The 72,089-nt window shown below is 38.3% G+C and overlaps 2 protein-coding genes and 1 pseudogene across 2 annotated transcripts; all 3 read left to right on the top strand.

The window, feature by feature from the left end:
• The first annotated feature begins 1,146 nt into the window (after positions 1-1,146).
• LOC136700219 (asialoglycoprotein receptor 2-like) lies at positions 1,147-17,078 on the top strand. The gene is made up of 8 exons (XM_066675501.1): positions 1,147-1,291; positions 1,650-1,739; positions 2,342-2,413; positions 2,652-2,806; positions 3,624-3,736; positions 6,230-6,331; positions 14,536-14,555; positions 16,768-17,078. The coding sequence occupies exons 1-8, from the start codon at positions 1,147-1,149 to the stop codon at positions 17,076-17,078; spliced, it is 1,008 nt and encodes a 335-aa protein (XP_066531598.1).
• Positions 17,079-42,079: 25,001 nt separating this feature from the next.
• LOC136700044 (uncharacterized) lies at positions 42,080-55,650 on the top strand (annotated as a pseudogene).
• A 5,079-nt stretch (positions 55,651-60,729) lies between these two features.
• Positions 60,730-70,629, top strand: LOC136699085 (CD209 antigen-like protein E). The gene is made up of 7 exons (XM_066673530.1): positions 60,730-60,805; positions 62,732-62,869; positions 63,271-63,360; positions 63,623-63,694; positions 66,686-66,840; positions 70,215-70,327; positions 70,467-70,629. The coding sequence occupies exons 1-7, from the start codon at positions 60,730-60,732 to the stop codon at positions 70,627-70,629; spliced, it is 807 nt and encodes a 268-aa protein (XP_066529627.1).
• Positions 70,630-72,089: the final 1,460 nt, after the last annotated feature.

Genomic DNA, 72,089 nt, shown 5'->3' on the forward strand with positions numbered 1-72,089 from the left:
ATGGAAAGACTTTTTATTTATTCATTTGTTTTTTTTTTAAATGAGTTGAGTTGGAAGTCAAAAGTCGAGTCTGGTGTCTATTTGTATGTGACTTAAATGTGTGTTGCTAAATTAAGTCCCCGACTCTCACCTTTTTGAGAGTGTGTAGGAATTGTCAAATTCTAAAATTGTTAATATTTCAAAGCAGTCAAATCAAATCAAAGTTTATTTGTCACACACATTTATACACAGTACAACTTGCAGTGAAATGAAAGGAAAAAGGAACCAAATAGGAAATGGAATAAAATATATTATATAGACATTCTCAAAATAAATAATATTAAATTAAAAAGAATGAAAGCTAAAACTGTACAACAAAGACAAAAAGAATAAAATAATGTATAAAAGTATAAAAAATATATAAAAAGCATAAAGCATAAGTGTGATGTGTGTATGGTGTACAGATGTGGATTAATTTGCATAATGTGCATCTGAACATATATAATGTTTAGATTCAAAAGGTAAGGGGTGGGTGCCACCTGTGTATTTATGTTAGGTTTAGTTTTGGGCCAGGTAGATTACTTTTGTTATTTTCTTTTCTTTGGCACCATAAAATGTCCACCATTACTATTACTGTTTTCCATAATTGTGTTTAACAATAAAAGCTGTTTACATACACCAAATACTATTATCTTGTGTTTCTTTTAGGACTGGCGCCCCCTCCAGGGTGTATTCCCGCCTTCCGCCCAATGATTCCAGGTAGGCTCTGGACCCACCGCGACCCTGAACTGGATAAGAGTTACAGATAATGAATGAATGAATGAATGAATGTGTTTATTTTACTTCTATTTAAATGTATTTGTCTTTGTCTTCTGTATTTCACTCTGTCTCCCGTAACTAAGTAAACTGGTGTTTTCTTTATACTCATTTATTGCTGTGGTGTTTTCCCTTGCGCTTGCCATACACGGGTTACAATATAAGTGTTGCCTCCTCATTATCCCTAGCTATTTCACCCTGAGGAGCGTAACAATAACACACTGCAGACTCCTGTTTTCACTTCATTTTACAATATTCTGAAAATTGGTTTGTAAATGAAAAACGGTCTGGAAATTCCCTCCAGTCTGTAGAGCAGTGTCCACGTGAGTCTGGTGTGAGTTTGAAGTGACCATGTCATTGTTCTCAGATGCTGAGGACCACACGGACCAATCAATGAGAGGGAGGACTCCGTTCTCTACAGAAAAGTGTGCTCTGGCTGCTGTGTCTCTCCTACTGGTTTGTGCTGTGGGGGGTCTCTGTGCTGTGGGGGTCTTGTGTGAGTATCACTCAGCTTCAGTTTCTAACACAGTTCATTGATTCTCATCAGGCTTTTAAATAGAAACCAAGACTCAGCGGACCACTTTGGACAAGTGACCGAACCACACCCTACAATCCTCACAGAACAGGGCAAATTACTGTGTGAAAGATGTATTTGCACTTTCTGATTTCCTCTATCACAAGAAATCAGCAGCTCTTTTCCCGCAGAATGTTTCAGCTATTCAGTTAATAGTCTATCAAGATTACACAGTTAAAACCACTCTGGACATGTCGTAATGGAAGATCTTACACTAATACACTAATGTTTATTCCTCTTTGTGTGAATATCCCTCTGGTGTTTTCTCTTTTTTGAACAGATTTGAATAAAGGCGTCTCTTATGAAGCACTGAATGAGGATTATTCCAGAGCTCTAGAGAGACTCTCAGTGCAGGAACACAACATCAGTGGTACGGCTGATGCATTTTCACACTCTTGTGGTTCAAAAATATATAAATTAATTAATAAAGTATGTATTGCTTTGCTGTGGGCAACTACATCACTGGTTAATTTCAGCTTGTACAGCCCTGAAATATCACACCACCTCCCAAATGTTTCCCATGTTGAGAAATTGATTTTCTGCAATTCATAAAATTCTTTCCTTCTTCATCTTTGGTGTAATGTTTGCTGAACCCCACCTGACTCATCTTAGCTTTATGTGAGCAGAAAATAATAATATTCATTAGGTCTCCTTCCATTAATTTAAGTTTGTACTGATTTTTGTAGTAAAACATTTTTTTCCTCTTGGACACAATCAATAGAGGTTTATCTAAATCTCTTTCTTCTTGAAGTGTTACAATCCCATTTGGACCTGGTTCAAGTGAAAATTAAAGAACATACCCCCCCCCCCCCACACACACACACGCACAAAATCAAAGAGTTCAAATCCCATTCCTATATAGTCTTGTAAGTAACAATTTTAGACATTCCCTGCTACTCCAATGAAGAATGAATCTAGTGAAAGAAAGAAAATTAAAGATCAAATAAAGAACTCCATTTCTATTTGCTTTAGAAACACAAAGGAAGAATGAGAAGCTGAGGCTCAAGAATCTCAAGTCTCAAGAAATGGTCTCTCAGTGCAGTGGTAAGAAGAGTTTCCTTTTTAAACCTGGTGTAGCAATGTTACACTTCTGACCACAAACAAAACTGCTTATATTTTAGAAATGTGTAGTTCCACAGAGCTCAAAAAAGCTTCCTATCTGTTAGCTGGCATGGCAGATATGAACAATTGCCAAATGCTTTGGGGTGCAATGCAAAATAGGGAGCAAAAACTCCAGAATAAAATGACACAGGTCTTTTGTTTTTCCTCTTCCTGTTGTAAGTGTGTAAGAAATGTGTGCTGTGTGGAGACAGCTGGACAATGTTTGGAGTAAAGTGTTACTACTTCTCCACTGATAAACTGAACTGGACGATGAGTCGGGATTACTGCACTGGAAAAGGAGGACATCTGGTTATAATCACCAGCAAAGAGGAACAGGTGAGTCTGAAAAAGTCTTCTGTTAAATAATTATTTAGAAATGAAGTAACCTACCAAGCAGCATTAGGCCTGCATCCTCCATAGCAGCTTTTAAATCTCAAATATTCTCAAAAATCTTAAACCTACTTTTACTTTAGCTTGTAAAAGGCCCTTAAACAGTTTCCTCTTTTTTGCTGATGTTCTGCTTTAGTGTGTCACCTATTTTTTTTAGCTGGATTTGTTTTCAATTAATACTTATATAGTACCTTTCTAGACCACCAAGAACTGTCAAAACTTCACAGAACGTCATTCCATTTAACATTCATTCTACACACACACACACACACACTTGGAAGACTGCATCGGACACTAAGGGGTTAACCAAGGAAAGAGAGACCATCCATATCTGGGCATAAACACATACAGACATTCAGTAACGCACTCATTCACACACACCAGGACAGTTTTTAGTAGTAGCCCCCGGAGAAAACCCACGCAGATACAGGGAAAAAATGGATAACTCCACCCAGATCAAACTTGAACCCAAGATCCCAGCTTTGAGATGGAAACTTCCAATTGCTTGTTGTTGACTGTTTCTTCCTCTGTCCTATCTTGGCTATATTATTTGTGTCGCACCTTAGATATTAAATGAGCTCTATAAATAAATCTTACTTACATGCTAAATATTTAGGAACTTTTGTTAAATTTATGGCATGAACGTATTGTAAGGTTAGCAGCTCCTGCTCACTCCTCCTCGGACTGGGATGTGGTTATTGTTACAGATGCAGATTAAGCTACTTATTAATGTCCTTAAATCTTCTCCATCATTCTGAATCAGGATTTTGTATCTACACAAACTAAAGAGAAACACTGGATTGGGCTGAATGATTTGGAGAAGGAGGGAGAGTGGACGTGGGTGAACAACCAGTCCCTCAAGGAGACGGGAGTAACGTAAGAAATGTGCTTTGAATTTTCACTGTCAGAACAACACCTAGTACATACATTCTGTGTCTGTGTGTATACAGTACTGTACAGAGGTCTTAGGCACGTAATTCTATTTATATATAAAATGATATTGTCTTGCTGAAATAACCATGGACTAATAAACATGGGAAAATACACTGCCTTTATTTCAGCATACACATCTCTAAAATATATACTATATGCCTTCACACCAATAGCAACCAACATTTAAACATACGCAAATATCCCATAACATCCTCTGATGCATCCCAATACCATGATAGGTGTTGGGTTTCCCACCTGTAGTGGAAATAGTATGCACACGTTGCGGTGGCATTTGCACTACATAGCGGAGTCAATGATAATTAATTATTATTTTATTAATAATTCGTTATTTAATTCATTTTGCTAAGCTCCATGTTTGGGAGCCATTAAATAGTATGTAGTGTCCTTACTTGTCTTAATTTTAGCTTAGACAAGTAGGTCATCTTCACATATTATACAGCAGAATTAGCTAGAATTAACTGTTATTAATGAATTATGCTCATTGACCCGCCGTGGGTTCTTGACTCTGAAATGGAATCTGAACTAGAAATTATAATTCCATACAAGAAAGGTGCACACACAAATAACCAAGGATTGGTTTTAATCACACAACTGGTTTATTAATTGTAATATCAAATAATGAATATTAATTAGACATTCATATAATGAAATGGATTACAGCGATAGATGAGTGAACAGGGAGATTAATATATGAGGGAATTTCTCTATGATAATTATTACCATAAGGTCTAAGAAACGCTATTGTTTATCCCAGCAAACTTTCAGTACCAACCCATGAGCCATGAGAGACCATGTAACCTTACGTATCCAGAGATCGACAGGGAGCATGTTGCTGATGGTGCCTTCCGGCACGACTTCCTGGAGAATTGCCGACGTGGGCCTTGTGGATTGCAACCACGGCCGTTCATTTTCTCCCGAGGCTTTCAGACGCAGCCGTCGGAGCTGGTGGTGTTCTGAAGGTCTCTGTGGGGATTCTTCGTCGTCGCTAATCTGCCGCCTTGTGAGAGTCCATGCAGGTCTCTCCTGGGCAGGTTTCTCCTCATCTCAAGGTCATTCTGAGGGTACGTGCGGCCAAAAAAAGCTTGTGTCATTTGGCGCCACAGGTTTTTAACCAGAGTTAAGAAAACCCGCCCCGAATACCTGATTTGTCCTAAATGAGGGAGAATTGGAGCTTTTCTTGCTCCTGATTGGTTTCCTGTACCTTGGGAGTGGCCTCACATAGAATTTATGACACTTGACAAGACAAAGACTTGACCATCCCTGAGTGAATACTTTGCAATATAAAAGATTAGATGATAACACAAAGTAATATCATTAACAAAAAGACAACCGTGTTCTATATAATTATTATTAACCAACTAAACACATAGTATGTGGCTACCTTGGTTCTACATAAATTCATATAAAACAAAAATGACTTTAAATACATGTAAATTAGTTCCACCTATTTTGATTGTCAAAACAGGTTTAATTTCAAACAGTTGTGCACATATGTAACTTTAAATTGTTTTAAACCAATGGGAATTAAGGTTTGTGATTGTTTTGTTTAACAATCTTTCAAAAGGTGTGAGAGAACAGTTTTAATCAAGTTTGAGTATGTTTGTCTCTCCTCTTGACCCTGGGACGTAAACGTCCTGGAGTGAGGTTTTACGAGCCTGCTCTGGATGCTAATCTCACATTCCGATCATTGTTGGAGATGTCTCTGAAAACTAGCGAAAGCTTGGGTATTTAAAATCACATCTTCAGAAAGTCAAAATTTCTTATTAGAAATTAATAAACATGCATCATATCCACTACACACCTAATGCATGTATCAGTTGGGTTTGTCCATTTAGTCTGTGACAAAAAAAAAAAAAGACTGCTATGAACACAGCACACATTTCCACCATTGTTTTGACCATCTGAGATAAGTATAGGTCTTGAGAACATGGATTTGTCCTTGTGTAACACTTTCAAGCTTCAAGCGAGATTTCTGAAGTACTTCTGAGAACATGAAGCTATATTTATCCCATTAGCATAACAGTTTCTCATGCAGCGGCTTCTGAGGGCTTGAAGGCTAAGCATATTTATTTATTTATTTTTGGTGAAGGTGCAGGCATCAAATTCTAATTTGTTTATATTTACAAAATACAGATGAGTTGGTCAGTGACAGCACCAGGATTTTTTTCTTTGTGTTCAATGAACAAATATTGTTTGGAGTCTTACATAAGGACTCTTATTGATTTGGCTCTGTGTTCCTGCCTCAGTTAGAACTTGACTCTGTTGAATGAAAGTATACAGCAACAACTTAAAGCAAAATATTTTTGTTTTGAACAGCTACGATATAATGCAGTGCAGTGTAATGCAATGCTTACTTCAGACCGAGGTGTTTTGAAATGAAACAAAAACACAGTAAAACACCCTTTACCTCCACAGGTTCTGGTTCCAGAGGACTGGGCAGCAGAGTGAGCCTGATAACTGGAAAAAACATGACCCTTCAGGAGAGAACTGTGCTGAACTCGATGTCTCAAACTTATGGTTAGACAGTTCCTGTCGTATTCTGAAAAAATACATCTGTGAAAAAAAACATAGGTCTATTTAGACAGCACCTGGAGTTCATTGGCAGTGTATCAAAGTAAAAGAAGACAGATATAAATACACATTTTTGCCCAGTGGGTTTCTCAGTCCTTAGTCATTGCCAGTTCCACTTTCAGCTAGTAATCTCCCAGTGACATGATGATACCAAGCTGGGAAGGTGAAGAGTAGCATAAGCTTCCTCTGAGACATAAGTCAAGCTCTGTCTGTCTATATGTATATATCTAATAATGCTGAGCTCCTAGGCGTCACATTTACAAAAAAGGTGTGTGTTTTCTTATCAATAAAATGTACCTGGAGCTTAATTTCTTTAGTGTAATAAGCATATTTCAATCATCAGTCCCAGCATCATGCTTTTCAGCTACTATTTACAATAGCCCAAATGTAACTATTTCTGAATGTGTATATTAATAAATGCATATTTTATGTCAGACACAGGTGTCTGTCCATGTTCCATGTTATATGCAGTGTATTAATAATTAAGTAAATGTTCCATGGGTTGACAATGTGTTCAGTGTTGTATTCAGTATTTGCTCTCTGCCTGTGTTTTAGCTGTAGTTAGGAAACAGGAAGTTTGTGTATAGTGTGAAAAATGTTTCAGTTACACTCTTTCTGTGTCAGATATTAGACATCGCTGTCTGTTCAGAGTCAGATTCACACTCACACAGGACACACATTTTATTTATTCATTATAATTAGTCTATGTTTGACTTAACACTGTCCTAAAAAGAAAAAAAGGATTCAGTGTTATTTTAGTTCTGGTTCGCTTAGGGTTCACACTGACAGATTACACACAAAACCGGGAGATGCAACAAAAGCCAGGAACTGAATAAATGCTTTCTGAAATACTGCTTTATGCATGATTTATGTATTTTTTTTCGTATACCACATTGGCAATGTTGTGTAATACTAATAGAAACACACACTGGATACTTCCTGCTGGTTCAATGAAATGAATCAATTGCAGTTTTATTGGTTATACACATTTAGTACTTCGGCATTCTCTCCTCAGTAATAAACAAAACAGACTCACTACAGTACTACTATTGGACTGAAAGAGCTTATTGACAGCATAATCAAAACATGCACACACACACACACACGTTACATCATTATTCATAGTCTGCAACTGTTTATCTTCATGAAGGGCACAGTGAATCTGGGGCCCACAGAGAATCATTGGGCACAAGACAGAAACACAACCTGGACAAAGCACCAGTCCATCACAGGGCATCACACACTCACCCAGCGACAGTTTAGACACTTACCCAAGTCGTCCATACAGACAAGGGCAGAATAAAACTGTCCCTTTACAGAGAGTGGTTGAAGGAATGATCCTTCATAGGACCTCAACTCACAGTGCACAAAATCAGACAACAGACAATTCAAAATATCTTGATTATGTGGTTAACCTGTTTATTCAGCTTCTCTGTGTGTGGCATGTGTATGTGTTAAGTTTTGAAGAACTGTTTTCACTCACTGAAGTTGTTTCACTTCACCAACTGAAAAAGAATATAAAAGAAAATAAAAGAAATACTCCTTTTAAAAGGGTTCAAATATAAAAAGTACATTGACGAGAACTCATACATAAAACAAACATAAAAAAGCTCCCTGACTTGGTGTGTAATCTTGCTAAATAATTAGATACATAGATATAATAATAATAATAATAATAATAATAATAATAATAATTTACACTACATATTGGAACAAGGGGTGGCATGGTGGTGCAGCAGGTAGTGTCGCAGTCACACAGCTCCAGGGACCTTGTGTTGTGGGTTCGAGTCCTGCTCCGGGAGACTGCCTGTGAGGAGTTTAGTGTGTTCTCCCTGCATCTGCGTGGGTTTCCTCCGGGTGACTGTCTGTGAGGTGTGTGGTGTGTTCTCCTGGTGTCTGTGCGGGTTTCCTCCGGATGCTCCGGTTTCCTCCCACAGTCCAAAAACACACGTTGGTAGGTGGATTGGCAACTCAAAAGTGTCTGTGGGTGTGAGTGTGTGAGTGAATGTGTGAGTGTGTTTGTTGCCCTGTGAAGGACTCCAGGGTGTATTCCTGCCTTGTGCCCAAGGATTCCAGGCAGGCTCTGGACCCACTGTGATCCTGAACTCGACATAATTACTTCTGGATAAAAACACCATTCACATGATCCCAGAGGTACTGAACCAAGCTTCAACGATACAAACAACATTTTCCCTGCTTCACAGCCCAGTGCTTGGGAAGTTTATATGACTCTTAGCAATGGAATATAGGAAATTAGCAAATTTTATATTTATAATACAACCACAAAATCATGGCATATGACAGACACTTTTTATCCAAGCTGATATGCAGTTTAATCACATTACAGTTGCAGCTAAATACAGTGTTAGGAGTCTTGCCCACTGACTCAGTGCCTGCATTGGAAATCAAACTTGCTCTTTTGTGCAGCAGGGAGAAACTGTATTTTCAGAGCAGATATGATAAACTTGATAGTTTAAATCAATTCTATAGTGATAATACTCCATACTTAATGTATTTTACTGCTATTATTAATGTTAATATAATACCATTAATAAGTTCTGCAAGAGCTGAATTGCATATGCAAAGTGCATATGCAAAGATTCTACAGTAGCATGTTTCCTGTCTGTATCTGTATAAGTGTAAGTGCCTCACAGTTTACTGATATGAATTACTTTGAGGTTGTGGTGTGAGCTGGAGCTGATTAAATGAAGCACATCTTTGGAAATGCTTATTTTCAGCTATCCTGCACTCCCAGAACTGATGGATGTCATAGTTCCTCAGGTAGTCTCCTTACTTGTTGGTTTTGGGATTATTTCTTGGAAAAACTCATGACATTATTCTATGTCATGCGGAAGCTAACTAAAATATCTTGGTGTACTGCCAGAACATGTGATAGTTTAGGTTGAGAACCTCTGTGTGGGTTTTGATATTGATTTTAAATTTAAAGGAAAATTAATTCTGGTCTCAAAAGTTGTTTCTCAAAGGTGAATTGCATCTGAAAGTTAAATAATTTCACACTCCTCAGGATTTGGAGATGATTATACGTGCCCTAATTCCATCCTGCATCTTCCAGGTCCCTGAGAATTTTAGATCAGATGCTCCTGGATGTTCCATGGTTTCGCCTGGAACTGGGCTGTGACTGAGCTTTAGCAGTTTAGCACTGAGACTATGTAACACTCTACCACTGCACATGAGGTCTACCCCCTCTGATTTAGTTCTTCAAACAAGATTAAAAACTTATTTGTGTGATTCAGCTTTTTGAATTATGTGGATGTTTGAGTTTCAGCTGTGCATTGGTGTATATGTTGTACAAACCCCATTTGTGGAAAAGTTGGGACAAATACTAAAAATGCTATGAATTAAAAAACTGTTATTTCTTAAATTAAGGGCTGAAATCTTAGATTTTTATTTAACTGAACAAGTTTAAAAAAGAAATGATTTCTGTGTTTTCACTTACAAAACTAGTTGTATTTGGTAAATATAAGCAACAATATGTGATGCCTGCAACACATGAAGAAAAAGTTAGGACAGATGAGATCATCAAGACTGCATATAAAAGGAGCATCCACAAAATGTCTTTGTGGACATTATGCAAGCAATGATGGATTGTAGTTTATCAATTTGTCCCAATCGTCATGAGAGAACTGTCACTCACTTCAAAGGCAGTGTTTTTCAGTGCAAGATTGCCAAGATTTTTCACAGTTTCATCATGGTATTATGATGGACAAATGCATCTGGGAGAACCTTGGGAAATTGTCACATACTACATTCTTATGTTGCATCAAGAAACGCAAACTGTATTTTGCAAAGAGGGATTATGTATTAATTTAGCACAGAAATGGTCCATGAAATTTACTGTAAAAAGGTGTTCTGTGGTCAGAGGAGTCCAAGTTTCAGCTTATTCTGAGAAAAATGGACACACGGTTTTATTGGCCAAAAGCCCACCCAGAATGCTAACAAAGAAAAAGTGTAAAAACAGCAGTTCTTTTTCCCAGGATGATTTCAACCGGACAGTGCCTCATTCTGCACGAGTTACAATAGTGTGGCTTTCTGCTTGACTGACCTGACTGCTTCCAGATCGGTCTCTTATTGAAAATATTGGTTGCAACATGAAGAGGAGAATCTGTCGAATGTGACCACAAAGAGCTGAGCAGCTCGAGTCTTGTATTCAGCAAGAACAGGCAATATATATATATACACACAAACCGGATTCCAAAAAAGTTGGGACACTAAACAAATTGTGAATAAAAACTGAATGCAATGATGTGGAGACGGCAAATATCAATATTTTATTCGTAATAGAACATAGATGACAGATCAAAAGTTTAATCTAAGTAAATGTAACATTTTAAAGGAAAAATATGTTGATTCAAAATTTCACAGTGTCAACAAATCCCCAAAAACTTGGGACAAGTAGCAATAAGTGGCTGGAAAAAGGAAATTGAGCATATAATGAACAGCTGGAAGATCAATTAACACTAATTAGGTCAATTGACAACATAATTGGGTATAAAAAGAGCTTCTCAGAGTGTCAGTGTCTCTCTGAAGCCAAGATGGTAATAGGATCACCAATTCCACCATTGTTGGGCAGAAAGATAGTGCAGCAATACCAGAATGGTGTTACCCAGCGTAAAAAAGCAAAGACTTTTAAGTTATCATCATCAACCGTGCATAACATCATCAAAAGATTCAGAGAATCTGGAACAATTGCTGTGCGTAAGGGTCAAGGCCGTAAAACTCGTGATCTCCAGGCCCTTAAACGTCACCGCACCTCAAACAGGAATGCCACTGTCAAGAAAATAACAGAATGGGCTCAGGAATACTTCCAGAAAGCATTGTCAGTGAACACAATCCACCGTGCCATCCGCCGTTGCCAACTGAATCTCTACAGTGCAAAGAGGAAGCCATTTCTAAGCAAGCTCCACAAACTCAGACATTTGCTGGGCCAGGGGTCTTTTAAAATGGAGTGTGGCAAAATGGAAGACTGTTCTGTGGTCAGATGGGTCACGATTTGAAGTTCTTTATGGAACACTGGGACGCCATGTCATCCGGACCAGAGAGGACAAGGATAACCCAAGTTGTTATCAATGCTCCATTCAGAAGCCTGCATCACATGCAAAAATGTGGTTGAATGAGTGGTTGTGGCATGGGCAGCTTGCATGTCTGGAAAGGCACCATTAATGCAGAGAACTATGTTCAGGTTCTAGAACATCATATGCTCCCATCTAGACGTCATCTCTTTCAGGGAAGACCTGCATTTTTCAACAAGATAATGACAGACCACATTCTGCAGCAATCACAACATCATGGCTACGTAGGAGAAGGATCCGGGGACTGAAAACCCTCCTGCAGTCCAGATCTTTCACCTATAGAGAACATTTGGCGCATCATAAAAAGGAAGGTGCGGCAAAGAAGGCCCAAGACGATTCAACAGTTAGAGGGCTGTATTAGACATGAATGGGAGAGCATTCCTATTTCTAAACTTGAGAAACTGGTCTCCTCTGTCTCCAGACGTCTGTTGAGTGTTGTAAGAAGAAGGGGGGATGCCACACAGTGGTAAAAAATGGCCTTGTCCCAACTTTTTTGGGATTTGTTGAACCCATGAAATTTTGAAACAACATTTTTTACCTTAAAATGATATATTCTCTCAGTTTAAACTTTTGATCTGTGATTTGTGTTCTATTCTGAATATAATATTAGATGTTGGCACCTCCACATCATTGCATTCAGTTTTTATTCACAATTTGTTTAGGTGTCCCAACAATTTTGGAATCCGGTTTGTGTATGTATATATATTTATTTATTTGTCATTTTGTCTGTACGTTTGGGTGAATCAGATGGTTTTTGTTGCATTTTATAAATTACCCCATCTTTTTGAAAATGATAAAAGTAAATGTGATCATTTATCTGATCATGGTTTATCATTATCTAAAGGAAGTACATTACTTTCTGTAGCATGTTGATAATGCAGACGAGTCATGACTTATTAGTTAGAGAAAGATTCAGGAGTTTATTGGTGATCTATTAAGGAAGCTATGATAAAACCTCATAGGCTTCAAGGCTTCAAGACTTACCATATACTGGGCTTGGACAAAAGCAAATAAGACTTAAGTTAGGAAACACAGAAAGCCTGGTGAATAGTGGAAAAGATTACAGGTACACCGGTTAAGTTTAACTTCTTTACAACATTGTGGCATAACTGCAGCTTTGTATCTGGTGGATGGCCCTTTACATATATACCCCTTGGAAGGAAAAGGGTATTGTTTGATGACTCTGGCTTATGTACATTCTTGAAAATAAAAGAAAAATTCTCTATCTCTGATACATCTTACTTTCTGTATCTCAGGCTCAGATCTGCCATGAATGCATATGGAGACATACAGATGGAAATATATTTTCTACTTTTTAATCCTGATATGTCATTAACTTTATCAGTTTTTACTAGAATTTAAAAGAAGCAGTTTACTTTTAAATTTCCTCTATTTCCTCTAGAACAAAGGGTCCATATAATTCTTTGGGAGCTTCTAGTGTGACAGTGTGAAATTTTTCAGATGATGGGGACCACACTGCCTGGTCAGTGAGAGAGAGGGGTTCTCTTTGCTCTAGAGGACATCTGAAGTGTGTCGTACCTGTGCTCTCTCTTCTTCTGCTCTGTGCTTTGGTGGGTCTCTGTGCTGTGGGTGTCCTGTGTGAGTATTCAGTGTTTTTACTCTCTAACACAGCACACTGAATGTTGAATATCTTCTGTGTTTTAGATCCTCACAGCATTGTCTGTTAAAAAAGAAAAAAAGTAATACAGAAACCCAACAAAAACTCTAAAGTAAATTTTCCTTACAGTGTGCTTTTCCTCTGGTGTTTTTTATTTACTGAACAGATTTGAATAAAAGTGTTTCATTTGAAGCACTGAGAAAGGATTATTCCAGAGTTGTAAAAAGACTCTCAGCGCAGGAACACAACACCAAAGGTACGGCTGAAGAGTTTTCACTCTCTTGTTGTTTTGACCTTTTCTCTTATAGCTCTGGTTGTGGGTTTTAAATGTTTAGAAAATAATAGAGCCGTAAAATGAAAGAAAATGTTATTTCTTTTATAAATAATGAAATTGTAAGAATAAAAACTGTGGGAATGGGCTTCCAGGGAAAGCACAAAGAGGAAAATTGTATGTAGCACCTTGCTTATTTCTCCTGAAGGACAAGCCTGATAGAGCAATTAAATTGTGAAAATTAAGGCTGACCCAACAAGAAGCAACACCATTTATTTTTGCATTAGAACCAGAAAGGGAGTTTGAAGAGCTGAAAGCGTCGCAGCGCTCAAGAATGGTTCTCTCAGTGCAGTGGTAAGAGAAGCTGACTCTTAACCTTCTCACGCTCTAACTTTACTCCTCAGCACCTCAACACAAAACATATCAAACCATTCACACATTCAGTTGTGATGGGTTCAATACTGGGTTGCACAGTTTGCAACAGGTAGGTGTGGGTTTTCTCAGAGTGGTCTGATTTCCTCCCACAGTTCTAACACATATGTTGGTTGATGAATTGGCTGCAGAAAAGTATCCCAGGTGTGAGTGACTGCGTGAGTGTGTGAAATTGTATGTGTGTGTGTGTGTGTGTAAGTAACTAAGTAAATAATATTTATTCACAGAGCACATTTAAAATCAACTACCATTGCCCAAAATTATTTAAAATATAGGAAGATGCATATTGATGTGGAAAGGGGAGGGGAAAACAAAGAAAAATGGCATAATGAAGAAGGCAGAAAACAGTTGCAAAGGAGAGGGCAAATTAGCAGCAGAATACGACACACAGATTGAAATTCAGCAAAGAAAGAACCAGAGAATATAAAATCCCAAATAGAAATTTAAGTACCATTGAAGGCTAGAGAATTAAAAATAGGTCAAAAGCTGATATGAATGGTGCAGGTCTAATGTAAAGGAGAATGTGTGTTTGATGCCCTGTATAATGGATTGGAATGGAATGGTTCAGGGTGTGGTTCTGCCTTTTGCCCAGTGATTCTGGAAAGCATTCTGGAAGGATTCTAGCATTACTTCTACAGGACTAACATTTACTATTTCTGGTCTCAGTCTCGCTCCCCAGTTCATTCTTCAAGCCACTCTTCAAACTTGTGTTATTTGTGACCCCCGTTACTTCTAATAGTGCCTTATTTGCCCTCTCAGGTAAGTGGCCCCTAAATGAACTTTGTCCTGAAATTACTTCTCCTTAATTTCATGCAGGATGTGGCGGGGTTCTAGCTATATATATATATATATATATATATATATATATATATATATATATATATATATATATATATATATATTTTTTTTTTTTTTTTTTGGGAGCATTTTCATGTTTTGAAATACTGTCTTTCAAGTCTTTTTTTTTCTAAGTCTTTTAAGTGCATTGCAAAAATCCTCCGTATTCAGCTGTGATTTATCAGTCCCTTAAGTCTCAAGGCTTTTTTTTATTATAATTTTCAGTCTTTCTTCCTTTTATAGTTCTGGACTATGATAAAGCATTGCTGCTTGGTGATTTTCATTTTCATACTAATGATGTTTCAGATAAAGCTGCCAGAGAATTCTTGAACACCACAGAGACTTTCAATTTTGTCCAGCATGTTGCTGCCACATTGGATCTGGTGTTTACTTAGTTTTTGTCCCCATTCATTTTCTAAAATGTATTTGTTTGTATCAGGTAATTAATTGTATTAATTTAATGTGCCTTTGTTTATGACAAATGATGTTTCCAAGTAGCTCCAGTTAAAATGAGGATAAACCTAGAGTACTCCTTAAAAAAATGGTGATATTCAGCAAATAAAAATAATATGCAGGAAGGTGCATGAATGGAAGAAGTCACAGCTTCAAGTTTTTATTGAATGATTAATGGTACATTTTCAATAATAGGGTTAAGAAAGAGAAAGTCAAATACTTTAAGATCTAATAACTGCATGTGTGTGTTACCCAAGATTTTTGTTTCTTACCATAGACTAATAAATGGTGCTTCCGAGTGCTTCCATTTCCAGGATTGAAATTGAACAATATTTAAAGAATTTATTGATAAAATCAAAATTCTTACATGTAACAACATTGTGCACAGTGAAACTTGGTACAGACCTGTTATTTTTAATTAAGAAATTTAGCTGTTTTTTTCTTCCTTCCAGGATACAGGGAGAATTATTCATGCTCTTGATTATCGTAATGCCTTATACACATGCCTTACTCATGGAGCTATGAAGCAGCTGCCATTGGTCCAGAATGCTGTGGTCTGGGTGTTTACTGGTGCTAAACAAAGGGAGCATATTACACCAGTATTGGCTTCAGTGAACTGGCTGTATGTCACCTTTAGGGTAAATAAAAAAATTCTGGTGTTAATGCACCAGGCGGAGCATGGTGATACACAAATATATTTTTCAGAACTATTAGCCCCATATTCAAATACTAGGACTCTCAGGTCCTCTAGTCAGGGGTTTTAGTTTAAAATGTGTAAACATGCAATTATTTGGTTTAATTCAGCTCCCTCTTGAGAAACATGATGCTTAATTTAACTCTAACTGTGCTTGCATTCTTAATGACATAAGATGCTCTTCTGAAAACAACATAAGTCTCATCTCTTCTACACCATGGTACACCCCTGAACTTTGCATCATGAAACAGTTGTTGACTCGAGAGGCTGTTCAGGAAATCGAAACTTTAGGTGCATTCTGACGCTTATAAATAACATGCGTGTTTGTATAAGAATGTGTTACATGTTAGTTAATAAGTGTTACAGCACTTATTGTCAACCATTTATCAGCTTTTTTTCAATTTCTTTAAAGTCTGCAGGACCTAATTCTGAACTATGTAATTATTTCTTACATTCCTATGAAAGACAAATCACTAAAGGAAACTACCCTCTGACAGTCTTCTCAACAAAAAATACCTCTTTTCCCTCCAAAACAACTCTTCTAGTTTCTCCAGTTTTAGCCGTTAGTACGTAATTTAGCATCTAAATCGCCACTAGTTCAAAAACCTGCTTTGTTTATTCCTTTCCCCACTAATACCCAAGGTGTCTATACCTTGGGTCATGCAGATCTTTTGCACTATATAGTTAAGCCTGTAACACATTGTACAAGGTGGGCCATTTAAATGGATACACCTTAATAAAATGGGAATGGTTGGGTAACTTCGTGTTTGTGGCACATTAGTATATGGGAGGGAGGAATCTTTTCAAGGTGGGTGGTGACCATGGTGGCCATTTTGAAGTCGGCCATTTTGGATCATTTGGAAATGGGAATTGGGTCATATGACACATCAAACTTATTGGGAAATTCACAAGAAAACAATGGTGTGCTTGGTTTTAACGTAAATTTATTCTTTCAGGAGTCATTTATAAGTTTCTCTTTGTTTACAGCCATTGACATGTCGCAAAGTTTAACACGTGAGGTGCGGATAGAAATTGTGTTGATGTCTGGTGAACGCAGTAACCTGGTCATTGCAGCACATTTCAATGCAAGACACCCCATGAGATCACCCATCTCCCATGCTACAGTTAGCAAACTGCTTGGCAAGTTTCGTGAAACTGGTTCATTGTTGGATTTGCCAAAATGTGGACGCATGAAAACTGTCACTAATGAAGAAACATCAGTGGCTGTCCTAGCTTCATTCAGCAAGAGGCCACAGAGTAACACTCGCCGCATGTCACTGGAGAGTGGCATAAGTTGAACATCCATTCGGTGGATATTAGCTACTCACAAATGGCACCCTTACAAACTCCAGCTGCTGCAGCATCTCAACGGGGATGACACAGATTGGCACACTGAATTTGCAGAATGGGCAAAACAAAAATTAGAACAGGACCCTCAGTTTACTCAAAAGATTTTGTTCAATGATGAGGCAAACTTTTATGTCAATGGTGAAGTTAACAAACAAAACCACCGCTATTGGTCTGACACTAACCCATATTGGATAGATCCCTCCAAGACTTTTGGAACCAAAAAAAAAATTGATGGTATGGTGTGGTATATGGGGTACAAAGATAGTGGGGCCGTTCTTCATCAATGGAAACCTCAAGGCCACTGGATATGCGAAATTGCTACATGATGATGTGTTTTCTTCTTTATGCCCTGAAGCTGGCATGTTCCCTGAGTTTTTCCAGCAAGATTGTGAACCACTACATTATGGGTATGAGGTCCGAGCATTCCTAGATGAACAGCTTCCTGGAAAGTGGATTGGTCATTGTGGGCCAGTTGAATGACCCCCAAGGTCTCCCGCTCGGACCCCCTTAGACTTTTATCTTTGGGGTCATCTGAAGGTAATTGTCTATGCTGTGAAGATACGAGATGTGCAGCACCTGAATCTACGGATACTGGAAGCCTGTGCTAGCATTTCTTCTGCAGTGTTGCTATCAGTGTGTGAAGAGGGGGAGAAGAGAGTTGTATTGACAATCCAACACAATGGGCATATGAGTAGTCAGAAACAACCCACAAAATAATAAAGTTATGTTACAACCAAGCACACCATTGTTTTTCTTGTGAAATTCCCAATAGGTTTGATATGTCACATGACCCTCTTCCCATTGAAAACAACAAAAGTTGGATCCAAAATGGCCAACTTCAAAATGGCCAGCATGGTCGCCACTCATCTTGAAAAGTTTCCCGCCTCCCATATACTAATATGCCACGAACAGGAAGTTAATATCACCAACCATTCCCATTTTATTAAGGTGTATCCATATTAATGGCCCACCCTGTAGAATGCCAATATATGACTGAGATTTAGAATGACTTTAATTCAGCTTCAGATCAAATGTATTGTGGATTTTGTTACTAAGCATAAGGTCATTTTAACACACTAACTCTCACATTCACGCCCCAATAGCTAAAAATAATACTTTTAAAGTACTGTACTAATTTGATGACATCTGTTGTATATATGTTTTCAACATTGTAGAAGGATGGACATGTGGAAGTTGTTACTACTTCTCCACTGATAAACTGAACTGGACGAGAAGTCAAGATTACTGCACTGAGAAAGGAGGACATCTGGCTATAATCACGAGCCAAGAGAAACATGTGAGTCTGAAAACCACTGTCCTCATTCCATTACACTAATATGGAATGCACATACAGGGGTTGGACAATGAAACTGAAACACCTGTCATTTTAGTGTGGGAGGTTTCGTGGCTAAATTGGACCAGCCTGGTGGCCAATCTTCATTAATTGCACATTGCACCAGTAAGAACAGAGTGTGAAGGTTCAAATAGCAGGGTAAGAGCACAGTTTTGCTCAAAATATTGCAATGCACACAGCATTATGGGTGACATACCAGAGTTCAGAAGAGGAAAAATTGTTGGTGCACGTCTTGCTGGCGAATTTGTGACCAAGACAGCAAGTCTCCTATAGGTTTTGGTGGCTATTATGACAGTCACTGGTTTGCAATTCAGTGGCCCCCAAAATTTTCCTTCTTCTTGATTGATGCTGGAGACTCAATCACGTTGCGTAAGCTGTACCCCATTGTGGCTGCTGCCATTCTTCCCATGAATGGGACTACCGCACCATAATCATCCATTGAGATAATGCATCAGTCGTAACAAAGGGTATTCTAAGTCATGCTCTTTCTCCGCCGTCTCGTTTGGCATTCAGTCATGTGCCACTTCATTTTACCCTCTCTCTTACCTTCAATTTCTAAGATTTGGATAATTGGCGCCACTATCAGACCCTCATCCCACTCAGATGCCTCCATTTTCTGAAGTCATCTTCCTGCTTCTTCCCGGCTCCATCTTTCAATCATCTCTCAAGACATCATCCTCCAGGCCATAGCACTCAACACCCTCTCTACATACTGGACCAGCTCGCAAACCTTCAGATGTTTCAACCAATTTCATAACAATCCGTTTCCATGCTTTGACTTCCAAACCACCACGTCATTCATCACTTTTGCCAGCATACACTTCTTTATCCAGTCATCAACCCTCAAAGTCTCCCTAGTAGCCATCAATTTTTTCCACAAACTCATCCATGGTTCTCCATATCCTTATTCAAATCACCATCAGGTCACCCTGCTCCTCTGAGGCATTAAAAGGAATGAATCTAGCTTTAACCCACAGAGTCAGCCTCTTACTTCATACATCTTAGCATGTTGCCTCTCCATACTATGCTCAGGATGCTATTTCCCCATTATCTTTTCTACACTCAAATCCATGTTCCTCATAGCCTTCTTTGGCTTCCTGTACTACTCCAAATTCAAGGCAACTTTCCTTCAATCTACATTACCTTCACAGCACCCCAGTGTCACAGATCTTGAAATCTTTGACATGACCACATTGAACTATAAACACACCATAAAACACAGTAAAACTGATCAGTTCAGCAGAACCACTCACTGTTTAAACCGTCTTCTGCCTACAAGACACTTTGAAATCCAGCCCAAACCTTCTGAGTTGGCCCCCCTCCCCAACGCTTCTCTGGGCGTGGTATAGGCTAGTAAATATATATATCTCCATGGTAGTGAACACACAAACACATGCACTGGGTCAGTGAACACACCTGAAGTGGTTAAGTGGCCATCCCCAGTGTCCAGAGAGCAGTTGGGGTGGGGTGCCTTGTTCAGAGGAACCTTGGTTATAGATAGAATGAGGAGGACAGTGCTGCTCCATCACTCCACCTGCCTGCAGTCATGGGGTTAGAACCAGTGACCTTCCAGTGCCAAACCCGATTCTCTAACCAATGTTGGTCTCTAAGCTCACATAAGAGAAGTGTTCTCTACCATGTGTTCTGTTCCAGTTGCCATTGCAGCAGATTAAAAATGCCCAAGTGTTAATACTTTAGCAATATATTGAAATCATCTCCAACTCTCTCCAAACTTTATCAGGATTTTTTATCTTCACATGTTCGAGAGACTCACTAGATTGGGCTGAATACTTTGGAGATGGAGGGACAGTGGATGTGGGGGAACAACCAGCCCCTTGCTGAAACCACTGATGAGTAATAAATGTTCTCACTCATACACTTCTTGAAAAACTTTAGGTTTTGTGTTTCCCTATGCCTTGCCTGCAAAACTTGCTTTACTGAGAGAGGGTTCTCAAACGGGGCAAGAAGATAAATCAACACTCGGAAACCAAGGAGAAAAACAAAGAATATTTTGTTTCTTTCTGCAGATTCTGGTATGAGCATGAGAGTGGATCTGGTGAACCTGATAACTGGAAAGTGATGGATTCTTTAAGAGAGAACTGTGCAGCTCTGGAAGATGAAAATGGAAATATAAACAAATGGTTTGATGCTTCATGCCAAAACCTCAAAAAATACATCTCTGAAAAGTAAAGTGGCTCTTATTTAAAAGACAATTGGCACATCAGTTGACTATAACTGCTGTAGAAGAAAAAGGGTCATGTGTTTTGCTTTAATAGATTAAAATACAGCAGCTTTGATTCTATCATCTATGGTCTTATCTGCTACATCTGATCAGCTGTTTTGTTATGAATTAGGTGTAGGCCACTTTCATATGTGATACTGAAATCAGATCCATATCCTATCTGTGGCATTGAGATTGTCTGACAAACCTATAAAACTTCTTAATCCAGGTCCCTGTCTCTCATTTTTTTTTAGAAGGGATTGTTTTTCATTAGTTCTATATCAGTTTTATATTGTTCATATTTGTGAAGTTGCTCAAGTATGGATAATGGATCAGCATCATTCACCAGCTTCTTTCTTCAATACTCCATTCCACCCTGAGAGTTGAATATAGCGCTAGCTTTTTAAAGCAAATGTTATTCCAATGTATGTATTTAAAACAAACAGAAAAAAATTATACATCATGTCACTAAAGAGACATTTTATCCCTTTACAACACAAAATCAAGTGTACATGTCACTGAAACTGTCAGGGACTCGGAGGGCGGACTGACGGATGCAGACGCACTTGCTAAAGCACAGTACTTTATTAAAGAAATATCACAAAACAAAGACTTTAACAGAAAGACAACAAACGGGGAGCTAAGCAGGCTAAACTGGACACGGGGAGCTAAACGGGGCAGACAGACTAAAGAACGAAAGAACGAAACAACGACAGAGAACATGAAACGACAACGTGGAAAACAAAAACGGAGAAACTTGCAGAGACGGACAGACTTGATAACATGGACCGAAACATTACAAAGGACAACGAATGACCGTCAAACAGGAGAGACACAAGGGAACTGAAATACAAGACACAGACAAGATACACCTGGACAGATAACGAGGGGGCAGGGTAACAAATGAAACACAGACAAGGAGGCGGAACAAAGGCGGGACTAGGGAAACAACAAACAGGGCCATTTGCTAACAGAGCACATGGCTGGGAAAACAGACATGACAGGACTATGGCGTTTTGTGTATTCCTCCACAGCACTGTAAAAGATGCATTGCAAGTTTCTGCAAAAACTTGATTGCATTTGTAGCTGCTAAGGGTGGTACAACCACTTATTTGCTTTAAGGGCAAACACTTTCACACAGGGCCATGGAGGTTTGGATTTTTTTCTCCCTTAATAATAAAAACCTTCATTTAAAAACTGAATTTTGTGTTTACTTGTGTTGTCTTTGACTAATATTAAAATTTGTTTGATTTGAAACATTTAAGAGAGACAAAAATACAAAAGAATAAGAAATCCTAAAGTCATGAAGGCAAACACTTTCTTACACCAGTGTGTGTGTGTGTGTTATGATGGAGTTTTAGGGCCACAGCCTTAAAAAAAAAAAACAAGATTCCGAGATCTAAGTCAGAATTCCGACAAAAAATACTTGGAATAATTCTGAGAAAAAAATCTCGGAATAATTCGCTGCGTATAATGGAGCAGACACAGTGTAACTGTGGAATGCAATGCGTTGCTTAAGTCATGCTATGGTATAGATTTCAGGAAAAAGCACTCTTCCACTCTTCTAGTTCTCTTCCACATCAGGACCACAGTGTGATTAGTATTTAATCCCTGAATCCGTGCACGAACCCATGGCATGTAGTTTCACATGATAAAATTAATGATCAAGGAAAATATGGATCCAGAACGAGTAGAACTCCGGCGCCCACGAGGCTCCATTGCGTTACGGTTCGGACTCGTACAAAAAACTAAAGCCTTATGCATTTCATTCAGGGGCTGAATGTCATGTGAATGTCGTGTGAATGCGTTTAATAAATAATTCATGCATAAGGCTTTAGTTCTAGTTTAAGGCTTTAGTTTTTTATGCAGCATAAGGCTGCATTCCACAGTTACACTCTGTCTGCTCCATTATACGCAGCAAATTATTCCGAGATTTTTTCTCGGAATTCTGACTTTAATCTCAGAATCTTTTTTTTCCCCCCAAAGCTGTGGCCCTAAAACTCCGTCGCAGTGTGTACAATTAAAACTTTCTAAGTAAATACATTCTTAAAGATTCCATTGACATAAAATTCTGACCAGACCAGTCAGTAACAACCCATCCAACCCACACATACAAAGAAATCAAACCATAGTTGTCCATAAATTAATGCAATCTTGGGCTCTTGGGCTCCTCAAGCATGGTCCAGACAAAACAAACCCAGAACATCCAACCAGAAATTTTATTTTTATTTCTAGTAAAAAACTTTAGAAAAAGAACTTTAGTTTATTCCAGGAAAGTTCAATGCCATGCCCATAGCATGAAGGAGACTTCAGACTTCTTACCCTCAATTTGGTGACAAGAGCTTCAGGACCAGCGACGGAAAATGCTTTCCTGGGATAAACTAATATATATATATATATATATATATATATATATATATATATATATATATTTTTTTTTTTTTTTTGCCGTCCCCCCAACGTGGCACATAATTATTTTACTACATACATCTTATACCATTGAAAGCCTGTTAATTTACCTTTTTAATGGTGCCACATTTGTAAGGAACATGCATTTGTGGGATGAGCAGTAGAGCTGAATATGTGGGTTGCGTCCATGAAAAACTTGCCAAATACATTCTGCTATTTGTGCTATGTTTATATATCACACACACATCATTAGGCTGGGATTTAATGCAGCCAAATACTCCTGCAATTTAGAAGTATTTCTGCCAACAGAAATTAGCACCACGTAATATATTTAGTACCATGTTTGTTTGTTTGTTTATTGATATTTTAATGGATTTGCTTAAGAGTAACAAACACATTGAAGCAAGTTTTCTATAGTTACCTCTCTATCGTAATTTCTCAAATGCTGTTGCACATCACGATAAATGCAATATATTACTGCCTTATCTTTATAGGAATCAGCTTATAGCCTTCTTATATTTTGGGTATGGGGTAGGCTTTGACCCAGCAAATATTTCCCATCCACCCAATATCAAATTCACCCCTACACCCTTGGCTGTGCATACACATTTAAATACACAATGAACCACCTGCATCAGATTAATGAATTTCACACAGATTCTGCTATTTCAGCATCTTGTAAGCTTGATTGTTTTGCAGCGTGTTACTTAAAGAGCTCTGATCAGTGATTATCATGCACTATTCTCACTCATGGAATCCTCTATCAGCCAATCACAATGGAAGGTTGGTAATAACTGTGTTATAATACTAAATATTCTTACCACTTTATTGTGTCACCAATTCTTTTACCGACATTCTGTTAGCGTTTGGGAACTGAGGAGACTAGTCGCTGTTCTTTTGAAAGTGAAATGTTTTCGAATTCTTGCTTGCTAAAAGATTTCAGCTGCTTAGCAGCTCGTTCTCCATTACAGAGGTTTTGTTTCATAATGCACTAATGGTTTTTTAGTGGGTGACAGGTCTGGAATAGCTCAACACCTGGATTCTTTTAATATGGAATTACCTTCTTATACAATTTTACCAATATTTTGTTCTTCATGGGCATGCGTTTTAATGTGTGTCCAATTACATGCACATATTGCACTATGGGTAACATTAGGAGTGAAAAAATGTAGGAAGTCCATAAAAGCAACATAAATCAGTCCAGATTATCATATTATGTACAGATTAACTATGAAGTGGTTGCAGAGCAGTATAGAATTGTGTTAACAGAATATAAATATATTTTACAGTCAACTATAGGTAATGAAGTCATTGATGTAGATATTAGTGTATGCCCAGGCACACTGCCCAACACACTGCTGTCTATCAGAGATGAAATTACTGAACCAGACTGGTGTTTTAACCAAAATTATTTTTTTAAAAGACTTTAAAAACAGAGAATGGTCAATTGAAGACAAACAGGGGGTTTGTTATATCAGCAAACCTGAGCCCAGTGTGAGACTCACTATAGAGATCTCCACTATATTTCCACTACAATTCCAGAGTGCTGTGTTATGCTCTATTAGAAAGTCCGTCCACTTCATGGCCATCTACATAACACTGCAGGAGTTACTTTCACTCAGGAGTAGGCTCCTCTCTCCTTGAACAGGGAGAGACTTTTAAACCCAAGATTAAATGCCACAAGAATGTTTTAAAACATTTTTGAATTATGACAAATTTCACATAAACCATTTGTAGCATAAACAATTTTTCACAGTGGGGAAAGCTTAATCTAGCTGAATTCCACCATTTTAAGGTGGGTGGTCCCAAAACTCTAAGATCACAGAGTAATTTAACACACAATGGAAGAGACATTAACAAACACCCAAAAAATAATCAAATAAATGAGACTTCCTGTTAAACTTTGACTTAATTTCTGGGAGTTTTGAGAAGCTGGGAATCAACATTTCCATGAAGAGACTCATTTTAATCAGCTCAGCCACACAGTGCCTGAAAGAAACTCAAATCAGGAAACTTGTTCAAGAAACTTATTCTTATAGATACAGACAGGAAATGTGCTGCTGTAGACCCCAACTTTTACCCACACACTTCAACATCAGCAGCTCAATAATTTGCATATTGCAATCAGCATAATGCAATAGTTAATTATTATTATTAAAAGATGAGTAATGATATCCTGCTCTGGCCATAGATTAAACATAAAAATGTTAAAACACTATAAATACAGTATATATGCATCACTTCTACCAACACAGAATTTATACTTAAGTTATTTTTCTGCTCATTATATTTTATTAAGTTGCCCTATTTGACTGCTGCACCCAGCAATTATACATTCCAGTGTATATTCATGTATTCTTGTTGACAGGTGCATGTGTTGTTTGGGGGAGGGAGAAGCAGCAGAGCAAATCTGGGGAGTTTACTTTAAACCCTAAGTTGAAATAATTTAATTTAAATCATATGTACCAAATATTAAAAAAAAAAAAAAAACAAAGTGACTAATGCACTCTCCCCAACTTAGCTTTACCCCAAAAGCTTGTTCGGTCAGGGTAAAACCCGACACCAGTCCAGGGGAAGAGAAGGAGGAAGCAAAAAGAGGGAAAGTCTGGTGGGCCCCAGCAGGTAGTGCGTTAAGCAGCAAGCTCCCAATCTCACGAGCACCCTTCAGTCATATCTACTCCAGTAGTCTAAAATACACAAAACAGCTGGCAATAATCTGGATCTACTAAAATGAATAAGAATAGATTGGAGTTTCCAAGCAAGAGGCTAAAACCTATCATTAACGGCTTGCGAACTAATCTTAGCAGCTGGAGACACTCATGCCACAACAATTAAGGCTGCAGTACTCACACCATTCCAAGGCTGATCTTAACCAGCCCCGGAGTCTGCTGCGTCTCGCCTTTGATGTGGGCGTCCACGCGCTCCCTGTCTCGTATCCCCAGCATCACCAGTTCCACTCTCCTCGGTAAGACAGCTACTTCGTCGTTCCTCTCAGGATCACTCGCGACGACTCAATTTCACAACTCACTCCGCCAAGTCAAGCTCCTACCCTCAGTTTTCTGGTTTCAAAATTTGCTTGAGTGGAACAACATAATTGTTCCTCTTCCCCAGGTCTTGCCAGTTCCCCTCCCAAAGTCACCCAAGTACTATAGGGCAAGGGGCCCTCTTGCCCGACCCCTGCAACAGACTCTGAATTTGATACTTGAGGAGGCATCTCCACTAAAACCTCCCAAGGTTTCAGGGCGTTTCTATGTAGCACTTTCTTGATGTTTCCTTGTTCGGAATGTACCTCATACCCCAACCCCGTCTCTCCCACTAGTTTCACTATTACATAGGGACTGGGATTCCACCATCTACAAAGTTTTCCTTTCCCTTGCCTGTGTCTCTCTCTAAATCAGGACCCTTTGACTGGGCAATAGTGGACTAGTTAGAGCTGACCGATTATATACCCGAGTCATCTGTCATGCAACCTCATCCATTCTCTATTTTGCCCGTGAATAAGCCCATATCAATTTCTGGTGGTGATCTTGCACAGACCCGTGCCAATCCCATTTAGGCTGGGCCTCAGCTACTCCCAACCCTACATCTACTGGGGTTCTCATTACCCTAACAAAAATCAAAAAAGAAGGGCAACATCCCATGGCACCATGTACCGTATTATAGGCCTGCATCAGTTCTGGAAGAAACTCGACCAGCGACCTTGCTTTTCCTCCCCCAGTCCGTGTAACAGATGCAACACTGTATGGTCCATCCTCTCTACTCTACCATTGTCAGCAGGATGGTAGGGGGTTGTTCTGCTCCTAGTAACCCCATACAACTCACAAAGATGCCTAAAAAGGTCTGCTTCAAATTTGGGACCCTGATCAGAATGGAAACTTAACGGACAACAAAAAACCTGAATCACCTGTGACCATAAAGCACAGACAGTAGTGAGAGCGGTCTGATCCCTAGTGGGGCTTGCCCAAGCATACCGGGTGAACATATCTATCACTACCAAAATGCTGGGGTAAGTGACAGTGGGCCTGCCCAAGGAAAGGAAATCTAGTGCAATAATTTCTAAAGGAAAAGACACAGGAATCAGCAGTCTCACCCCTACTCTTCTGTAGGCCACAGGGGACACAACCAGCTGGACACACAATCTGAAAGTGCAACTCATTCATTTGAAGGTCGGTGATTACTCTGTATAAAACATCATCTTTTCACTGCAACTTGGGTCTCTGCCGGAGCAACCGCCGAACGGTCTCTGTCAACTCTTTCCGCTCCACAGTCCTAGGAAAATAATTGCCTGTCTCCACATACCTCTTCACAAAGGCTATATTATTGTTCCCCACCATAGTGCAAGGAGTCCTCAACGCACGGGGGTTGAACCGTCGACTTGCATACTGCTGCCACTTCACTCTGTCTAGACGGGACAAACGGAAACCTGGACAGAGCATCAGCATTACCGTCAGCATCAGAAAAATCCACATACCAAAATCCACACCAAAACTGGGGCTTGAGGGAAACATGCTTTAAGCTCTTCAAATGCAGTTTGGCAATTCTGTGTCCACTCAATTAAGGGTGTTCTTTGGGCTGGAGAATGCCCAATTAATAAGGCTGAGCAATTTTGGTAAAACCAGAAATAAACCGCCGGTAAAAGCCAGCTAGACCCAGGAAAACCCTCACTCCTTTCACTGTAGCAGAAATGGGCCATTCTTGGATGGCTACCACCTTCTCTGGATCAGGATGGACACCGCTGCTATCAACCAGATGGCCCAAGAACTTCACCTGTTTCTGGAACAGTTTGCACTTGTCAGGACAGAGTTTCAACCCAAAATGAGAGAACCTTTCAAAAACACACTCCAAATGATTCAAATGGGTGGAAAAGTCTGCAGAAAAAAAAAATAACGTCATCAAGACACACAAATAGAAAATTCTGTCATATGCCCATGTAAACAATGCTACATCAATTGATGAAAAGTTGCTGGAGCATTAGAGTCCAAAAGGCATCTGACGAAATTGGAATAGGCCCGGAGGGGTAGCAAATGCAGTCTTAGCCTGATCCTCTGAATGTACCCCAACTTGCCAGATTAAGGGTAATGAATCATTCTGCTTTCGTCAAATTAGTTAGGGTCTCTTCAATTCTAGGAAGAGGGAATGCATCCTTAGATGTCACAGCATTCAATTTTTGACAATCGACAAAATCTCTAACTTCCATCTCTCTTCTTCACTATGACAACAAAAAAAAAATTATTTATTCCAAAAAACATAAATAAAATGAATTTCTCATTAGTGAATTTCAACAATAAAAGAATAAAACTGTTCAACTTGACTCTTCTTCACTATGACAACAGGTGCAGCCCAAGGGCTACACCCACGCTGGTCTGTCCGATTAGTGGTTCCAGTAGACCATAGTACTTCCTTTATTGGGGCCATGCCCTTATTCGAGCCTACACAATTTTTTTTTTTACTTTAAAAGGTGGGAGCTGAATCATCCGCTGATAAGCTGGCCTCACATACCCCAAAAAATCCATCAGTCTGGGTGTGAGCAATAATCCAATGGCACACGGCATGGGCTTATTGCCACGCCTTATTGGAATTCTGGTTATCTGCATGAGCATGTGCCAGTAACCTCTGATCCTGAAACAACACTCCAGCTTTCTGACAAAACATTCATACCCACGATTAAAGGATGGGTAGAACACTCATCTTTTACGATAACAACACCACAATCTGGCATCAACATTCCTGAGATTTCAAAAGTCATTGTGGCATAGCCTACATTAGGGATCTCCAGTCCATTTGCAGCCCTAAGGGTAAGGACAGGACATTGGCCTAGTTGATATTGTGGAAAGAACTCTTATAACATACTAAGTCGCATTAAAGTTACTTGGGAACCTGTATCAAGCAACCCAAAGCATTTTATATTGTCAATAAAAAGCTAGAATAAGGGACAAGTTCCGATAAAAGCAGGAGTGGCCTGATTATCTTCCTCCCTATCCATGGGCCCCACTGCCTGGACCTCTGCAGCAAGGCAAGCTAGTTTAATGAGGGTCCAGCAGTGGAAGGGTTGCCACAGGCCCTAGCAAAATGGCCTGCACGCATACAACGGCGGCAAATGGGCTTACCATCTGAATCCCACTGATCAGTGTCTCGAAATTCCCTCCTACGTGCTACTCCAGGAGAAACTGCTCAATGAGCATTCTGTGGGGAGGAAGTGACAGCGGCATTAGTCTCTTTTAACATGGGCCGTAGCTCTTGAATTACCTGTCGCATCACTTCGCGCATTTGTCCAAACATTTCTTCCACTAGGCCTGTTGAAGCAGGAAATGAGACTGACTCCTGTGTCACTGCACAGGATAGATCATATCTATTAGACCCATATTCCATCTCTAACAACAAGGCCTCTTGATGGAACTCAGCAAACATGGCCGCAGGCATGCATAAGTCTGTAATGCTCATCAAAAATGTCCATCTTCCAACCCCAGCAGCAGCTGATTCTTTAGCTGAAGTTCAGTAAGTGTCCCTGCTGGGCTCCGCCCCCGCAACCTACAGAAGAGCTCTCGCATACAAAATTTTTAAAAGTTTCTCCAGACCTCTGCTTGCCACTAAAAATCTGAGTTCTTAAAATTGGGAGGGGTACCTCTGCAGCAAAAAGAACATCCAATTGTCAATTTTTTTTCTTTCACCTACTTCTAAAACGCCAATTTCTCGCTTTGCTTCCCCAGCTAAAGCACTCATTAAAATCTGTATTTTCTTAGCTTCTGTTAAATCCTGTCCTTCTAATAGCCCTTGAATTTGTTCCTTCCAATACCCATATGTACTGACATCTTCACCGCCCTGGAATTTAGGTAACCATGGGGCACCAGGAAACACTTCTCATCACATCATTCTATCACAAAAAAAAAAAGAGCTCTGCTCTGTTTCAATCCCTGATCCTGCCGACTATGCCAAGAAATGTTGTTGGGGTGGGGGGGGGCGGCGGCGAAGCAGCAGAGCAAAAGCTGAGGGTTTTACTTTAAATTGAAATCATTTAACTTAAATCAAATTAACCAAATTTAAGAAAAAAAACAAAAAAAAAACACACAAAACCCAAAGTGACTAATGCACTATTCCCAACTAAGCCCCGCCCCCCCCCCCCCCCCCCTTTTAGCTTTACCCAAAATGCTTGTTCGGTCAGGGGAAAAGCAACTCAACTTTGCCCAGCAACTCATAGACCAATCCAAATTTCAATCATAAAATTATTTATTCCAAAAAACATAAATAAAATGAATTTCTCATTAGTGAATTTCAACAATAAAAGAATAAAACTGTTCAACTTGACACCAGTCCAGGGGAAGAAGAGCAAAGGAGGAAACAAAAAGAGGGAAACTCTGGTAGGCCCCAGCAGGTAGTTCTTTAAGGATCTGAGATAGGTTTAAGGTAGATTCTTTAAGGTAGGTTGACCCTAACCAGCCCCAGAGTCTGCAGCATCTCGCCTTTGATGTGGGCATCCATGCACTCCCTGTCTCATATCCCCAGCATCACCAGTTCCGCTCTCCTCGGTCAGGCAGCTACTTCGTCGGTCCTCTCAGGATCACTTGCAACGGCTCAATTTCACAACTCGCTATGCCAAGTCAAACTCCTACCCTCAGTTTCCTTTAACCAAGCACCAGTCGTTGTCGTTGCTATGCAAGGTCCTGCCGTTTCTTTAACCTCTGTGACCTCTTGCCTTCCTTCATTTCCTTTAAAACAAGTCTCCTCCTCCCAAAGTTACGTCAGTTCATTCCCTCAGCAACAAACAATCTTATTGGTCCTGTCGGCAATTTGAGGCAGCAGCAGGTGACAAGCAACATATAAAAGTAACTAATTAAACAAATAAATAAATCCACAACCCACCACAAATAACATACACACATTGACACAATAAAGCTTAATTTAAACACCACAAATCACACAAGGTTCACGACAAAAAAAAAAAAAAAAAAAAAAAGAAAAACTAAACACACAATAATAAATTGCTTGTCCCCAACACTGATGTTATTTGACAGTTGTTTCAGTGTAATTTCTTTAGACAATTTTTAAAATGCATAATCCATCTGTAATAGTGAACAGATCACTAGTAGTTTCACTGGAAGAAACCCACGTGGACAACATGAAACTTTGTACATCATCCAGCAATGTACCCTCAAACACACTACACGGGTTATTCACACACACATATTCACACTGCCATGTCAGGTACAAGTTAAAAAAAATAAGACAACACACAATTCTCAGATGTAGGACATGAGGCAGAGCCAGATGTGGCACAAAATTTGACAGGCTTTAAACACCATGTGTGTACATTTTGGAAGTCATGTATTTAGAGAATTAAGCTTTTTTTTTTCCCCTTGAGGTTCACTGGAGCTTGAGGTTATGACGAGGTTACACATTGCCGCATGAATAAAATGAGGTGGAGTCACTTCAGTGCACTTACATCCGTACAAGTAGAATTTGGGAAAGCAAACATTTGTTTCTGTAACATAGCGAGAAATAAAGAGTAACAAGCCCTGTGAAGGACTGGACCCACCGCGACCCTGAATTGGATAAGCAGTTACAGATAATGAATGAATGAATGAAAAAGAACAACAATTGTTAACTTATAGCTTAATTTTAAAATAATTTGACTGTTTTATTTCTATCAATTTTTAGTAAGCAAGCAAGCAAACTGAAAGTGCATAATAACAGGCGTGTTTGACAGTTTACATTTGCAACTCACATGACACTTTCTTAAGCTGTGGCCTTAAGAAAGGGAAGCGAGTTTGAGACTGGGGGTCACCAGTTCAATTCCCAGGACCAGGAAAAATTCCTCCACAGCTGAAATGCAGAGAATCATTATCACCAAGGGGATTAGTAAAGTAAATCATCTTCTTCTAAAGCAGGTCCTCAACACATGGGCAAGCATTTTTTAAAAATGGATTTACAGGGTTTTTGTTATTTAAAATATTATTACAATTTTAAAATTTTCTATCAACCAGTAAATTCTTTAAAAGTGCATGTGAAAAATCTAGATGTCAGCAATGCATTTAAAAAAAATCTGGGGGTTACTTCCTTTACAGCACATACTAGCATTAAAAGATTTAGAGGATATTTTATATATAAGCCAAGCCAAATTTGGTTTCCTGTCTGTTACTAGCATATTCAGGATACCATCAGTGAGAACAGCTGCTTGCTGTGGTGTGCAGATCTTCTTCAAAACATAGTCAGCAATGCTGGGCTGTTTCTATCTGAGAGAGAAAGAAAGTGTAGATATGAACATACATCTTTAAGTTAATAACTACTGATCTTTCATAAATGGATATTGGGTGATGCTGCCATGTGCTGAGAATAAAAGGGAAATTCAACACACATGATCAGATATTGTTAAGATATTTAAGATTTTAGAGAACTAAATGTTGTAATTGTATAAGGAACACAACCTACCATTATTAAAAATTAGCGTTTACATGAAGAATTAAACCAACCATTACATTAATTTTATATTTAACAGTGTATGTAATGTAATATACACTTGGCTGTGATACTCAAACACTAACACGCAATACCAGTCAGAAAAGACCTTGAAAAAGGCTTTAAATATGTTATTTAAAAAACTTTTTTTTTTATTTTACTCTGTATGTAACTGCCGCCACATTTAATGTGGAACGGAAAACTCGCTAAATACAAGGGTGATATAAATTTACTAAAAATGAGCCCTCTTGTTTAAGTACTCTAGCAGGCTCTAGTGACATTGAGTGAGAGAATAACTAACGTCACTAACGTTAGCTTGACTAAAACTACAGTTTGTTTTGGAACTGCTGGTCGAGCTGATACATTTAAGGTGGAAGAGAAAACTCGGGGGTGGGGGGGATGCTAAGGCTTGTTTGCTAAATGTGAGTGTAACATCAATGTACTAAGAAAAACAAAATGTTGTTTAACTAATCTAGCAGGCTCTAGTAACATTGAGTGAGAGAAAAAGTAGAGATAACTTACTATATTTTATACTCTTTCACACATAGCTCCAACAGACTTCCTTTTCAGATGCTCATGCAGTGATGTTGTGCTGCCGTGCCATGCGAGATCAGCTGTGCACATTTTGCACCTAACGCTGTTCCTTGAAGGCATTAATGTAAAGTGTTCCCATACTTGGGATGACTTGGGTCATACATTTTTCTCTCTGCTTGTGCTAACATTATCCGCTGCTGTGACCGCCTCTGCTATTTTTCAAACCCTTCTTCCAGAGTTCGTCACGTGTAGCAACTGTACCTATATGTATAATAACTTAGACCCAACTAATCGATTATTAAATTAAACTATTTTAACACTCGATTTTAATCGATTAGTTGTTGCAGCCCTACACACAATCATTAGTGAGGTCCTATGCTGGTGTTGGATAATTACTTCTGAATAAAAACACCATTGACATGATCCCAGAGGTACTGAACCAAGCTTCAACAATCCAAAGAACAGTTCCCCTGCTCCAAAGCCCAGTGCTTGGGAAGTTTATATGACTCTTAGCAATGAATTATAGGAATGTAGCAATTTTTTATACAGAAAATACAACCACAAAATCGTGGCATATGACAGACACCCAGGCTGATATGCAGTTTAATCACATTTAATGGCTTGCTCTTCAGTGTAGAAACTGTATTTTTAGAGAAGGTATGATGGGTGAACTCTTAGTTTAAATCATAATTCTATAGTGATAATACCCCATACTTAATGTATTTTACTGCTATTATTAATGTATTATAAGTTCTGCAAGAGCTGAATTAAACAGAAAATTCAATTAATGCATAAAGTTCAGATTCTACAGTAGCATGTTTCCTGTCTGTATTTGTATAAATGTAAGTGCCTCACAGTTTCCTGATATGAATTGCTTTGAGGTTGTGGTATGAGCTGGAACTGATTAAATGGAGCACATCCATGGAAATGCTGATTTTCAGCTATCCCACACTCCCAGACCTGATGGATGTCATAGTTCCTCAGGTAGAGTCTCCTTACTTGTTGGTTTTGGAATTATTTCTTGGAAAAACTTCTGACATTATTCTCTGTCATGCGACAGCTAACTAAAATATCTTGGTGTACTGTCAGAACATGTGTGTGAGTTTGATCCTGACTTTAATTTAAAGGCAAATTAATGCTGGTCTCAATTTGCTTCTCAAAATTCAGGTGAATTAAATCTGAAAGTTAAAAAATTTCATACTCTCTTGGCTGTTCTATAGTCTCAGCTGAAACTCAGATTTTCAGCACAGAAACCATGGAACAGTCACCCACTGCACATTAGGTCTATCCTCTCTGATTCAGGTTTTCAAACAAGATTAAAAAAAAAAATAATAATGTGATTTTGTTTTTTTTTTATTATTTGGATGTTTGTGATCAGCTGTGCATTGGTGTATGTTGTACAAACACCATTTCCAGAAAGGTTGGGACAATTTCTAAAAATGCAATAAAATTGTAATATTTTAAATTGTCCCAATTTACAATGTACAAAGAATTGATGTCCAGTAAATATAAAAACGAAAACATGTGATGCCTGCAACACTATCAAAACATTTGGGACAGAGACAATATAAAAAACCATGCGTCATGGTTTACCAATTTGTCCCATAATTTATGAGAAAATTCAGTCACTTCAAAAGGCAGTGTTTTCTGTGCATGATTGCCAAGATCTTTCACCATCTACTGTTCATAATATAATGGAAATATTCAGGAACCACTGCTGTTTGTGTGTGAACATTGAGCCCGCACATGGTATTGTTCGAGAAAACGTTATGGTATCATGATGGACACAGACCAAGGAGAACTTGGGAAATTATTTTCACTTTACACATTCTTCTGTTGCATTGAGAAATGCAACCTGAAACTGTATTTTGCAAAGAAGAATTATGTATTAATTTAGCCCAGAAATGGACAGTGAAGTCATCTGAAATGGGCCAAAAGACTGAAAAAGTATTCTGTGGTCAGATGAGTCCATATATTGAGCTTGTTTTTGAGAAAAATGGACACAAGAATCTATTTCCCAAAAGACCACCCAGAATGCTAACAAAGAAAAAGTGTAAAAACCACAGCACAGAGGTGCAGTTGTAAATACTTTCCTTCCTGTTAACCATCAACCATGCCTCCTTCTGAGAATTTTTTGTCTTGTTCCTAATATATTCATTAGTATTATTTACCAATGGCCTCAACATATCTGGTGCCCTGTGTGAGGCCTAGTTTGGATTAAAGTAAAATTCCTGTGATATAAGAGTACAACATATGATAAAACCACTATGTCTAATATAAAGCTGGAGCAGTATCGTTTTGTAGTAACAGATCCTCATAATCTTGCTGTAATGGAGGAGACTGGATGCATGTGCATTAATGGGACGTTAAACGTACATCTATTTCCTATATCCAGAGTAGAGTACAATATAGCCAGGGGTTTAATAACCAGAAGTTCAGTTTCTACAATAATCTAGCTTTAACGAAGTTGTTTCTTGTGCTCTTTGTAGTTTCTGTTAAATAAACGTCAAGGACCTTTTTAAAATCAGATGTGGTTTTTATTGCATTTAGCAAAATGTCCCATAATTTTTGAAAATTGATGTTGTAATTACCAAAAGAGCTGATCATCATTCCTCATTATCTAAAGAAAGTAGATTACTTTGTGTAGCATGTGAAGATGTACAGTAATATATACAATAGGAGAAAAACAAAGACTTATAAGTTAAATATATGTTCCACGTTTAAATCCTCAGTTTATCAGTTTTTGACTGGAATTTTAAAGAAAGTACCAGTTTTCTTTTAAATTTCCTCTAGAAAAAAAGGGTCCTTATAATTCTTTGCGAGTTTGATGTGACCATGTGACTTTTCTCAGCTGGTGGGGACTACACTTACTGGTCAGTGAGAGAGAGGAGTTCTCTTTGCTTTAGAGGACGTCTGAAGTGTGTCGTACCTGTGCTGTCGCACCTTCTGCTCTGTGCTGTGTGGGTCCTGTGTGAGTATTCAGAGTTTCACTCTCTAACGCAGCACACTAAATGTTGAATGTCTTCTGTGTTTTAGATCCTTGCAGCACTGTCTGTTAAAAAAAGAACAACACAGAACACAGTGAAAAATGTCATGGAATAAGAAACAGAGAAACCTTAAAAAAAAAAAGTCAAAAAGACAGTTTAAAAAAAAAAAATAAAGTTTCTTTATATTCTATCTAGGGGACTATTTAACCAGCACTGTTTCTAGCTTTCAACTTCTGATTCCCCTCATCACATAATGGTTCAGCAGGGGACATTAAAATGTGCTGAACAAAAATTAGCAGCAATCAAAATTGTTAATATTTTGGTGTGGGTTGGACAAATACTTCTTCACGTCACTGTAAATTCCATGTTTTTCCTCATTGTGTGATTTTCCTCTGGTGTATTCTCTTTCTTGAACAGATATGAACAAAAGTGTTTCATTTGAAGCACTGAGAAAGGATAATTCCAGAGTTGTAAAAAGACTCTCAGCTGCAGGAACACAACGCCAAAAGGTACGGCTGAAGAGTTTTCACTCTTGTTGTTTTGAATATTTTTTTTTTTAATTTCCTTGGTCATGGGTTTAAAATATATACATTTTACATAGGAGAAATTATCTTCACACATTTACAGCAAATAAATGTATTGTGTAGAACAAAACTGAGGATGCACCTGTTCAAAATAATTGAAACGTTTATGAATTGAAAATTACTCCAGTTTAATGAAACTTAATATAGAATGTTACCTATACTCTTCACATGTTAAACTCATACTCCTCAAAAATAACAAATACCTCCCACGTTCCAAATCTGTCTCAGTACTATGCAGTCACGGTTACAGAAACAAAATGGAGGCTAACAAAATAAAAGTAATAAATTAACAGAATTTCTTGTATTGCATTAGAAACAAAAAGGAAATATGAAGAACTGAAGGTCGAACATTACAGGGCTCAAGTACACGTCTCAGTGCAATGGTAAGAGGAACAGATTTTCCTTTTTACTCTAACTTTTCTCCTCAGCAAACTATATCTCATTAACAGTTCACATATTTCGCACAGGCCTACAATATAACCAGGTCTGAGCTGAAGAGGGGCATCAAAAAGGCCAAACACCACTACAAGAGGAAGGTAGAAGAACACTTCTCCAACCCCCGATGTATGTGGCAAGGACTCCAGATCATCACAGATTACAGGTCTACCAACCCTTCCTCTGATGTCTCCTTCCTCAACGAGCTTAACAATTTCTATGCTCGTTTTATGAGGGGGAACCCAACAACTGCAACCAAGGCAGATGTGTCTGCAGACCACCAACCACTGACTCTATTCCACTGATGTAAGAGTGGCACTGAGTAGTATCAAAGTCCATAAGGCTGCATGTCCTGATGGCATACCTAGATGTGTTCTCACTACCGCCCAGTAGCCCTCACCCCCATCATCACAAAGTGTTTTGAACGGCTGGTCCTAGCACCTCAAATCCTGTCTTCCCCCCACCCTGGACCCCCACCAATTTGCATACCACCAGAATAGGAGCACAGATTATACAGTCACTATAGCACTACACTCTGTCCTCTCATACCTGGACAATAAAAGCACCTCTGTCAGGATGCTGTTCATAGACTTCAGTTCAGCATTCAACACTGTCATCCTCAAAACTTATCACAAAACTCACAGACTTAGGCATAAGTTCCCTCATGTGTAACTGTTACTGGACATCCTGACCAACCAACCTCAACATGTCTGGTTGGATAACCACTGCTCATCTAGTATTACTATAAACACCGGTGTACCACAAGGCTGTGTCATGAGTCCCTTCCTCTATTCCCTCTTTACCCATGACTGCAAACCTGTTGATGGCTCCAACATCATCATTAGGTTTGCAGATGACACCACAGTGATCGGCCCATCAAAGATAACAATGAGACAGCCTATAGGAAGGAGGTGGATCATCTGGCTGTGTGGTGTGACAATAACAACCTTCTGCTCAACGCTGATAAGACTAAGGAGCTCATCATGGACATCAGAAAGAATGCTGATCCACATCCACCCATTCCCATCAAGAAGACAGAAGTGGAGCATGGAAACAGCTACAAATTCCTAGGTGTCTACATCTCAGAGGATCTCACCTGGATGATCGGCTGCTCCAAGCTGATATAGAAAGCTCACCAGCGCCTCTTTTTTCTGAGGACTCTGAGGAAGAACCACCTGTCCTCAGACATCCTGGTGAACATTTATTGCTGCATTACTGAGAGCATCTTGACCAACTGCATCACAGTATGGTACGGGCGCTGCTCTGCCTCAGATCGGAAGGCAATGCAGAGGGTGGTGAAAGCTGCCCAATGCGTCATCGGAGCACCACTTCCTGCCATAGAGGATATCTATGGGAAGTGATGTCTGGGGAGGGAAAAAAAAAAAAAAAAAAAGGGAAAAATCAAAGATTCCAGTCACCCAGCATACAGACTCTTCACCCTCTTGCCCTCTGGGAGGCACTACAGGAGCCTTCAGACTAAGACCACCAGGTATCGGAACAACTTCTTTCCCCACAGTTGTCATACTCCTGAACTCTGCCCCCGATACCCGAACAATAAATGATGAACTGTGTCCTAACAAAGCTAACACATGGACTTAAACACCACTTACCGGCTCTCTCATCTGTTGTATATTTTGCCCACTATTGTACATACGGTATAAATAACCTACATTGTTCACAAGTACACACTCTTGTACTTTTTTAGAGTATAAAGTGTGGCACCTGGTGTCTTCAATACTAAACCTTTTCACAATATTCAAATTTTCTGAGATACTGATTTTGGGGTTTTCATTAATTGTTATAATGTGTTAACAATTATAATCATGAAATTAAAATAAAGTGTTTATATCAGTCTGTGTGTAATGAATGAGTATAATATACAAGTTCCACTTTTTGAATGGAATTACTGAAATAAATCAACTTTTTCATGATATTCTAATTTTATGACCAGCACCAGTATTTTGATATTTGAATTATTATATTTCTCAGCTGCAGATTTTATGTTTTAAGATTCAAATCAATTTTTTAATTTTTTTTTTTTTTTTACACACTTAATCACACTTTCAGATCCTTTTTTTCAGTTTCAGATTTTTTTTTTTTTAGGTTTCAGACTTCTGACCCTTTTCTCGCATGGGAGACAGGGCATCAGCAGAGAGTGAAGTGTGTCTAACAACTGACTGCATAGCAATGAAGGCAGAGGTGCTTCCTTAGTGTTGCCAATGAGAACTATCACTGAACACTCACCAAGTCCTTTATAGGGAGCTCTTTTAGGCAACACTTCCCACAGTAAAAATCACAGACAAAATTGCTGCTATTTTACTTTGCTGGCAACGGGGCACACTCCACCAGGACAAGCTACTGGTGCCAGCATGCAGATAACATTTCCCATTCCACCTTAAATGTTACTGCCGCTGCTTGACATGGGGTGGGTGGGGGGGGTGTAAAAAAAAAAAGCCATGTAAATAAAAGTGTGTAAACATATGGGATATAAAGGAAAATGCATAAAAACAAAACCAGTTTAAATTAAAACACACTTTAACATGTTTTTCTCAGAAATGTTAATGATTTAAAATAGTCTACTTTACTTGAAAGATTATGATTTATAAAAAAAGGTTTTCAGCAGAGATTAAACCTTCTTCCAACTTGGGAACTGGTAATAAAACCCCCTCAGGGCTAAGTACAGGGCAATGCGCAAATATCAACAGATTTATGTTTCTCAGAATGGTTTATTTGTATGGAACATTGTGAACTTACGTTTTTAGATCCTTGAAGTTCATGAGCCATTTTAGGAATGCTTGGTGTGAACAAAGTTAAAATAACTAACTTTTATATGCATTTATACTAATTAGCTATAGAAATTGTATATATTAGTTTGGCCTGCCTTGCAATCAGTGATTCTGGGTAAGTGCCGGATCCATCGCAACCCTGAATTGGATAAGAGGTTACAGACAACGAATGAATGACTGGTTTGGAATGACTAGATACGGACAATGTCAAAGGACAGTCTTACATGTGTATAGTCTTGTGCACAGTGTGTCTGTCCTACACTCTATGCTAATTTACAGGTGCTGTGAAGAAATACAGCATCATACAACATTAAAGTGTAGATCGTATATGAACAACAATTATTCCATTCATTATGTTTATGTTCCAAGGTGTGTGCATTATACAGTGCACTCTGTACACTCACTTCAGACACTCCTGTCTGTGGAATGTGTTTACTGTACTTTAAAAGCGTTTTTTCCCCCCTCTAATTAAACCTGAATGTGATTCAAGACAGCAAGTGCAGTACACACGATGGTAACCTGATATGGCCTCAGATATTAAAATGTTCTCCAACTGGTTCTCTATTAGTAAAGAAAGAGAAAGTGCAGGCAGATCATTCAGCTTCAACTCAAGTGAAGAATCAAAGCATGTACAGGTAAATTTGCATGTGTTTATATGTCTTTTGTGTCCATTCACAAGGTGTATCATAACATTTTAATGAATATGTTTTGAGGTTAATGTTAGGGTTGGAATAGGGCACGTTTACTGTAGTCTAGTAATTATGCTTAAATTTAAGGTAGGTGTCCTACAAACTTGTGTTTGTGTGTGCACGTTAACCTGATCATGAACATTACTAGCTGAAGTTTTTGAATAGACTTTAATAGAACAATTTTCTCAGCTCCATTTCAGACCCTGTGACTCTTATTGAAACTGTTGCATATTTAGAATCAATGCAGGGTTTAAATCCACAGTCTGGTCACAGGTAGATATCTAATTAGAGAAGTCGCGATGGTTTGGATATTATTTCCAGTAACAACTTTATGGTGTAAGATGGAGTTTTTTTTTATTTGCATATGAAACAAAATAAAAGTGTGATATTACTGCTCTGATTTTTTAAAAGAATTCAGTCAGCAGCAGCTTTGAACAACGTCAGTAAAATGTTTTACCTTGTTTTCAGGTTATTCTTTATTGACGACACAGACTTCAGATCAGCTTTCCCAGGAGTTCAGTTGTAGCTTACATTTCCTGCAGCATGGTATACAGTAAGCAACCTTTTAATTACACACTGTATAGCTGGCATTAGGAGAGAGCCGGCAACAGAATTAAATGTAAAATACAACACTATAGATCTTAAAATTAGGATGCTGTTTTGACAAAACCATATAAGTAGATGAATCTTTTATGTGGCCTGCGCAAATATTGATCATGAATAGAAAACTGCATCAAGATGCAAAACTTAACAGCAAACTAACTACTGAGTACAAAACTAAAGACAGAAACCCTGAAAATAAGGACCAGGCACCACTGAGTCTACCAACTACTAAGTGGAAAACCTACATACCAAAGAGCACTGATGCACTGTCCACAATTTACTGGAAATCCAAAGACTGACCACACAATGAAACTCCACAGAATCTGTTGGATTGCATGTTCCTCAAACTCAGTAGGGTCCATGGCTCCCGAAATTCATGAACACCATTTCCAGAAAAGTTGGGACATTGCGTAAAACGCAAGAATAGCAAGTCTCTGGGACATGACCATGGCTAAACTATTAACGAGTTAATCTTCCTCTACCGTCACCAAAAGTATATAGTACTTTTGAGAGGCTCGGTTACAAAATTTAAGGTGAAAATAGTTTCCACTGTCATTAAATCTGGGATATTAGTGTTCCCACAGATTTGTTTTAATATATCCTTTATTTATTTGCCAGTAGGGACTCAGTGGTGCACACAATGCCTGAACAGCAAGAAGCACACGAAATGTACTGCAGTGGTTATGGCATGAACTTGAGGTCCAGCCCTTCAGATTAATGTAAAGAAAACAGATGTTTAAAAGTAATAATAATGAACTCTGTACCAAAGCACCAGGAGAAAAGTATGTGATAATAGATTGCAACTTATGACTAACAGAACCTGTCAGCAGAAATCGTTTTTAATGCACTGCCCCTGTGAATCAAAAACTAAAAAAAAAGTTTTACTTTCTTTCAGGGATGATGTTTCTCAGTGTGATACTAATTTTCTCTGGTTTTTTCAAGTCTGCAGCAGGTGTGTATTCACATTAAATGTACATTTTTTGTTTGGGACACAGAACAATAGGATGTCACACTATGTAAGGATAACATTTATATTACATCACCACAAAGGTAGAATTATATTGCTATTTTTTGCATTAATCTTCAGTGTTTCATGTATTTATGCAATTAATAAAAATCACATTCTAATGAATGAAGTTTGCTACTTTAAAAAAGTGCAACCTTTGATAGATGTTAAACTGTGCACAAAATCTCCATTGGATGGGATGGCAAGCTCTCTCTTAACATTCTTGATTTCAGATGAAACAATATAATTTTGCATTTGTTGCATTTTCAAAGCACCCACTTGTGTAATCTATGAAATATCAAAATCATTTCAAATAATAAATATTGAGAAATTTAAATCATATCATGCAACATGGAGACATTACATTGTAATAGGATGAGAAGCCAAACTGCTTTGTGATCAAACTGAAATCAAATATTTGTCATTATACTCTGTTTTTGCAGTGCACTTTAAAGTAGTTGGTCCAGAGGCTCCGTTAGATGCTGAATATAACAAGGATGTGATTCTGCCTTGTTTTGTCCAACCCAATATCAGTGCTGTAAATATGACAGTGGAATGGATCAGACTTCATCTGAATCAGAACAACAAGATAGTGCACTTGTATGATGACCAGGAAGACAGATATGAGCAGCAGATGGAGTCGTACAAAGGGAGGACAGGTCTGTTTAAAGATGAGCTGAAAAAAGGAAACACCTCTCTAAAACTGTCAGAGGTCAGAGCTTCTGATGAAGGCATTTACAAGTGTTTGGTTCAAGACAAATCAACACTCTTGTATGAAGACATCACTCTTCGAGTCCAAGTTAAAGGTAAGGAAAATGTCTTAATAAAAAAATAAAAATGGTGGCACAGTAGGTAGTGTTGCAGTCACACAGCTCCATGGACCTGGAGGCTGTGGGTGACTGAAGAGTTTGTGTTCTCCCCATGGGTTTCCTCGTGGGCATGGGCATGTGATTTCCTCGTCTCCACAAGAGATTTGGTTACTTTCCGACTCTAAATTGTAATCCACTACTCTCACTATCGCACACAAGGAAGAATCAATACTCACACTCTGCCCGGGAGTGGTAACCACCAACCCCCAGCGCGAGTGATCCAAAGCCCGGGTGGAAAGTAAAATGCAGGAAGCCTTAATGTCTTTCCTCCACGTTCACGTGCTGCCCCGACTCCTCGGTTTTGGGTACACGTCGGTCCTTCGTGGCTCCGCGCTGCTCTCCCCCGCGTTCCGAAGCTCCCTCTTCACTTCTCAAGTCACCAACTGAGCGATTTCGCTGCTTGCTGCGCTGTAGTTGCGACGTGGCCGGTTCTCCTTTCATTCATGCTGCTCTGAATTACGCCGCAACCGTAAGAACGTCCCACTCAGTTCTTTGCCCTTCCTCACGCCATTGCGCTTTACCTGAAATGATTAGAGTTAGCCCCACCCCCTGACCATTCCCATTGGTTGTCATGTAAACGATAGGTGTAAATTCACGATAGGTCAGCGTCTGTTCATCAAGTCTAGTTAATGGACCAGTCAACATTCGACTGTGGAAAGTCAGATACAAACACACATTTCAAAATAAAACGCCGCAGCCCAGATACATAAAAAAAATCAAACAAACAAACAAACAAATAAATAAATGAATACATAAATAAATAAACAGACAAATTCATAGTTACAAAAAAAGAAAAAAGCAAGAAAGAATTCACCTGGTTGACAATAATAGTAAAAATATTATGTCCTGGTTTGGTGTGATTTTTTTTTTTCAGCAGAATTAAAACAGATGTTTTGTTTGCTTCTCTTTATCATGTTGAAGCCTTCAGTAATCCACTGTGATAGTTAGTTTATAGATAGCCCTATAGCTAAATTGCCAGACTATGGTGACCTAAAATGGAGAGCAGATTGCATTGTCACTGTAGCACACAACTTGCATGAGAACAGATATAGATTAGTTAACATAAGGGGAGGGCTGTGTTATACAAATGCTTTTAATGGTCTATGAGGTCTATAACTGACATTTATATGAGCATCTGTAGGTAATATATATAAGAGCTTGTGAACTGTCCATAAAAATTATGACCACGAGTCTCTGTGATCAGAGGGCATCTGTGTGGGCTGAAAATGACTGGAATTTCAGTGTATTTTACATATTGTGGCATGATAGCACAGTGCATGCCGATTAGTTCTAAGGTCATGTACAGTAGTCAGTACAGGGTTCAATCCTCTCTTCTGGTCTCTGCCAGTGAGGATTGTGTTCTCCCTGTGTCTGTTTGGGTTTCCTCTGTGTGCTCCAATTTTGTCCCATTCTCCAAACACACAACGATAGGTGGCTTGAATGTCCTGTCCATTGTATGTTCCTGCTTTGGCCCCAGTGATTCTGGATAGGCTCTGGAAGCACCACTAGCCTGGACAGGATGGAGCAATTAAAAAAATGAATGAATGAATGAACAAATGTAAATATTCAGTTGTTTTCTATATATTATATATTTTTAGTATGGCTTCTGATAAACGAGTTAGCATGAGGCACATTAGGCACATTATGTCTTTCAGAAATCTCAGATTCTTGTATCTCAGATTCAGAAATTTTAGAATCTTGTAAGCATGTAAATGGATTCTGAGTGCTCATAGGTCTTTAAAGAACCACTGACCTGACTAAAGAACCCATAAGGAACCATCTATTCTGTGTTTTGTCTCTCAGTCCCAACAATGCTTTCTCTCTATATCTTATTTTCAATCATGTATTTGTTTCCTTTTCCAGGGCCCTTCAAAGTTGAAGGTCCAGATACAGTTGTTGTTCTTGAAGCTGGTGAAGATCTGGTTCTCCCCTGTTCTCTCAAACCCAAAACCAATGCTGAGGGCATGCAAATAATGTGGTCTAGACTGGAGCTAAGTCAGACTAAAACACTAGTGCATCTTTACGAATCTCATGAAGACATGAACAAGCAGCAGATGGAGTCGTACAAAGGGAGGACATGTCTGTTTTTAGAAGAGCTGAAGGAAGGAAACACATCATTGAAACTCTCAGCTGTGCAAGCATCTGATGAGGGAGTTTACAAGTGTTTTGTTCAGATGCATCACTGGTATGATGATGTAACAATATATGTGCAGGTCAAAGGTAAGTAAATCACAATGTGTTACCTTTCATTCTCAGTTTTTTATCTGTAAAAATGCCTGCATCAGTCATCAAAGCTGAATTTCATTTGAGAATGCTATCATTTATATTGGTGTCCAGCATTAGTTAAATAAGTTGATACAGTGAACTCTGATGACAAAAACTATACCCTATAGATATATGCAAAAATCTAAATGCCAGTGTACAGAGAACACATATCTGTAATCTATTTTGTCTATTACAGAAAAAGAGGAAATACTTGGAAACAGTTACACTCTCAAATAATAATATTAAATAATAATACATTTATTGGAGTGAGAAATTAATATGGACAATTCATTAAACACTCAAAAAATGTGATAGAGTAGTATACTAATATTTTTTTATACTGTGTATTTTATTTGTATTATGTCTGTTTCAGGAAAAGGTTTTCATGCTTGGAAGATAGTGATAATCTGCTTTTCAGTCACTGTCATTCTCTTAGCTGCATTTACCGCATGGATTTTTAAAGGTAGTTAATTTTTACAAATACATTTTCTTAAAAATGTTTAATATTTTACATTAAACTTTACACATTTCAGCAGGAATATACACATGAATGGGAAAGATTATGCTGAGGAAGAATATATTTTAATGGAATATGTTCTAAAACAGATACCAACATTTAAAGTTTATCAGTGGTCTTGTGAAAATTAATCAATAAACCATCTTTCAACAACAAAATCACAATCAAATACATCACTGTTAGCATTCATTATGCTTGGATTTTATAGAAGTAAGGCACTGCAAATATTCATTTTAAGATCCATTTAAAATGCTTTGATTTTTTCAGAAAAGTTTTTTTTTTTTTCAGAAAAGCAATTGAATAACTGTTTGTCTCTAATTCCAGACTATGTCTCTAAGACGGCTCTGTCTCCTGCTCAGTGCTCAAACATAGCCTACATGTATATCCATTCAGAGAAGGTGAGAAAAGAGCTGAGCCTGAAGAAATACATTACATCAGAAGAGGGTTATCAGAGACTCATCCCAGCTATCACTAAATGCAGAAAAGCTCAGTGAGTGTTCATTTCAAAATTATAGTCTTTTGACTCCTTTCAGGTTATTCATTAATTCATTATCTGTAACCCTTGCCCAGTTCAGGGTCACGGTGGGTCTGGAGCCTACCTGGAATCATTGGGCGCAAGGCAGGAACACACCCTGGACGGAACGCCAGTCCTTCACAGGGCAACACACACACACACTCACACATTCATTCACACCTACGGACACTTTTGAGTCGCCAGTCCACCTACCAACGTGTGTTTTTAGACCATGGGAGGAAACTCACACAAACACAGGGAGAACACACCAAACTCCTCACAGACAGTGAGTGCCTTGCTCCAGGACACAACCAAATATGGACAGTTAGTCTGTGGCTCTCCTCCCACTACCTGCAAACTGTACCACCTTAAAAATGAGACTAGCACTGCCCCACCTTTATTTTAGGCTTGAACAATGCTTATTATTTATCTTTACTTCTAGGCTAAGGGTTCACACTGACTGTGGGGGATTACCAAGGCAAATGTAAACCGTGATAACATTTGCTTTTCAATTCTTACTTTAAAACACATCAGTTATTCAAACCACAATAACCATGTGATGTCAAATAACATCTGTTAAACAAAGCTGAAAACAACCAGCAACTGGTTTAGGAGGCTTTGTATATTAGACAGGGCGGTGCAGCAGGTAGTGTCGCAGTCACGCAGCTCCAGGGACCTGGAGGTTGTGGGTTCAAGTCCCGCTCTGGGTGACTGTCTGTGAGGAGTGTGTTCTCCCTGTGTCTGCATGGGTTTCCTCCGGCTGCTCCGGTTTCCTCCCACGGTCTAAAAACACACGTTGGTAGGTGGATTGGTGACTCAAAAGTGTCCGTAGGTGTGAATGTGTGTGTGTGTTGCCCTGTGAAGGACTGGCGCCCCCTCCAGGGTGTGTTCCTGCCTTGCGCCCAATGATTCTGGGTTGGCTCTGGAACCATCATGACCCTGAACTGGATAAGGGTTACAGATAATGAATGTATTTTAGACATTAATCAAATCATTTTAAAGATTGCTTTACACTATTTGGAGAATCAAATATGAAATAATTATACTAATAATGATATATATATATATATATACACACACACACACATATATATATATATATATATATATATATATATATATATATATATATATATATGTGTGTGTGTGTGTGTATATATATATATATATATCATTATTAGTATAATTATACACACACATTTGACACTGACACTGAAACGTCATCATACAAAGATGTAAATTAAGATGTAATGATTATATTTTCATAAACTTTACTGATGATGAACCTCCACTGTAAAAACACTACTCACATACCAAGCTCTTCATCAACTCTTTTATTTTGCCTATTTATAGCTGTTAATTTACAAAGAGCAAACCCAAAACAAGTGTTATTTCTCAACAACTACATGAAGGAGCTTTAAAACAATATTATTTTATTATATATCTGTGTTGTACAAGCTGCAGTGGAAGATATTTGTTCTGTTCACATATATTTGTATATTTTAAGAGATGCAGAAAGAAAGGGAGAGCGAGGGATTGTGCTGTTAATAATAATCTCAGTATTTCCTTGTATTATGTATAAATGTAAACATAAATAATGTCTACAGCTGCTAACTTTAATTATGTTGCTTCCTCACCCTTTAAGATTTGCTGGCTGTAATTTCTCTGAACAGTCCGTCCTTATTTTGGGTGATGCTCTAAAGTCAGAAAACTGCTCACTGAGAGAACTAGACCTCAGCAAAAATGACCTGAAAGATTCAGTGAAGCTGCTCTCTGATGGACTGAAGAGTCCACACTGTACACTGGAGATTCTCAGGTGACTATAAAAATTGTATTAAAGATGTTTTATGTCATTTTGGAGTTTAAACTAACATTACAGGAACATAAATGTAGAAGCTGTGTTTATTCTCTCTGTGCAGACTTGCTGTGTGTGGACTTAGTTATGATTCCTGTTGTACACTGAGTTCAGTTTTAGAATCCAAAAACTGCTCTCTGAGGGAACTGGACCTCAGTAAAAATGACCTGAAGGATTCAGGAGTGATGAAGCTCTTTGATGGACTGAAGGGTCCACACTGTAAACTGGAGATTCTCAGGTAAATACTCTGTGAATTCATTATGTGCACAGTGTAACTACGAAGATTAACACATCACTGGTTCACAGATGAAATGGAAATAATCCAGTCCATTAACATTCACCAGTTAATTGTTCTAACCATATAATATGAATGGCAGAGGTATTAAATGGAGTAATAACTGCTCTGTTTCTTACATGAGGGGCTCTGTGTGTGCATGGGGGGGGGATGGGGAGGGGTGTCAAATAACACCTCAGCAGTGACATTCATCATTCATTTACCTCAGCTAATGGATATTAATTATTCATTCATTGTCTGTAAGCACTTATCAAGTTCAGGGTCTCGGTGGGTCTGGAGGTCACCTGGAATCACTGGGTGCAAGGTGGGAACACACACTGAAGGGGGCGCCAATCCTTCAGCTAATGAATATGTTAAAAAAATTCAAAATTTTAAATATAATTTTTTTAACATCAAAGGTTTACAGGAAATCAAATCTACATCCAGAGAAACAATCTGAGTAATATATATTCATTCTCAAATTTTATATCTGGATGTATATGATTTAAATGATTTAAATATGATGTAATCCTCTGAAGTAAAAATTATTACGTAAATTAAAAGTGTTAGACATGACACTAACTAAAGTGAGCCAGTAAATGATGCATATAATTTTCTCATTTTCCTCATCCAAATATTTTTTTTCATATTAAAGAAATCAATGTTTGAAAGAAATATAATTATATCAAGTCTGTTTTTCTTTCTTATACAAATTGAAATATGTGTAAAATATCTAGCAGTTACCTGTTAAAATTTGAATGCATTTGCTGTTATTAAATGTCTATTATTATTATTATTATTATTATTATTATTATTATTATTACTAATAATAATTATTAATACATATTTTGGCATTCAGGAGTCAATTGGAAGAATTTGTAAACTTTCTTAGGGTCAGAAAACACATTTTCTACTTTAAAGTGTCCTTTAAAACTATATTAATTATTATTCCAAGTATTTAGAAAGTAATAATCAGTCAAATTTGGCAATGACAGAATCATTCAAATTTTGTGACAGACAGACAGTGACAGACAGAACTGATTTATAATGTTTGATGTTTATTCAAAGTGTGTTGATACACACACACCATGATATTCTGACAATTGTCTACTATGCAAAAATATGGACATCAACATATGCAACAGCTGAATGATATGAACCTAAAAGGTTCACTAATTCAGTAATGTATGTAAGACTGAATTTAAGTACTGTTTTTAAGTTCATGGAATGACTTGTAATGCAGTTAGAATGCCTGGCCACTGGTGGCATTGTAGTATTCAGTTGTTTTATGCTGCCTTTAGGCATATTCAGAAGAGTGATTTTGGTGATAGTTAGGGGTGATGGAATATTAAATTGAATAGTATTTGGAGTTTAATGGAGTTAAAAAAGCATGATTAGTTTAAAAGAATGATTTGAATGAGAACTTCTGGACAGTGCATATGATTTCATTCAATTATATGTTTTCCTGTATTTTCTCTCTTTATTTTAGATTAGTTGCCTGTAATCTCACTGTAAAGTCTTGTGAATGTCTTACATCATTTCTGCAAACACAAAACTGTCCCATAAGAGAACTGGACCTCACTCATAATGACCTGCAGGATTCTGGAGTGGAACAGCTTTGTGGCACACTGAAAAGTTCACACTGTAAACTCGAGATATTCAGGTCAGTTTTTATTCAGAAACAAACAAACACACATTCACTCACACACTTGCACTTACGGACAATTTTGAGTCGTCAATCCACCTACCAAACTGGAGCACCCGGAGGAAACCCACGCAGACACAGGGAGAACACACCAAACTAGTTACAGCTGTGTGACTGCGACACTACCTGCTGCTTCTGCTGCTGCTGCTGCAAAAAAAAAAAAAAAAAAAAAAAAAAAAAAAAAAAATATATATATATATATATATATATATATATATATATATATATATTTTTTTTTAATTTAATTTATATATATAGCCCCCTCCAGGGTGTATTCCCGCCTTGTGCCCAATAATTCCAGGTAGGCTTGAATGAATGAATGAATTATATATATATATATATATATATATATATATATATATATATATATATATATATATATATATATATATAATTATTCATAATAAACACACATGCTTTATATTAAATGTGTTTTGTTGTTTGTTCAGAGTGTATAATTTACATTTCTAGGCATCATTTAGTGTTGCAGTCACACAACTCCACACAGCACACAGTTCTCTTGTATTTAATTTATCTGTAATTGTTATTTTTTTATTATTTGTTTCATTATATATATATATATATATCACCTAGATTCCATCATTCCTTCACTGTGTTTATTAGACTGAAGTGTTTCTTGTTTTAGGCTAGGTTTATGTTATTTTGGGGAAGCAGCTTGTGAAAGTCTGGAGTCAATTTTACAAGTGGAACACAGCTCTCTGAGGGAACTGGACCTCAGTATTAATGACCTGCAGGATTCAGGAGTGGAGAAGATTTCTAAAGTGGTCTAAAGAGTCCACACTGTAAACTAGACATTCTCAGGTAAACAAAATATTAAGTTGTTCAATTCTGATATTCTAAAGTTGTTCCATTCACCTGCTATTTAGTGTTTATTAAGTCTAACTCTTCGATTTTCCAGTTGTTACTGACAATAACAGAAACAGGTTGTCATTTAATATCTGTTCATTGTATCATTTGTAGCTCATTGAAATAAGCAAAACATTTTGTGCGCAGCATGCAATGTACTGTACTTACGGTCATTCATTCAATATCTGTAACCACTTATCCCATTCAGGGTCACGGTGGGTCCAGAGCCTACCTAGAATCATTGGGCGCAAGGCGGGTAATACACCCTGGAGGGGGCGCCAGTCCTTCACAGGGCAACACAGACACACACATTCACTTTGGAGTTACCAATCCACCTACCAACGTGTGTTTTTGGACCGTGGGAGGAAACCGGAGCACCCGGAAAAAACCCACGCGGACACGGAGAGAACACACCAACTCCTCACAGACAGTAACCTGGAGCAGGAATCGAACCCACAACCTCCAGGCCCCTGGAGCTGTGTGACTGTGACACTACCTGCTGCGCCACCGTGCCACCCTGTACTTAAGTTGCTTTTGTATATATATATATATATATATACAATTATCTGAATTTTAAAGATATTATGCCAGTTGGTGTGGTTCAGTCAAGCAAGGAAAAAGAAATGACAATGACAAACATAACAAAATAACAGAAAATAAACCTAAAGCCAATCACACAGAAGTGTTGACAGAGAAACAAAGAAACTTAAAAAAAAAAAAAACATGGGCAACAGAGAAACTAATGCCAAACGGATACAGAGAAACACCTAAAAATAGACACACTTAGAGAGAAAGAGAATGCAATGTAGATTATAATATAAAACAAATTCCAAAGATATTAGAGAAAGGCAGAGACCAAGACTAGGTAAAAATAGGTTGGCATCAGGCAGAAAAAAAAAGTGAAACAACACAGGCAACAGGAAAAACTGGAGACAAAGACTAATACAGAGAAAAAACAGAGAAATGCTGAGATAGGAAATAATGTTATATGTTTATAAACAAAACAATATATATATAATATGTTAAAAATAAAAATTTAATCATATTTGAAAAGTGACATGAATTTGTTATGATGAAGTATCTCTGTTTAATCATTTTCCATACCAAAAATTCCATGTCCACGTATATGTAACAAGATTTGGTGTGTAGTTTCTGTAGTAAAATGACACATATATATAATTTTTTGAATCATCTTATTTTATTTCATATATCTTTCTGTTTTTTCCTGTAGATTAGCTGGTTGTATGATTACAGACAAAGGCTGTTCATCACTGGCCCTAGCCCTAAAATCAAAATCCTACACCCTGACAGAACTGGATCTAACCTACAATCACACAGGAGAACCTGGAGAGAACCTGCTGTCTGATCCACACTGCAGAATACAAACTCTCAGGTATGTAGAGACAGAGAGAGTGAGTGTGTAAGAAAAGGATTTACCTTTGATACAGTAACACACCCATTTCATTCATTCCTTTGTTCATTAACTCATTCAACATTCACAGACAAAATACAGTTTACAAAATATACACTCAAACACAACACAACACACAACACACAAACACACCACGAGTGTCAATTTTTCTTGTATATTTATCTATGAATATATTTAAGTGTTTTTTTCTCATTCATGTTCATGTGCATCCATTTCATTACTAAACTTATTCACTTAAACTGATGGAGGCGGATGCAAATTCATAACACCATAGAGTTTTATTGAAACAAAAGATAGAGATAGACTTAGATAACTAGACAGGATACTTGGACAAAGAAAGACCTAGACAGAGAGACTTGGACAGAGTGACCATACAGGGAGAGCCAAACAGAGACCTAGACGGGGAGAGCTAAACAGACTAAAGACAAGAGAGATACAAACAGACAAACCAAACAAGCACAGACAGACCAGACAGGCATACGAAGCGAAAGTGAAATGGAAACAGATGAGAGAAACAGACTAGAGTGACAACAGTAAAGCGAGGAAATGGGAAAGAGGAATGTCCAACAAAGAAAGTCTAACACAAAGGAACTTAAATACACACAAGGACACCTGAGACAGATAACGAGGGAGCAAGATTACAAAAGAGACACAGATGGAGACAATGACGAGGGGGTGTAGCTAAGGCGGGACTAAGGCGGAGACAGGAACAATATCAAACAGAACCATGTGCAAGAGCACATGATGGGGAAAACAGACACATGACAGGGTGTGACAATATCTCACAGGTAATAATTATTTCTATTTAGAACTTTCAGAATTAGAATCAGTTCATTCGCCACAATGCTTCTCAACTCATCTCAACTTTATTTATAGAGCACTTTAAAAAAACAAAGTGCTGTACACAGATGTTTATAAAACAAAATAAAAACAAAATATAACCATTAGGAAAAATAAATAACTCCAATAAAACAAAACTAATAAAAACAAAAAAAGCAAAATATCATGCTGGGTTGATAGCCAGGAAATAGAAATGGGTTTTAAGATATGTTTTAAAAATTGCCTAATATATAATGGGAGGTTATTCCACAGTTTTGGCGCAGCAATTTAAAAGGCTCTATCCCCTCTGAGCTTACGTTTCCACCACGGCACCTACAGGAGCAGCTGATCAGCTGACCTGAGGCACCGAGCAGGGACGTGGGGATGTAGCAGCTCAGCGAGGTAAGGTGGGGCCAGTCCATTTAAAGATTTAAAAACAAATAAGAGAATTTTAAAATGTACTCTAAAATGCACAGGCAACCAGTGGAGAGAGGCCAGAATGGGAGTTATATGTTCCCTCTTACGCGATCCTGTTAAATGTCGGGCAGCAGCATTTTGAACTAATTGAAGACGTCTAAGGGAGGACTGGCTGACTCCAAAATAGAGTGCATTGCAGTAATCCAGCTGGGATGTGATGAAGGCTTGAAACAATTGATTACTGTTTGAAAATGCTCATGTGCAAGAATTGGCTTCACCTTTGCCAGCTGCCTCAGGTGAAAAAAAAGCTGGACTTAACTACTGTGCCAACTTAGCGATCCAATTTAAAATCACTGTCCATCTTAAAACCCAAATTTAAGATTATTGGCTTCACGTACAATGTCAAGGGGCCCAAATCAACTGGAGAGGCTTCACAGGGACCATCACTTCTGATTTGTTTTCATTAAAATGTAAAAAATTTAAAGCCATCCAGTCTTTAATGTCATTAAGACATAACAAAAGTGGTTTAATCGAGAAAGCATCTTTCTTCTATAAAGGGACATATATCTGGCTGTCATCAGGGTAACAATGGAAAGAAATACCATGTTTTCTCAGGATAGAGCCCAATGAGATCAGATAAAGTGAGAAAAGGAGGGGTCCTAAGATTGAGCCCTGTGGAACCCCATATGATAGGGGAGCTGAGGAGGATTCTGAGCCAGCAAAACTCACACACAATGTTCTGTCTGTCAGATAAGGCTTAAACCATTCCAAAGCACTACCACAAATGCCGACTAGATGCTGCAAGCAGGAAACTAAAATGTTGTGATCCACTGTGTCAAATGCCGCAGTTAGATCCAGCAGGACAAGAATTACATGGTCCCCAGAATTATTGGCCAGATTAGTTAAGAATGAATGCAATTATTATTTCTTTTTAATCATGTTTTGTCCTCTGCATGTGTGTGTGTTTTTTATTTTTTTCAGAATGGAGAATTCAGGGCAAAGGTGGTTGAAAACAAGTGTGAGAAAATGTAAATTGATCTCTCTCTCTCTCTCTCTCTCTCTCTCTCTCTCACTCTCTCTCTTTCTCACACACACACACACACACACCCCTCTAATGCAAGTTTTTTTTGTGTGTTTAGATGCATTTAGGTTCACTCTGGACCCAAATACGACATATAATTATCTCTCACTGTCAGAGATAACAGACAGGTGGAGCGTGTGGAAGATGATCAGCAGTATCCAGATCATCCAGACAGATTCAACGTGTGGCCTCAGGTTCTCAGTATGGAAAGCTTAACTGGACATTGTTACTGGGAGGTGGAATGGAGAAAGAGGAGAGTTTTTATTGCAGCAACTTACAAAGGAATCACAAGGAAAGGAGGCAGCAGTGAGTGTGCCTTTGGCCTCAATAATAAGTCCTGGAGTCTTTACATGACTGATAAAGATTACTGTGTCTGGCACAATAATAATAAAATTATTTTACCCCCCAACACCCCACGCTCAGGGAGAGTAGGAGTGTATCTGGACTTTGATGCTGGAACTCTATCCTTCTACACAGTCTGTGTCTCCTCTAATACACACACGCTCAAACATTTACACACATTCCACTCTACTTTCACTGAACCCCTCTATGCAGGGTTTTGGGTTGGTGAGGAGTCCTCTGTGTCTTTGTGTGATATAGAATAACCTTCAGGAAAACGCACTCAACCTAAAGAGAGGAGTCACATGCTATAAATTATAGCACTAATGCTATAAAACTACTTATTAAACGTGTAAAGGGAAATGCTTAGTGATACTTTATAAACAGTAACAGAATTTGACTTATGTAACCCACAACAAAAACATTTTATTTAAATGGAAAATACACGTCTTTTCTCCTTTATCTGTTGTAGGGTCTGATTTATGGCTTGTTCTGGGGCTCATGCCTAGTGATGATATTAGTGTTAGATTTATGTGTATGCTGAGATTTAGGATCAGGGTTGCGCACTTAGTGACAGAAATGTGATGCTGACACATCACTGTACTATCGTGTGTATTACATGCTTTGCCATGATACTGGTCTGAAATGGGAATAAATCTTTGTTTATTAAAAACAAGAGCAAAGAGAAACTAGGCCAGTCTAATTTTGCCAGACCACCATTAGCTATATAGCCATTGTCACAGAGGTGTTTCGGGCATTTAAAAAACAGGAAAGCCCAAAATACATACCCATTGGAATGTCTGGAGAAGCTTTGGAGCATCATATCTATGTCTTCGTTTACATGTTTTTTTTTTTCCTTTTTAATTTTGTGTTTGTGTTGTACAAAATATAGAGGGCATAACTAATAAATGCAGAAATTAAAAAAAGCTTTGTTCATAATATATAACACTGGCATCTAGAGTTTTTCTTGTTTATTTTATTTAAATATAAATACTAGATGATCAACCACCAAAGAACAAAGATCAAGCATGTTTTGTTGATTTTAAGAATTACAATTACTTATTTATTCAATGTAACAGATTAAAGAATATGAAGTTTATGAAGTGTGCAACTCTATGGATGCCACAAAATGTCTCCACACCACAAAGACACACGTGAAATGAGACAAATTCAGCAGCCCTCTCTCTGTGAGATATGATACTGTGTTAATGTTGCCGAGTTCAGAGTCGTCCTGCTGAGCTTGTGAAATAACCAATGTCAAGCTAAGACTCTGACCAACATGAAAGATATCGCACCAAACTCACCCCCAGAAACATGGGTCCTGTCTTATTTCCTATTATTCAGCCCCATTTTTTGCGCTGAAGAACCTACTGTTCTTTGGTTTTAGCTGGAAACTAATTTTTCTGGTTCACGAACCAGTTTATGTCAGTGGAAATGTGCCAAATGGTTCTAAATTTACTTCATGAACTGGAATGTGACATATGGCTGAAAGTCTTAAACATTTCTACAGAAAAGCAAAAGACAACAACAGAACTGAGCTTAAATCGACATTCACAATCAAACCTGAGCCAAATATTTTCATTTCATATATATTTGTTACTCATTTACAGAACTTATAAGAAAATGTAATTTAAGAAACTATACATCAGAGCAGTAAGAGTTTATTTGCTTAAAAAAATGCTCGGTTCTAACTGACAGTGCTACAGGAAACTGTTCCCATCAGTTCTGACCGAAGATGGCACTAAGCATTTAGTGTCTGGTTGATCCTGTAATGAGTAACAAAAGTTTTGAACTTTCTGTGTTGACTACTTTTGAACCACAATAGATTTTGCAAATCTGTGGCAATCGATTTCTGAATAAACAAAAAGCAGGCCTGATTACTGCCACACCTGTTCTCAATCAAGAAATCACTTAAACAGGACCTGCCTGACAAAGCGAATTAGACCAAAAGATTCTCAAAAGCTAGACATCATGCCAAAATCCAAAGAAATTCAGGAACAAATGAGAAAGAAATTCATTGAGATCTATCAGTTTGGAAAAGGTTATAAAGCTTTTTCTAAAGTTTTGGGACTCCAGCGAACCACAGTCAGAGCCATTTTCCACAAATGGTGAAAACGTGGAACCATGGTGAACGTTCCCTCTCATCCAAGAGGTCACAAAAGACCCCACAACAACATACAAAGAACTGCAGCCCTCACAAGCCTCAGTGAAGGTCAGCATTCATGACTCCACCAACTGGATCAAAAATGGACTGCATGGCAGAGTGTCAAGAAGAAAACCACTGCTGAGCAAAAAAAAACATTAAGGCTCATCTCAATTTTGCCAGAAAACATCTTGATGATTCCAAGACTTTTGGGAAAATACTCTGTGGAGTGACGAAAAGTTGAACTTTTTGGAAGGTGTGTTTCCCATTATATCTGGCTTAAAAGTAACACCGCATTTAAAAAAATAGAACATCATACCTACAGTAAAATATGGTGGTGGTACTTTCCCGGCACTTACTGCATATCTTCAAGCTTTTTATGGTGTATTTTCCCATGTTTTAAAGTGTATTTAATGGGTACTTACAGTGTACCTTCCCATAACTCCCTCACAATTCAGTGCATCTAAAATACATGTTTTTACGAGTCCCTGACACGTAATGTAGTATAAAATACATACCTGTTCCTACAGGTACTTTAACTATTGGGGAATTTATTTTATGCTTTTATTTAGTAGGCAAGCTTCACTTACATTCCAGGGTATTATGCTTCTTATGCAGTTTATGGTGTGTTATTAGAAAATCTCTAGCCAGTCTGTGCTAACTGATCACATTTATCCCTGCCTGTTGGCTGGTAACCAATTACATTCTTTCTGCCTCAAAGGCAGTGCTGTTACCAGAGCCATTTTGAGTAGTGATTTTGCACATGAGCGTTTAATCACTGTACTGTAAAGTACGTGATGGAAGATCTGAAGCATTGCAATTATTACTATTCAAAATCTGTAGAAAATATGGTGGGTGTGGGGTAAATGTATTTTTACAAAACTGTAAATTACATGTTTGTTCCTCATTATGTGATGATCTCTCTCTGGTGCTTTGTATTTATTGAACAGTCTGGAATAAATGTGTCTCTCCTGCAGCACTGAGTGAGGATTGTTCCAGAGCTCTAGAGAGACAGTGAGTGCATTAAAACAACATGAGCTGTATGGCCGAAGAGTTTCCTCTTGTGGTTTTGATCTGTATTTTTTATAGCTCTGGTTTGAGATGTAAAATACACATGACTTATTGCAAACTTGAATATAATTAGAAATGGAGGCGGACGCACTTGCTAAAACACAGCAACTTTTATTTACAAGACAAGATAACCATACAAAGACAGACTAAGATAATTAGAGAGCAAACTTAAACAAAGAAAGACTGAGACAGAGAAACTTGAAAACAATGACTTGGACAGAGAAAGAGAACTGGACTGAGAGGGAACTGGACATAGCTAAAGGGAGCTAAACATACAAAGAGCGAAACAGACTAATCTTAGACAGAGCTAAATAGACACTTGAACAGCTAGAACTAAACAGACAAAGAAAGCTAAACAGACTAAACTTGAACATAGACATAAACAGAGTAAACACACAAACAGACAAAGAGACAAAAGAGATACAAAGACTGACTTGGAGGGTATAAGAAATAAGCAAGACAGACAGACCAGAGAGTACAAAACAAAGGTGAAATGTCCGACCAGATGAAGTGAGAGAAGGGGACTTAAATACAAAACACAGACGAGACGCACCTGAGACACAGGGAGAACACACCACACTCCTCACAGACATTCACCCAGAGGAAACCCACGCAGACACTGGGAGAACACACCACACTCCTCACAGACAGTCACATGGAGGAAACCCACTCAGACACAGGGAGAACACGCCACACTCCTCACAGACAGTCACCCGGAGGAAACCCACACAGACACAGGGAGAACACACCACACACCTCAGACAGTCACACGGAGGAAACACACACAGACACAGGGAGAACACACCACACTCCTCACAGACAGTCACATAGAGGAAACCCACACAGACACAAGGAGAACACACCACACTCCTCACAGACATTCACCCGGAGGAAACCTACACAGACACAGAGAGAACACACCAAACTCCTCACAGACAGTCACCCAGAGGAAACCCACGCAGACACTGGGAGAACACACCACACTCCTCACAGACAGTCACATGGAGGAAACCTACTCAGACACAGGGAGAACACGCCACACTCCTCACAGACAGTCACATGGAGGAAACCCACACAGACACAGGGAGAACACACCACACTCCTCACAGACAGTCACACGGAGGAAACCCACACAGACACAGGGAGAACACACCAAATTCCTCACAGACAGTCACACGGAGGAAACCCACACAGACACAGAGAGAACACACTAAACTCCTCACAGACAGTCACCCAGAGGAAACCCACACAGACACTGGGAGAACACACCACACTCCTCACAGACAGTCACCCGGAGCAGGACTCAAACCTACAACCTACATGCTGCATCTCCATGCCGCCCCATAGAATTATGTTTTATGTTAGTAAATATTATTAATGATTTTTTTGGTGTACCGTGTTAGTATTTCTCTGCTGATAAACTGATTGACATCTGGTTATAATCACCAGCAAAGAGGAATACTTGAGTCAGATAATTTTGTGCTGTCCATTTTTTTTTTTTTTTCAGGAACTGTGCACGTTGCCTGATTCTACCTCGAATGTCCTAAGTTATATTACTGATGTTCATATGCTTAGATCTGGTATAGAACTGTACTAGAAATCTTTTACGTCATTTACTCTTTGGTTCTGACAATGTCGTTCACCTTCAGTTCATGAGCAAACTTAATCTTAACTTAAAACTTAAAATAAAAGTAAAGACACTACTTTTTTTCTGTATATTCAGCTTCTGACCTCATATTTCTGGAATACATGTGAAGTTTTCACAAACTGCCATTGCACAGTGAAGTAGTTTCACTTCTCCATCTGAAGAAAATAAGAAGTCTGATATATTTCTTCTAAAAAGTAAAAAAATAAAAATTGGAGGGAATTGATCCCCATTACCATGAATGAGCTCAGGTACTGCTGATTTACTGTTTGGTGATTTGCTCGATTTCACAAACACTACTCCCACACATCCCAAAAGTATTATGTAGTGCCATCACTCCAGAGAACACAGTTCCAGTGCTCCAGCCCAGTGCATGGGAAATAATAAAACTATATTTAATACTTAATACAACAATACTTACTGGCATTTATCAGACTTTCTCCAGGCAGATTCCTAAATAGCATTGTTTGTTTAGAGCAGGTTTGATGGGTGAACTCTTTCTACTTTTAAGAATATAATTTTAATAATAATACTCTAAACTGTATTCAAAAAGCAGTATATTAATTGAATAAATTATCAAATGTATCTGAATTCTTGAAGGCGTGAATCAGTAAGATAAAACAGCCTTGGGTAGCACACTTCCTGTCTGTCTCTGTATAAATAAGACTTCTTCATGTTTCCTGATGTGAGTTTCTTTTGGGGTGGTGGTGTGTGGTGGAGTTGATTAAATGGAGAACATCTATGAAAACACAGACTTTCAGCTCTCAAAAATTCCCAGAAATGAAGAATGTCATAATTCATCAGGTAGAGTCTCATTCATTTGCTTATTTGTTGATTTTCTTTTGATATGGCTTTAAAAAACTGCAACTCTAACTGTGTTTTAATCATGATTGTAAGATGGAATATAACTCAACACTCACTGAGAAAACCCCAAACTTGGGAAAATGTACACAAAATGAGCATTTATCAAACAAACAAAAAAATAATAAATACATTTTAAAAATTCTGGGTGGAATTTTGGATTGGCTGCTCAACATCATTTTATGTATTTACAATGTTTTGGACTGTGAGAAGCAGAATCTAAACCAAATTCTAAAGTTTAATATAGGAATGAGAATAACCGCACTGCTTTTTATATTGATAAAAGAACTACTGCAGTTATCAACTGTTTTTACTGGAGATGATAGGAGTTTTAGATTTTTGCACATTATCTTCTCATCAGACTTTGAAATATTACCAATTTGAGACAGGGCCATTTCAAAAAATGTCCACAGTAAAATTTCTTCATCTTCAGGATATTAATAGTCTGTTATATTGTGTCTTCAGTGAGACTTTCAGATTTTTGAGACACTGTAAATAAAGAGATAATATCCGCGGAAGGAAGCGTGTAGTTTTTCCATGGTGTGGGAGTTGTGTTCGTATTTTGCCACCTAGCGGCGACAGAATGCAATTACTGCCGCATTTAAGGCAGGGGTGTCAAACTCATTTTCTCAGGGCCACATCAGTATAATGGTTGCCCTCAAAGGACCAGATGTAACTGTAAGACCGTATAAATGTAACTAAATATAACCAAATGTAAGTACTCCTTAATGTTAAATAACTCTGAATTTATTACATATTCAACTTATAAATATTTGCATAGATGTAAAAATATTTGCTTGTTGCTCTGTTAACAACATAAATCCTGTTCATTTGTGAGGTTAAGAAACTCATCAATCAACAATCAAACTATCCAAGTGAATAAAGAAAAATATCATCAAACACAAGTTATGACATCAACTAACTCAATACTTTGTCTTGAAGGCTAATTTTGTTATACTTAGCTCCGTGTTTGGTATCAAAGTGCCAACGTAAATTGTACTCCGTGACAACTGCCACCGCCTCATAACACAAAAGACATACAGGTTTTTCTCCTTTTTTCTTTTCCTGGACATTTTGGTATCAATATCTGTAGCTATTTGTTAATTCCACTTGTTGAAAAAATCACATCAAAGAAGATACACTGTAATCCAATGGTGGAATGCCATCACTTGGCGGGCAACATAATCGGCATGCATTGTGGGAAATGTAGTTTAAGGTCAATGCAGGCTTTAGAATTAGTGGTGGAATAATTAATAATTAAGTCTAAAAGCGTGAATTGACCATAAACTCCATTTCCGACAATACATGCTGATTATGTTACCTGTGAAGAGACGACATTAAGCCATTAGATTGCAGTCAGTCAGATCTTTTAAGCTCTTACGGGCCACATCAAATGACACGGCGGGCCACATTTGGCCCATGGGCCTTGAGTTTGACACATGTGATTTAAGGTGAAAGAGAAAATCCAAATGAATCGATTGCTCATCTTTGGTGTCCCAGATGTGTATCTGAATTTTTTGTAACTCATATTTTGGTATCTGAATTTCGTCTACCGACTTCGAAATATATTGTTTGAATATTTTTGAGCTTGAATTTTTTTATCTGAATTTATTAACCTTAAATGATAACAGTGAAAACGTGTTCTTGAAAATTCACGAGTTCAATTCAAGAGCAATTATATTCAGATGCATAATTTCAGTGCAAAAAAAAAATTCTGATGCATAATTTTAGTGCAAAAATAAATCAGTGCTACAAATTCAAAGGTGGTAATATTTCAAAGTCTGATGAGACAGATTTGTTTCCATATTAGAGCCATAGGTCCATGTCCTTTGCTGTGAATTTAAAGTGACATGAAGTGATTTGTCTCAGATATTTTGGACCACACTGTCCAGTCAGTGAGAGGGAGGAGTCATCTGTGTTCTACACAAACTTTGAAGCATGTTCTGGCTGTTTTCTCTATCCTTCTGCTCTGTGCTTTGGTGGGTCTCTGTGCTGTGGGGATCCTGTGTGAGTATCACTCAGTTTCACTCTGTAATGTAGCAAGTAAAACACACCCTCAAAAACTCTTTAACAAAAAGTTAAGGGCAACAAAGAAAGAAATATTAAGTGGACTAACTTAACAAACTTGCTCATTCATGTCGATGTCCCAAAGTTTTTCATGTCCCAAAATTTCCACTTCTCACAACTGATTCAGCTCATCAGCTAATGGTCCAACTAGGGACATTTAACACTGTGCTGGATACTGGATGATAAAAGATCTGAAACTATTACAACTTTTAGCATTGAAAATGTGTAATAATTTGGTGTGTGGAGGGCGAGGGGGCTAAATACATCTTAAAAGCACATTAAAACCTATGTTTATTCCTCTCTGTAAGACATTTCTATCTCATATTCCCTTTACTGAACAGATGTGAGTAAAGGCATCTCTTTGGAAGCACTATCTGAGGATTATTCCAGAGCTGTACAAAGACTCTCAGTGCAGGAACACAATGCCAATGGTAGGTCAAAAATTCATCTTGTGGTGTTGAGCATTTTTGTTATTAATCAAAAGTGTTTAAAAGTACTTATTTCAAATTAATAGTCCAAAATGTTGAAATACACCTAAAAATATAAAATCCCTGGTGGCACTGGGCTTCCAGAAAAGGAATCACAGAAGAATTTATAACTAGCACCCGGTTTTGTTTCTCCTGAATGACAAACTATCTGGAGGAGAACATTAAGGCTGACTAAAAAGACCAATACACTTTATGTTTGCATTAGAAACAGAAAGGAAGTATGACGAACTGAAGGTTGAGCATCACAGGGCTCAAGAACGTGTCTCTCAGTGCAGTGGTAAGATGAGCAGATTGTTTCTTCTCACTCTCTAAATTTACACACCACACAGATCATCTCTGGCCAATCCACAACTCATATATATTTTAGGTGGAAAGTATAAATACTAATGTCTGAAAATATTTATTGACCATAAACAACAAAAACATGCAGTGCCATCTCTTTTCAAATTAGACACAGAAAGGAAGTATGAAGAGCTGAAGGTTGAGCATTACAGGGCTCAAGAACGTGTCTCTCAGTGCAGTGGTAAGAGGAGCAGATTGTTTCTTCTCACTCTCTAAATGTACACACCACACAGATCATCTCTGGCCAATCCACAATTCACATATATTTTAGGTGGAAAGTATAAATACTAATGTCTGAAAATATTTATTGACCATAAACAACAAAAACATGCAGTGCCATCTCTTTTCAAATTAGACACAGAAAGGAAGTATGAAGAGCTGAAGGTTGAGCATCACAGGGCTCAAGAAAGTGTCTCTCAGTGCAGTGGTAAGAGGAGCAGATTGTTTCTTTTCACTCTCTAAATTTACACACCACACAGATCATCTCTGGCCAATCCACAATTCACATATATGGAAAGTATAAATACTAATGTCTGAAAATATTTATTGACCATAAACAACAAAAACATGCAGTGCCATCTCTTTTCAAATTAGACACAGAAAGGAAGTATGAAGAGCTGAAGGCTGAGCATCGAAGGGCTCAAAATTTGCTCTTTCACTGCAATGGTAAGATGAGCAGACTGTCTTACTTCTAACACTCAAAATTTTACTCTTCAATATACCTCCATAAAAAAACATGTCTGGACAATCAATAATTAATAGTTCTGTTGAAATTTAGCACAGCACAAATCAAATCAAATCAAATTTATTTGTATAGTGCCTTTTGCAACTGACGTTGTCACAAAGCAGCTTCACAGTTTCAGAACAGAACATTTAAATCATAGCCCAATGCAAGCAAGCCGAAGGCGACAGTGGCAAGGAAAAACTCCCTCGAGGCTGGAGGAAATAACCTTGGGAGGAACCAAGATTCACAAAGGGGACCCATCCTCCTCTGATCAAACTATAGATTGAATTTTAAATGATCACCAATGAAGTGTCATTATGCTACATAATAATAATAATAATAATAATAATAATAATAATAATAATAATAATAGTAATAAGGTGAGCAGCTGGTCTGGTCTGGTCTGGGCCGCAGGAGAATTCAGCAAACAATCTTCCATCAGTGGGCCACCATTTTCTCAGAAAACAGTAAAGGGAAGCAGTTAGTTTAGTTGAGTGCAGCAGAGAATAAGAGCATGTGAATATTTTCATTAGTGTAGTGACAGATCTGACTGTAACAGACTGGGAGGAGGGAAAAAAGAAGGAGCTCAGGCAAAGACATCCTTCCGCTCCAAACAAGAGAAATTGTGAGCACATCATCCGGGTTTACCCTGATTCTCCATGTCCATGAGTTCCTGAAACGACAACCTTAAACTAGACAGAGGTTAGTTGCCAAAGGCTAAACTGAACAAGTGTGTTTTGAGCCTAGACTTAAACATAGTGACTGTGTCTGCGTCCCAAACACTAGCTGGAAGATTGTTCCAGAGCTGAGGGGCTTTGTAGGAGAAGCCCCCCCCCCGCTGAAGTCTTATGAGTTCTGGGTACTAGTAAGAAGCCGGTGCCCTGAGATCTGAGTAATCTTGGTGGTTCATAGTGCGTGATGAGGTCTTGCAAGTATTCAGGGGCGAGACCGTGTAGGGATTTTTAAGTGAGTAAAAGAATTTTATAATCAATACGGAATTTAACTGGAAGCCAGTGAAGGGCCGATAAGACTGGGCTGATATGATCAAATTTTCTAGTTTTAGTGAGGACCCTGGCTGCAGCATTTTGAATTAACTGGAGTTTACTCAAGTTTCTGCTGGAGCATCCTGTTAAAAGTGCATTACAATAATCACATCACAGAGCCAGGCAGTGATGTGATTATTGTAATAGGCAGTGATTGTGATTATCTAGTAACATGACAGCTTATTTATTTTAATTACGATATATTACATGTCATTGAACGCTATTAGATCTGGGAGCTCTAATATGTGCCTAATATGTGTCTAAATAATGTGGTGGAAATTTTATTTCAATATCTTATAAGTATTTTGGTGTTGTGTTTCTTTTCCTACCAGGAAAATACATGGTTGATTTAGGACTATATGAATGGTAAACGAGAAACAGTTCTTTCCTCCTCTTTAGAATTTGATAACTGCTGGGGATCCAGAGACAATTTGGTTTTACAACCTTGCTCTTTGTAGGGGTTTGAAAAACAGACAGTATAGGGTCAGTGTATGACTTCAGTGTATGGGAGCTACAGTAACCATATGTGAATCATGAATGGTCAATTTGATGTAGAAAACAGCTAAACAGGAAAATGTAATTGGTATGGCGAGAGTGAGCCGATGTGTGTTTCTAGCTCATTCGCTGGGGAGGTAATCTGCAGAATAAAGTTCCATACTCATTCCTAAAACAATTGGTTTTTGGTGATTTGCTTCAGTTTTAATTTTGTCCTTCGACACTCACATGCTTTGCAAGTGGATAGAGTTTGTCTACATAGCTCTCTTCTAGACCTTACACCGAACCCAAATGCAACAGGTAACTCTTGCTGACAACAACACTTCATTTTGAACAAGCCTAATCTTAAATGTGGGGAGATGCAATGTAGGTAAAGATAACAGGACATAGAGCTTTCCTTTAGTGTGATCACTAAATTGCAGTGCAAAACCATAGCTTCTCAAACCAAAAGTATACAATGTAACAAAAACCCAAAATTTGGGCCAGTGAAATTTGGTGTGAAAAGTCCCTTAAATTCTGAATGACTATTATTCTGGTACAGTTCCTTCAGATTAAATCAGACTTTTGAGCAGTTAGCCTCAACATTTTTTGAGAAACTCAAATTAAATTTAAGCTGAAGTCCTAATTTCAACAAGATATATTTTTAACCTGTTTTCCACATTAGGAAATCAGAATTGTGCACTTTGTGGAGAAGGTTGGACATTTTATGGTTTAAAGTGTTACCTATTCTCCACTGATAAACTGAACTGGATGAAAAGTCGAGATGCCTGCAATGAGAAAGGAGGACATCTGGTTATAATCACAAGCAAACTGGAACAGGTGAGTTGTAAAGTGTTCTACCTTGTATACCCACCTAAATATAATATTGCTACCATCATCTAATTACTTCCTGATGATGGCACAGTCACCTGTTAACAAGAGATAACTGTCCTCACTCATCCCACTCACAGAGAGTGAGGATAGGTATTATCTCCACTTAACGGGTGGCTTATCCATCATCAGGGAGTAATTAGAAGATTTTAACAATATATTATTCAAGTGGGTATACAATTAGACCTAGCCAATGCAGGAGTCTGTTAGCTAACAGAACAGAGTTATTAGATTTCTTCTCAGACTGTGTTGAGTTCCAATGTCACAGGCCTAGCAGCAGTTTGAAAAGATTATGTATCTCAGGAATCTTGTGCTTCTCCCTGTTGAAAGTGGACATTTTATTCTTCAGCCAGAACAGAACAATACAACTGTAGTACTCAGTAGACACAGTAGATGGCCTCTCTATTAACAATTTAACAAATTACTGCTTCATATTTCAACAGTCCCACTTATTTTTTTACAATGGTTGTAAGACACGAGGTAATGCTGAAATAATAAATTTAACTCAACTTGCACAAAAAACGTATTATTCCTTTCCTGTTTATAGCTTTTGTTGTCTTGCTATATTCAACAAAAAAACATTGCCCATTTTATAACACAACTAAATAGCAGGACATTCTATCACAGATTTACATTGGAAAAAGTCCAATCTCTCTCCTAAGATACTCAAATTTCTGTTTTGCAACAGGTTTTGTCAATATATCTGCCTTCATGTCATCTTTTGGACAGTATTCCAACTTTACTTCACCATTCTGCAAACATTCACGAATGTAATGATAACGAATGTCTATGTGCTTGGTTCTTGAATGGTTCACTGAATTCTTTGCAATTGCAATAGCTCCTTGATTGTCCTCCAGAATCACTGTAGGTGTTGTGACCATACTAAGATCACTCAGTAATCTTCTCAGCCAGGTACCCTCTTGAATTGTTTGACTGAGAGCAGCATACTCAGCTTCTGCAGTTGAAAGTGCTACCGTTGCTTGTTTCTTGCTTTGCCAGCTCACTGCTCCTCCACTCAGTACAAATATGTTGCCTGTTGTTGAACGCCGGTCATCCTGATCTCCAGCGCATTCAGCATCAGAGAAGCCAATCAGCTAATTGTTTCCTGCACAGTCATACTTCAGAGCAAGGTTAACTGTGCGCTTTAAGTATTGAAAAATCCTCTTTACAGCAGTCATATGTGCTTTGATACTGTACTCACTGCTTGTGCTATGTCTGGTCTTGCTGTCATCGCTGCATACAGCAGATTTCCCACCATGGACTGGTAAGTACTTGGATTGACAGGATTACTGACATCATCATTCTTTTTCAGCTTTACACTGATGTCAGCAGGGGTTGCAACAGGATTTGCTTTATCCATCCCATACTTCTGAAGAATGGTTTCAATGTACTTCTTCTGATGAAGAAGGATGCAGTTTTCTGCTTTGTCTTGAACAACTAATATGCCCAGGATATAGGACAGCTCACCCAAGTCCTTCATTTTGTAGTGCTCATGGAAAGCATTTTTTAACTCATCTATGCTTTCAGCTGACTCTTTAATCAACATCAGATCATCTACATAGATTGAAATAATCTTCAGTTTTTTGCTCCACCTATTGACTCAGTTTGCATGGGTCCACAGACATCACTATGGATCAGATGCAGCTTAAGTTTGGAACGGATTTCTCCCACTGACTTACATGACTGTCTCGTCAGCTTCCCCTCCACACAGGCTTCGCAGAAGGAGAGCTCATTGTCTGCAGAGAATTTCACTCCATTCACCAGACTTTCTAGTTCCTTTAACTTGGTAGTGTTAACCAAGCACTGATGCCACTGATTAGCTGTTACTGATGCACTCGATGCACTATAAAAGACAGGTGAAGCTCCTTCAACATCCAACTGGTACAGCCCATCAAATCTTTGTGTTCCCATTCCTTGAAAAAGTTCCATCCTCGCCACATATGTAGCAGCGAGTCTATATGAACTGCACTGTATTTCCTTTTCTTGTAGCAGCTCCCACTGAAACAAGATTTCCAGACAACTTTGGAACATACAAAACATCATTGGCTCGTTTAGCATTACTGACTTTGAAGACCATGTTCAGTTTAAAATGCCAAAACCCTGAGCTTCAACAACTCTGCCATCACCCTGTTTTACAGTCTGCGGTTTTGAGAACTGCTGGTAGTCTTGAAGAATGTCTTTATCACAAGTCATGTGTTTTGATGCTCCAGAATCGATCAACCACTCACTTTGTCTTGGTCCTTTAGTAAGATTTGAATTTTTAGCAACAAAGGCATTTTCAGAGGAGTCTTCTTTACTTTCACAGATCACACTTTTGGCTTTGTGATTTTTGATTTGTTTTTTCCAGCTTGTACAGTTACGCTTTATATGTCCTTCTTTTCCACACTTGTAACATCGCCATGAGCTCTGTTTTTCAGCTCCCAATGGCTTTAAATCACCCTGCATTCCTCTGTGAACTTGTGTTGACATGGCTGATGCACCACCTGATTCAGCTAAACTGTAGTCATCCGCAAAAAGAATCGCATTGATTCTTTTTTGCTCTTCATTTATTAATGCTTGCTGAACAAACGGCAGTGTCAGATTGTCAATCTTTGTTTCCAGAGCAGTAACGATCATTGCATAGCTTGGTGGTAAGCTAGCCAGGAGTGTTACGATCTGATCTTCTTCGTCAATTACAGCACCTATTGTGTTCAGCTGATCATTCAATTCCTTCATTCGTTTCAAATTATCATTTAAACTTTCCTTTTCATTCATTTCACATCTGAAATACTTCTTCTTCAGGAACAGTTTATTTGCTAAAGTGTCTCTCTCAAAATGCCCTTTTAGCATGTGCCAAGCCTCTTTTGGAATTTGGCAACTTGTTATCAAATACAGCTGTGGTGTACTCACATTCAGCACTAACATGGAAAATGCCATTTCTCTCCGTCTCTCAAACTCTGCCGTAGCTTGTACGCTAGTACCCGGAGTTAGCACATCCGTCTCAGTTAGCATACCCCATAGTCCTTTAGCTTTCAGCAAATGCACCATCTGAAACTTCCACGTTGCTCTGGTCCGCTCAGCTTGTCGATAAACATCTTATCATCCATTGTGAATCTCACAACTCCGTTTATCTGACTTAGCAACTTCACTTACCCAACATTTTTTACTCCCTTCTAGCTTTGTAGCATCATGTGATTTGGAGATGATTGGCAATGACTAAAGCTTTGATGGACATCCAAAACCCAAACAATCCATAATTAAACTATTCACTGATGATGTGAAATATGAATATGATGCCAATACCAAGTATCAAGGTATTAAAATATTTTCCAATTCTGCATCAGGATTTTGTTTCTTCACGTGTTCAAGAGAATCACTGGATTGGGCTGAATGATTTAGAGACAGAAGGAAAGTGGATGTGGGTGAACAACAAACCCCTTACTGAGACAGAAGAAGTGTAAGAGCCATGTTCACTCTATAACATATTACAATGGGTTTTGGGGTTTTTCTATACCTGGACTTGCAATGCTGACTTTAGTGAGAGGATTTTCAACACAGTGAACCTGAGAGGAACAAGTGTTTTCTGTTTCCTGCAGATTCTGGTATGAGCGAAAGAATGAACCTGATGAACCTGATAACTGGAAGCATGAGGATTCTTCAGGAGAGGACTGTGCTGCTCTTGGAAATGAAACTGGGAATACAGGCTCATGGTTTGATGCTTCATGCCAAAAACTGAAAAAATATATCTGTGAAAAATAAAAGCTGCAACTGTAAAAGTAAACTGATTAATGTAATTTTCCCTTTTAACCGATTAACATGCAGCAGCTGTGTTTATGTAAGGAGTGTGTCAATATTTTACACCTGTCATCTTTTTACATCAGTCATCTTTCAATGTGTTTTTCTGTAAAAGATCTACACACCCAGACGGTTCCAAATTAAATACATTTACCACTTTGCCTAGAGGTAGGTAATCAGCCAAGACATGTCCACATTTTGTATCTTTAAATTAAAATTGGTGCATCTCTCACCATTGGAATTGACAGTTTTAGTGCTCGTAGTGAAGATAATGATTTGAGTAACTTTTGTAAGTAAAATTTCATGTGAAACACATAGATTGAATTATAGAAGCAGATTTTGGACACAAAACAACATGTCATAACTGATCAACTACATCTGGATTAAGTCCAGAATCTAAGTAAGAGTATTGTTGTGTCTGACAGCTGAGTGTATGTTTTCATGGCAGCCAGAAAGCTCCACCTTATATAGCTCCCAACTAGTCATCTCTCTCCCTTACGAAAAGCGAAGCTGGAAACTGATCAAGATACTGAGATGCTTGGGGAAGACAAACAACATAGTAGTAGTGTACTCTCTCAGAAATCATTACTTTGTAGTGTAAGCATGAAAATGGGTCTGTGGCCTAACTATGAAAGTGATTAAGACCACTGATCTAAATATTAGTAATATAGACAGTAAAGATCTTACTACATGTTTCAACTGTTTTCTTTTCCCAATCTGCTGATTACTATTTTTAATTATAATAATAAAATAATAATAATAAATATTATTTTTATTAGGGCGACACGGTGGCACAGGGCAAAACACAGTGACACACACACACCTATGAACACTTTTAAGTCACCAATTCACCTACCAACGTGTGTTTTTGAACTGTGGGAGGAAACTAGAGCACCCGGAGGAAACCCACGCAGACACAGAGAGAACACACCACACTCCTCACAGACAGTCACCCGGAGGAAACCCACGCAGACACAGGGAGAACACACCACACTCCTCACAGACAGTCACCTGGAGGAAACCCACGCGGACACAGGGAGAACACACCACACTCCTCACAGTTACCCGGAGGAAACCCACAGACACAGGGAGAACACACCACACTCCTCACAGACAGTCACAGGGAGTGGGGCTCAAACCCACAACTCCAGGTCCCTGGAGCTGTGTAACAGTGACACTACCTGCTGCACCACCGTGCCGCCCGTGAAATAATAATAGTTATTATAGTAATTATTATTATTATAATTAGTATTAGAGGTGGCATGGTGGTGCTACAACTAATTCTAATATGAAAAGACTTTTTCACACATTTATTTAATTCACTTAAAGCACTGTTATCTTGAACCAATGAACGTTGAACTAACACACTGAGTCAACAAACAGCTCGACTGCTCTCTCAGTACAGAGCTAAAACAGTTCACAAC

This window comes from Hoplias malabaricus, chromosome 6 (genome assembly GCF_029633855.1).
Source record: "Hoplias malabaricus isolate fHopMal1 chromosome 6, fHopMal1.hap1, whole genome shotgun sequence".
In the NCBI taxonomy this organism is placed as follows: Eukaryota; Metazoa; Chordata; class Actinopteri; order Characiformes; family Erythrinidae; genus Hoplias; species Hoplias malabaricus.

What these genes read in the sequence shown, in the direction of transcription:
- LOC136700219 (XM_066675501.1), top strand. Translation starts at nt 1,147, where the DNA reads ATGTCATTGTTCTCAGATGCTGAGGACCACACGGACCAATCAATGAGA. An exon ending in GCAGGAACACAACATCAGTG is followed by an intron (nt 1,740 to 2,341) that starts GTACGGCTGATG and finishes TATTTGCTTTAG; the next exon opens with AAACACAAAGGAAGAATGAG. An exon ending in TGCCTTATTTGCCCTCTCAG is followed by an intron (nt 14,556 to 16,767) that starts GTAAGTGGCCCC and finishes CTTTGTTTACAG; the next exon opens with CCATTGACATGTCGCAAAGT.
- LOC136699085 (XM_066673530.1), top strand. Translation starts at nt 60,730, where the DNA reads ATGGAGAACATCTATGAAAACACAGACTTTCAGCTCTCAAAAATTCCC. An exon ending in AGAATGTCATAATTCATCAG is followed by an intron (nt 60,806 to 62,731) that starts GTAGAGTCTCAT and finishes GATTTGTCTCAG; the next exon opens with ATATTTTGGACCACACTGTC. An exon ending in ACGTGTCTCTCAGTGCAGTG is followed by an intron (nt 63,695 to 66,685) that starts GTAAGATGAGCA and finishes TTTCCACATTAG; the next exon opens with GAAATCAGAATTGTGCACTT.